The 72,089-nt window shown below is 45.5% G+C and overlaps 1 protein-coding gene across 2 annotated transcripts; it reads right to left on the minus strand.

The window, feature by feature from the left end:
* Nucleotides 1–2,162: 2,162 nt before the first annotated feature.
* On the minus strand, nucleotides 2,163–52,936 carry LOC124039435 (LIM domain and actin-binding protein 1-like). Of its 2 annotated transcripts, none has more exons than XM_046355399.1 (10): nucleotides 52,810–52,936; nucleotides 50,134–50,316; nucleotides 49,611–49,671; nucleotides 49,028–49,504; nucleotides 33,375–33,456; nucleotides 22,495–22,637; nucleotides 21,307–21,354; nucleotides 4,644–4,774; nucleotides 4,237–4,421; nucleotides 2,163–2,327 (listed from the first exon to the last, which is right to left on the minus strand). In XM_046355399.1, the coding sequence occupies exons 2-9, from the start codon at nucleotides 50,268–50,270 to the stop codon at nucleotides 4,250–4,252; spliced, it is 1,251 nt and encodes a 416-aa protein (XP_046211355.1). In that variant the 5' UTR covers nucleotides 50,271–50,316; nucleotides 52,810–52,936; the 3' UTR covers nucleotides 2,163–2,327; nucleotides 4,237–4,249. The 2 variants fall into 2 exon arrangements, with proteins under 2 accessions (XP_046211355.1, XP_046211354.1); XM_046355398.1 differs by having other exon boundaries at nucleotides 49,028–49,507.
* Nucleotides 52,937–72,089: the final 19,153 nt, after the last annotated feature.

Raw genomic sequence — 72,089 nt, forward strand, 5'->3', positions numbered from 1 at the left:
TTTTATAAGAAACATTAATGACACACTGCCTTATCCCATCAGACATGCCACCAGGGGTCTTTTCACAGTCCCCAAATCCAGAACAAATTCCAGGAAGAGTACAGTATTATATAGAGCCCTTATTGCATGGAACTTCCTTCCATCTCATATTGATCAAATAAACAGCAAACCTGGTTTCAAAAACAGATAAAGCAACACATCACGGTACAACTCCTCTCCTCTAATGGACCCAGATAGTGTATGTATTGATATGGACCCAGATAGTGTGTGTGTATTGATATGGACCCAGATAGTGTGTATGTATTGATATGGAGCCAGATAGTGTGTGTATTCATATGGAGCCAGATAGTGTGTATTCATATGGAGCCAGATAGTGTGTGTGTATTCATATGGAGCCAGATAGTGTGTGTATTGATATGGAGCCAGATAGTGTGTATTCATATAGAGCCAGATAGTGTGTATTCATATAGACCCAGATAGTGTGTATTCATATGGAGCCAGATAGTGTGTATTCATATGGAGCCAGATAGTGTGTATTCATATGGAGCCAGATAGTGTGTATTCATATGGAGCCAGATAGTGTGTATTCATATGGAGCCAGATAGTGTGTATTCATATGGAGCCAGATAGTGTGTGTGTATTCATATGGAGCCAGATAGTGTGTGTATTGATATGGAGCCAGATAGTGTGTGTATTCATATGGAGCCAGATAGTGTGTATTCATATGGAGCCAGATAGTGTGTATTCATATGGAGCCAGATAGTGTGTATTCATATGGAGCCAGATAGTGTGTGTATTCATATAGAGCCAGATAGTGTGTGTATTCATATAGACCCAGATAGTGTGTATTCATATGGAGCCAGATAGTGTGTATTCATATGGAGCCAGATAGTGTGTATTCATATGGAGCCAGATAGTGTGTATTCATATGGAGCCAGATAGTGTGTATTCATATGGAGCCAGATAGTGTGTATTCATATGGAGCCAGATAGTGTGTATTGATATGGAGCCAGATAGTGTGTATTCATATGGAGCCAGATAGTGTGTATTCATATGGAGCCAGATAGTGTGTATTCATATGGAGCCAGATAGTGTGTATTCATATGGAGCCAGATAGTGTGTATTCATATGGAGCCAGATAGTGTGTATTCATATGGAGCCAGATAGTGTGTGTATTCATATGGAGCCAGATAGTGTGTGTATTCATATGGAGCCAGATAGTGTGTGTATTCATATGGAGCCAGATAGTGTGTATTCATATGGAGCCAGATAGTGTGTGTATTCATATGGAGCCAGATAGTGTGTGTATTCATATGGAGCCAGATAGTGTGTGTATTCATATGGAGCCAGATAGTGTGTGTATTGATATGGAGCCAGATAGTGTGTATTCATATGGAGCCAGATAGTGTGTATTCATATGGAGCCAGATAGTGTGTATTGATATGGAGCCAGATAGTGTGTATTCATATGGAGCCAGATAGTGTGTATTCATATGGAGCCAGATAGTGTGTATTCATATGGAGCCAGATAGTGTGTATTCATATGGAGCCAGATAGTGTGTATTCATATGGAGCCAGATAGTGTGTGTATTCATATGGAGCCAGATAGTGTGTGTATTCATATGGAGCCAGATAGTGTATATTCATATGGAGCCAGATAGTGTGTATTCATATGGAGCCAGATAGTGTGTATTCATATGGAGCCAGATAGTGTGTATTCATATGGAGCCAGATAGTGTGTATTGATATGGAGCCAGATAGTGTGTATTCATATGGAGCCAGATAATGTGTGTATGTATTGATATGGAGCCAGATAGTGTGTATTCATATGGAGCCAGATAGTGTGTGTATTCATATGGAGCCAGATAGTGTGTATTCATATGGAGCCAGATAGTGTGTATTCATATGGAGCCAGATAGTGTATGTATTCATATGGAGCCAGATAGTGTGTGTATTCATATGGAGCCACATGTCTAATGTTTTAATTGATGTAGTTCTGTTCTTGTCTATTAACGTTCTGTATTATGACATGTTCTGTGTGGACTCCAGGAAGACTAGCTGCTGCTTTTGCAACAGTTAATGGGGGATCCTACTAAGATACCAAAATGTCCAATATTTTGCTGATATGGAAAAGATGAAATCAGAATCAGGAGAGATCTTGGCTCAGAAATAAAACATCATATAATTTATCTGTAATTGCGGCCATAAAGTGGACTCTGGTGCTGATTACTGTCAAGCGACTCAGTGTATACAGTGTGTACATGGAGTACATAACCCAGGTGACTCCAACGATGCTGTGATTCCGTGTTGTCATGGTCACCGCGTCAGCTGAGAACACACAGAACAGCACACTTTTACCAGTTTACTATCTTACATTCATTAAATGATAGATAAACACCTTGTACTGTGTCTGTGTGGTCACTAAACTGTCTGTGTGGTCACTAAACTGTCTGTGTGGTCACTAAACTGTCTGTGTGGTCACTAAACTGCCTGTGTGGTCACTAAACTGTCTGTGTGGTCACTAAACTGCCTGTGTGGTCACTAAACTGCCTGTGTGGTCACTAAACTGTCTGCTGCCTGTGTGGTCACTACACTGTCTGTGTGGTCACTAAACTGTCTGTGTGGTCACTAAACTGTCTGTGTGGTCACTAAACTGCCTGTGTGGTCACTAAACTGTATATGTGGACACTAAACTGCCTGTGTGGTCACTAAACTGTATATATGGACACTAAACTGTCTGTGTGGTCACTAAACTGTCTGTGTGGTCACTAAAACTGTCTGTGTGGTCACTAAACTGCCTGTGTGGTCACTAAACTGTCTGTGTGGTCACTAAACTGCCTGTGTGGTCACTAAACTGCCTGTGTGGTCACTAAACTGTCTGTGTGGTCACTAAACTGTCTGTGTGGTCACTAAACTGCCTGTGTGGTCACTAAACTGCCTGTGTGGTCACTAAACTGTATATGTGGACACTAAACTGTCTGTGTGGTCACTAAACTGTCTGTGTGGTCACTAAACTGCCTGTGTGGTCACTAAACTGCCTGTGTGGTCACTAAACTGCCTGTGTGGTCACTACACTGCCTGTGTGGTCACTAAACTGCCTGTGTGGTCACTACACTGTCTGTGTGGTCACTAAACTGTCTGTGTGTTCACTACACTGTCTGTGTGGTCACTAAACTGCCTGTGTGGTCACTAAACTGCCTGTGTGGTCACTAAACTGTCTGTGTGGTCACTAAACTGTCTGTGTGGTCACTAAACTGTCTGTGTGGTCACTAAACTGTATATGTGGACACTAAACTGTCTGTGTGGACACTAAACTGTCTGTGTGGTCACTAAAATGTCTGCGTGGTCACTAAACTGTCTGTGTGGTCACTAAACTGTCTATGTGGTCACTAAACTGCCTGTGTGGTCACTAAACTGCCTGTGTGGTCACTAAACTGTATATGTGGACACTAAACTGTCTGTGTGGTCACTAAACTGTCTGTGTGGTCACTAAACTGCCTGTGTGGTCACTAAACTGCCTGTGTGGTCACTAAACTGCCTGTGTGGTCACTAAACTGCCTGTGTGGTCACTAAACTGCCTGTGTGGTCACTACACTGTCTGTGTGGTCACTAAACTGTCTGTGTGTTCACTAAACTGTCTGTGTGGTCACTAAACTGCCTGTGTGGTCACTAAACTGCCTGTGTGGTCACTAAACTGTCTGTGTGGTCACTAAACTGTCTGTGTGGTCACTAAACTGTCTGTGTGGTCACTAAACTGTATATGTGGACACTAAACTGTCTGTGTGGACACTAAACTGTCTGTGTGGTCACTAAACTGTCTGTGTGGTCACTAAACTGTCTGTGTGGTCACTAAACTGTCTATGTGGTCACTAAACTGCCTGTGTGGTCACTAAACTGTCTGTGTGGTCACTAAACTGTATATGTGGACACTAAACTGTCTGTGTGGTCACTAAACTGTCTGTGTGGTCACTAAACTGTCTGTGTGGTCACTAAACTGTCTGTGGTCACTAAACTGCCTGTGTGGTCACTAAACTGTCTGTGTGGTCACTAAACTGTATATGTGGATACTAAAATGTCTGCGTGGTCACTAAACTGTCTGCGTGGTCACTAAACTCTCTGTGTGGTCACTAAACTGTCTGCGTGGACACTAAACTGTCTGTGTGGACACTAAACTGTCTGTGTGGACACTAAACTGTCTGTGTGGTCACTAAACTGTCTGTGTGGACACTAAACTCACCAATCATGGAGCTCTATATGACATCTGCGCTGTTAGACCCCGGCGTCTCATTGGTTCTCTGCAGCCAGCGGTCTTTGTGTTGGGTGTGGCCAAAGCCCTCGTCATAGTTCCCTTTCCTCCTGAACAGCTGCTGGTAGTGGAATACACAGTAGAACTCCCCGTACAGTGGAGCATAGCTGTGCATGCTACACACACACACACACACACACACACACACACACACACACACACACACACACACACACACACACACACACACACACACACACACACACACACACACACACACACACACACACACACACTGTGGGTGATGAATTCATATTCACTGAGGGTTGGGTGAATAATCAAGGTGTATGATATGTGTTTGATTAGTTTCCACTGTTGATCTGATCTCATTGTCTCACCTGAGCTTCTTCTGACAGTGTTTACAGCAGAAACAGTTCTTGTGAAATATGAATTTATCAGCGGCCATTTTCTCCATAGGGTAGACTGGCTTCAGACAGGATGAACACACGTCCTGCTTACATGGCAGGAACTGGAGGGACAGGGATGGGTGTTATAACACTAATATGAGTAGGGGAGCAAAATTCCGGTAAACTTACTAAAATTCCCAGGTTTTTGTGAAATACTGGTTGGAAGATTCCCGGAATCGTAAGGGAATAAGCAGAGAAATCTGTAATCCTCCAACCAGGATTTCTGGAAACCAATATAATTTGGGGAAAGTTAGTGTCATTTTACAACTCTAGATATGAGCTATTACATGGCAAACAGCTGTAATGCCAAGTTGAACTAGAGAGACGCTAATTGTTTAATGATGAAGTCAAAGACTGAAAACAATTAATATTTTCTTAGACTAGAGATCTGACTCCAACATGATAGAGATCTGACTCCAACATGATAGAGATCTGACTCCAACATCATAGAGATCTGACTCCAACATCATAGCGATCTGACTCCAACATCATAGAGATCTGACTCCAACATCATAGAGATCTGACTCCAACATCATAGCGATCTGACTCCAACATGATAGAGATCTGACTCCAACATGATAGAGATCTGACTCCAACATGATAGAGATCTGACTCCAACATGATAGAGATCTGACTCCAAAATGATAGAGATCTGACTCCAACATCATAGAGATCTGACTCCAACATCATAGAGATCTGACTCCAACATGATAGAGATCTGACTCCAACATGATAGAGATCTGACTCCAACATGATAGAGATCTGACTCCAACATCATAGAGATCTGACTCCTGTTGCAACATCATAGAGATCTGACTCCAACATCATAGAGATCTGACTCCAACATGATAGAGATCTGACTCCTGTTGCAACATGATAGAGATCTGACTCCAACATCATAGAGATCTAACTCCTGTTGCAACATGATAGAGATCTGACTCCAACATGATAGAGATCTGACTCCAACATCATAGAGATCTGACTCCAACATCATAGAGATCTGACTCCAACATCATAGAGATCTGACTCCAACATCATAGAGATCTGACTCCAACATCATAGAGATCTAACTCCTGTTGCAACATGATAGAGATCTGACTCCAACATGATAGAGATCTGACTCCAACATCATAGAGATCTGACTCCAACATCATAGAGATCTGACTCCAACATCATAGAGATCTGACTCCAACATCATAGAGATCTGACTCCTGTTGCAACATGATAGAGATCTGACTCCAACATGATAGAGATCTGACTCCTGTTGCAACATGATAGAGATCTGACTCCAACATCATAGAGATCTGACTCCTGTTGCAACATGATAGAGATCTGACTCCAACATCATAGAGATCTAACTCCTGTTGCAACATGATAGAGATCTGACTCCAACATCATAGAGATCTGACTCCAACATCATAGAGATCTGACTCCAACATCATAGAGATCTGACTCCAACATCATAGAGATCTGACTCCAACATCATAGAGATCTGACTCCAACATCATAGAGATCTGACTCCTGTTGCAACATGATAGAGATCTGACTCCAACATGATAGAGGTCTGACTCCAACATCATAGAGATCTGACTCCAACATGATAGAGATCTGATTCCTGTTGCAACATGATAGAGATCTGACTCCAACATCATAGAGATCTGACTCCAATATGATAGAGATCTGACTCCAACATGATAGAGATCTGACTCCTGTTGCAACATGATAGAGATCTGACTCCAACATCATAGAGATCTGACTCCTGTTGCAACATGATAGAGATCTGACTCCAACATGATAGAGATCTGACTCCAACATGATAGAGATCTGACTCCAACATGATAGAGATCTGATTCCTGTTGCAACATCATAGAGATCTGACTCCAACATGATAGAGATCTGACTCCTGTTGCAACATGATAGAGATCTGACTCCAACATCATAGAGATCTGACTCCAACATGATAGAGATCTGACTCCAACATGATAGAGATCTGACTCCAACATCATAGAGATATGACTCCAGTTGCAACATGATAGAGATCTGACTCCAACATGATAGAGATCTGACTCCAACATGATAGAGATCTGACTCCTGTTGCAACATGATAGAGATCTGACTCCTGTTGCAACATGATAGAGATCTGACTCCAACATGATAGAGATCTGACTCCAACATGATAGAGATCTGACTCCAACATGATAGAGATCTGACTCCTGTTGCAACATGATAGAGATCTGACTCCAACATGATAGAGATCTGATTCCTGTTGCAACATGATAGAGATCTGACTCCTGTTGCAACATGATAGAGATCTGACTCCAACATGATAGAGATCTGACTCCAATATGATAGAGATCTGACTCCTGTTGCAACATGATAGAGATCTGACTCCAACATGATAGAGGTCTGACTCCAACATCATAGAGATCTGACTCCAACATCATAGAGATCTGATTCCTGTTGCAACATGATAGAGATCTGACTCCTGTTGCAACATGATAGAGATCTGACTCCAACATCATAGAGATCTGACTCCAACATGATAGAGATCTGACTCCAACATGATAGAGATCTGACTCCTGTTGCAACATGATAGAGATCTGACTCCAACATGATAGAGATCTGACTCCTGTTGCAGCATGATAGAGATCTGACTCCAACATGATAGAGATCTGATTCCTGTTGCAACATGATAGAGATCTGACTCCTGTTGCAACATGATAGAGATCTGACTCCAACATGATAGAGATCTGACTCCAACATGATAGAGATCTGACTCCTGTTGCAACATGATAGAGATCTGATTCCAACATGATAGAGGTCTGACTCCAACATCATAGAGATCTGACTCCAACATGATAGAGATCTGATTCCTGTTGCAACATGATAGAGATCTGACTCCTGTTGCAACATCATAGAGATCTGACTCCAACATGATAGAGATCTGACTCCAACATGATAGAGATCTGACTCCTGTTGCAACATGATAGAGATCTGACTCCAACATGATAGAGATCTGACTCCTGTTACAACATGATAGAGATCTGACTCCAACATGATAGAGATCTGACTCCAACATCATAGAGATCTGACTCCTGTTGCAACATGATAGAGATCTGACTCCAACATGATAGAGATCTGACTCCAACATGATAGAGATCTGACTCCAACATGATAGAGATCTGACTCCAACATGATAGAGATCTGACTCCAACATGATAGAGATCTGACTCCTGTTGCAACATCATAGAGATCTGACTCCAACATGATAGAGATCTGACTCCTGTTGCAACATGATAGAGATCTGACTCCAACATGATAGAGATCTGACTCCAACATCATAGAGATCTGACTCCAACATGATAGAGATCTGACTCCAACATGATAGAGATCTGACTCCAACATGATAGAGATCTGACTCCAACATGATAGAGATCTGACTCCAACATCATAGAGATCTGACTCCTGTTGCAACATGATAGAGATCTGACTCCAACATGATAGAGATCTGACTCCAACATGATAGAGATCTGACTCCTGTTGCAACATGATAGAGATCTGACTCCTGTTGCAACATGATAGAGATCTGACTCCAACATGATAGAGATCTGACTCCAACATGATAGAGATCTGACTCCAACATGATAGAGATCTGACTCCTGTTGCAACATGATAGAGATCTGACTCCAACATGATAGAGATCTGACTCCAACATGATAGAGACCTGACTCCTGTTGCAACATGATAGAGATCTGACTCCAACATGATAGAGATCTGACTCCAACATCATAGAGATCTGACTCCTGTTGCAACATGATAGAGATCTGACTCCAACATGATAGAGATCTGACTCCAACATGATAGAGATCTGACTCCAACATGATAGAGATCTGACTCCTGTTGCAACATGATAGAGATCTGACTCCAACATGATAGAGATCTGACTCCAACATCATAGAGATCTGACTCCAACATGATAGAGATCTGATTCCTGTTGCAACATGATAGAGATCTGACTCCTGTTGCAACATGATAGAGATCTGACTCCAACATGATAGAGATCTGACTCCAACATCATAGAGATCTGACTCCAACATGATAGAGATCTGATTCCTGTTGCAACATGATAGAGCTCTGACTCCTGTTGCAACATAATATAATAATAATAATATAATAATATATGCCATTTAGCAGACGCTTTTATCCAAAGCACTTACAGTCATGTGTGCATACATTCCACGTCCTGGGTGGTCCCAGGAATCGAACCCACTACCCTGGCGTTACAAGCGCCATGCTCTACCAACTGAGCTGTGAAGGACCACAACATGGTAGAGATCTGACTCCAACATCATAGAGATCTGACTCCTGTTGCAACATGATAGAGATCTGACTCCAACATGATAGAGATCTGACTCCAACATGATAGAGATCTGACTCCTGTTGCAACATGATAGAGATCTGACTCCTGTTGCAACATGATAGAGATCTGACTCCAACATCATAGAGATCTGACTCCAACATGATAGAGATCTGACTCCAACATGATAGAGATCTGACTCCTGTTGCAACATGATAGAGATCTGACTCCAACATGATAGAGATCTGACTCCTGTTGCAACATGATAGAGATCTGACTCCTGTTGCAACATGATAGAGATCTGACTCCAACATGATAGAGATCTGACTCCTGTTGCAACATCATAGAGATCTGACTCCAACATGATAGAGATCTGACTCCAACATGATAGAGATCTGACTCCAACATGATAGAGATCTGACTCCTGTTGCAACATGATAGAGATCTGATTCCAACATGATAGAGGTCTGACTCCAACATCATAGAGATCTGACTCCAACATGATAGAGATCTGATTCCTGTTGCAACATGATAGAGATCTGACTCCTGTTGCAACATCATAGAGATCTGACTCCAACATGATAGAGATCTGACTCCAACATGATAGAGATCTGACTCCTGTTGCAACATGATAGAGATCTGACTCCAACATGATAGAGATCTGACTCCTGTTACAACATGATAGAGATCTGACTCCAACATGATAGAGATCTGACTCAACATCATAGAGATCTGACTCCTGTTGCAACATGATAGAGATCTGACTCCAACATGATAGAGATCTGACTCCAACATGATAGAGATCTGACTCCAACATGATAGAGATCTGACTCCAACATGATAGAGATCTGACTCCAACATGATAGAGATCTGACTCCTGTTGCAACATCATAGAGATCTGACTCCAACATGATAGAGATCTGACTCCTGTTGCAACATGATAGAGATCTGACTCCAACATGATAGAGATCTGACTCCAACATCATAGAGATCTGACTCCAACATGATAGAGATCTGACTCCAACATGATAGAGATCTGACTCCAACATGATAGAGATCTCTTACTAAAATCTAGTTTTTGAAGACTCCAACATGATAGAGATCTGACTCCAACATCATAGAGATCTGACTCCTGTTGCAACATGATAGAGATCTGACTCCAACATGATAGAGATCTGACTCCAACATGATAGAGATCTGACTCCTGTTGCAACATGATAGAGATCTGACTCCTGTTGCAACATGATAGAGATCTGACTCCAACATGATAGAGATCTGACTCCAACATGATAGAGATCTGACTCCAACATGATAGAGATCTGACTCCTGTTGCAACATGATAGAGATCTGACTCCAACATGATAGAGATCTGACTCCAACATGATAGAGACCTGACTCCTGTTGCAACATGATAGAGATCTGACTCCAACATGATAGAGATCTGACTCCAACATCATAGAGATCTGACTCCTGTTGCAACATGATAGAGATCTGACTCCAACATGATAGAGATCTGACTCCAACATGATAGAGATCTGACTCCAACATGATAGAGATCTGACTCCTGTTGCAACATGATAGAGATCTGACTCCAACATGATAGAGATCTGACTCCAACATCATAGAGATCTGACTCCAACATGATAGAGATCTGATTCCTGTTGCAACATGATAGAGATCTGACTCCTGTTGCAACATGATAGAGATCTGACTCCAACATGATAGAGATCTGACTCCAACATCATAGAGATCTGACTCCAACATGATAGAGATCTGATTCCTGTTGCAACATGATAGAGCTCTGACTCCTGTTGCAACATAATATAATAATAATAATATAATAATATATGCCATTTAGCAGACGCTTTTATCCAAAGCGACTTACAGTCATGTGTGCATACATTCCACGTCCTGGGTGGTCCCAGGAATCGAACCCACTACCCTGGCGTTACAAGCGCCATGCTCTACCAACTGAGCTACAGAAGGACCACAACATGGTAGAGATCTGACTCCAACATCATAGAGATCTGACTCCTGTTGCAACATGATAGAGATCTGACTCCAACATGATAGAGATCTGACTCCAACATGATAGAGATCTGACTCCTGTTGCAACATGATAGAGATCTGACTCCTGTTGCAACATGATAGAGATCTGACTCCAACATCATAGAGATCTGACTCCAACATGATAGAGATCTGACTCCAACATGATAGAGATCTGACTCCTGTTGCAACATGATAGAGATCTGACTCCAACATGATAGAGATCTGACTCCTGTTGCAACATGATAGAGATCTGACTCCTGTTGCAACATGATAGAGATCTGACTCCAACATGATAGAGATCTGACTCCTGTTGCAACATCATAGAGATCTGACTCCAACATGATAGAGATCTGACTCCAACATGATAGAGATCTGACTCCAACATGATAGAGATCTGACTCCAACATGATAGAGATCTGACTCCAACATCATAGAGATCTGACTCCAACATCATAGAGATCTGACTCCAACATGATAGAGATCTGACTCCAACATGATAGAGATCTGACTCCAACATGATAGAGATCTGACTCCAACATGATAGAGATCTGACTCCAACATGATAGAGATCTGACTCCAATATGATAGAGATCTGACTCCAACATGATAGAGATCTGACTCCTGTTGCAACATGATAGAGATCTGACTCCAACATGATAGAGATCTGACTCCAACATCATAGAGATCTGACTCCTGTTGCAACATGATAGAGATCTGACTCCAACATGATAGAGATCTGACTCCAACATGATAGAGATCTGACTCCAACATGATAGAGATCTGACTCCAACATGATAGAGATCTGACTCCTGTTGCAACATGATAGAGATCTGACTCCAACATGATAGAGATCTGACTCCAACATGATAGAGATCTGACTCCAACATGATAGAGATCTGACTCCAACATCATAGAGATATGACTCCAGTTGCAACATGATAGAGATCTGACTCCAACATGATAGAGATCTGACTCCAACATGATAGAGATCTGACTCCTGTTGCAACATGATAGAGATCTGACTCCTGTTGCAACATGATAGAGATCTGACTCCAACATGATAGAGATCTGACTCCAACATGATAGAGATCTGACTCCAACATGATAGAGATCTGACTCCTGTTGCAACATGATAGAGATCTGACTCCAACATGATAGAGATCTGATTCCTGTTGCAACATGATAGAGATCTGACTCCTGTTGCAACATGATAGAGATCTGACTCCAACATGATAGAGATCTGATCTGACTCCAATATGATAGAGATCTGACTCCTGTTGCAACATGATAGAGATCTGACTCCAACATGATAGAGGTCTGACTCCAACATCATAGAGATCTGACTCCAACATCATAGAGATCTGATTCCTGTTGCAACATGATAGAGATCTGACTCCTGTTGCAACATGATAGAGATCTGACTCCAACATCATAGAGATCTGACTCCAACATGATAGAGATCTGACTCCAACATGATAGAGATCTGACTCCTGTTGCAACATGATAGAGATCTGACTCCAACATGATAGAGATCTGACTCCTGTTGCAGCATGATAGAGATCTGACTCCAACATGATAGAGATCTGATTCCTGTTGCAACATGATAGAGATCTGACTCCTGTTGCAACATGATAGAGATCTGACTCCAACATGATAGAGATCTGACTCCAACATGATAGAGATCTGACTCCTGTTGCAACATGATAGAGATCTGATTCCAACATGATAGAGGTCTGACTCCAACATCATAGAGATCTGACTCCAACATGATAGAGATCTGATTCCTGTTGCAACATGATAGAGATCTGACTCCTGTTGCAACATCATAGAGATCTGACTCCAACATGATAGAGATCTGACTCCAACATGATAGAGATCTGACTCCTGTTGCAACATGATAGAGATCTGACTCCAACATGATAGAGATCTGACTCCTGTTACAACATGATAGAGATCTGACTCCAACATGATAGAGATCTGACTCCAACATCATAGAGATCTGACTCCTGTTGCAACATGATAGAGATCTGACTCCAACATGATAGAGATCTGACTCCAACATGATAGAGATCTGACTCCAACATGATAGAGATCTGACTCCAACATGATAGAGATCTGACTCCAACATGATAGAGATCTGACTCCTGTTGCAACATCATAGAGATCTGACTCCAACATGATAGAGATCTGACTCCTGTTGCAACATGATAGAGATCTGACTCCAACATGATAGAGATCTGACTCCAACATCATAGAGATCTGACTCCAACATGATAGAGATCTGACTCCAACATGATAGAGATCTGACTCCAACATGATAGAGATCTGACTCCAACATCATAGAGATCTGACTCCTGTTGCAACATGATAGAGATCTGACTCCAACATGATAGAGATCTGACTCCAACATGATAGAGATCTGACTCCTGTTGCAACATGATAGAGATCTGACTCCTGTTGCAACATGATAGAGATCTGACTCCAACATGATAGAGATCTGACTCCAACATGATGGAGATCTGACTCCAACATGATAGAGATCTGACTCCTGTTGCAACATGATAGAGATCTGACTCCAACATGATAGAGATCTGACTCCAACATCATAGAGATCTGACTCCTGTTGCAACATGATAGAGATCTGACTCCAACATGATAGAGATCTGACTCCAACATGATATAGATCTGACTCCTGTTGCAACATGATAGAGATCTGACTCCAACATGATAGAGATCTGACTCCAACATCATAGAGATCTGACTCCAACATGATAGAGATCTGATTCCTGTTGCAACATGATAGAGATCTGACTCCTGTTGCAACATGATAGAGATCTGACTCCAACATGATAGAGATCTGACTCCAACATCATAGAGATCTGACTCCAACATGATAGAGATCTGATTCCTGTTGCAACATGATAGAGCTCTGACTCCTGTTGCAACATAATATAATAATAATAATATAATAATATATGCCATTTAGCAGACGCTTTTATCCAAAGCGACTTACAGTCATGTGTGCATACATTCCACGTCCTGGGTGGTCCCAGGAATCGAACCCACTACCCTGGCGTTACAAGCGCCATGCTCTACCAACTGAGCTACAGAAGGACCACAACATGATAGAGATCTGACTCCAACATCATAGAGATCTGACTCCTGTTGCAACATGATAGAGATCTGACTCCAACATGATAGAGATCTGACTCCAACATGATAGAGATCTGACTCCTGTTGCAACATGATAGAGATCTGACTCCTGTTGCAACATGATAGAGATCTGACTCCAACATCATAGAGATCTGACTCCAACATGATAGAGATCTGACTCCAACATGATAGAGATCTGACTCCTGTTGCAACATGATAGAGATCTGACTCCAACATGATAGAGATCTGACTCCTGTTGCAACATGATAGAGATCTGACTCCTGTTGCAACATGATAGAGATCTGACTCCAACATGATAGAGATCTGACTCCTGTTGCAACATCATAGAGATCTGACTCCAACATGATAGAGATCTGACTCCAACATGATAGAGATCTGACTCCAACATGATAGAGATCTGACTCCAACATGATAGAGATCTGACTCCAACATCATAGAGATCTGACTCCAACATCATAGAGATCTGACTCCAACATGATAGAGATCTGACTCCAACATGATAGAGATCTGACTCCAACATGATAGAGATCTGACTCCAACATGATAGAGATCTGACTCCAACATGATAGAGATCTGACTCCAACATGATAGAGATCTGACTCCAACATCATAGAGATCTGACTCCAACATCATAGAGATCTGACTCCAACATCATAGAGATCTGACTCCTGTTGCAACATCATAGAGATCTGACTCCTGTTGCAACATGATAGAGATCTGACTCCAACATGATAGAGATCTGACTCCAACATGATAGAGATCTGACTCCTGTTGCAACATGATAGAGATCTGACTCCAACATGATAGAGATCTGACTCCTGTTGCAACATGATAGAGATCTGACTCCAACATGATAGAGATCTGACTCCAACATGATAGAGATCTGACTCCTGTTGCAACATGATAGAGATCTGACTCCAACATGATAGAGATCTGACTCCTGTTGCAACATGATAGAGATCTGACTCCTGTTGCAACATGATAGAGATCTGACTCCAACATGATAGAGATCTGACTCCAACATGATAGAGATCTGACTCCAACATCATAGAGATCTGACTCCTGTTGCAACATCATAGAGATCTGACTCCTGTTGCAACATGATAGAGATCTGACTCCAACATCATAGAGATCTGACTCCAACATGATAGAGATCTGACTCCAACATGATAGAGATCTGACTCCAACATGATAGAGATCTGACTCCTGTTGCAACATGATAGAGATCTGACTCCAACATGATAGAGATCTGACTCCAACATCATAGAGATCTGACTCCTGTTGCAACATGATAGAGATCTGACTCCTGTTGCAACATGATAGAGATCTGACTCCAACATGATAGAGATCTGACTCCAACATGATAGAGATCTGACTCCAACATCATAGAGATCTGACTCCAACATGATAGAGATCTGACTCCTGTTGCAACATGATAGAGATCTGACTCCAACATCATAGAGATCTGACTCCAACATGATAGAGATCTGACTCCTGTTGCAACATGATAGAGATCTGACTCCTGTTGCAACATGATAGAGATCTGACTCCTGTTGCAACATGATAGAGATCTGACTCCTGTTGCAACATGATAGAGATCTGACTCCAACATGATAGAGATCTGACTCCTGTTAGATGGCAATGACTGATTCAATACCATCACAACACTACTGACTGATTCAATACCCTCACAACACTACTGACTGATTCAATACCATCACAACACTACTGACTGATTCAATACCATCACAACACTACTGACTGATTCAATACCATCACAACACTACTGACTGATTCAATACCCTCACAACACTACTGACTGATTCAATACCCTCACAACACTACTGACTGATTCAATACCATCACAACACTACTGACTGATTCAATACCCTCACAACACTACTGACTGATTCAATACCCTCACAACACTACTGACTGATTCAATACCATCACAACACTACTGACTGATTCAATACCCTCACAACACTACTGACTGATTCAATACCCTCACAACACTACTGACTGATTCAATACCATCACAACACTACTGACTGATTCAATACCCTCACAACAGTACTGACTGATTCAATACCATCACAACACTACTGGCTGATAATAAATATTATAGGGTATTTTCTGATACAATAAAACACTTGATAAGATATTTTTATTCATTATGTAACCCCATTAGTTCCTGCCAAGGCAGCAGCTACTCTTCCTGGGGTTTATTATGGATCCCCATTAGTTCCTACCAAGGCAGCAGCTACTCTTCCTGGGGTTTATTATGGATCCCCATTAGTTCCTGTCAAGGCAGCAGCTACTCTTCCTGGGGTTTATTATGGATCCCCATTAGTTCCTGCCAAGGCAGCAGCTACTCTTCCTGGGGTTTATTATGGATCCCCTTTAGTTCCTGTCAAGGCAGCAGCTACTCTTCCTGGGGTTTATTGTGGATCCCCATTAGTTCCTGCCAAGGCAGAAGCTACTCTTCCTGGGGTTTATTATGGATCCCCTTTAGTTCCTGTCAAGGCAGCAGCTACTCTTCCTGAGGTTTATTATGGATCCCCATTAGTTCCAGCCAAGGCAGCAGCTACTCTTCCTGGGGTTTATTATGGATCCCCTTTAGTTCCTGTCAAGGCAGCAGCTACTCTTCCTGAGGTTTATTATGGATCCCCATTAGTTCCAGCCAAGGCAGCAGCTACTCTTCCTGTGGTTTATTATGGATCCCCATTAGTTCCTGCCAAGGCAGAAGCTACTCTTCCTGGGGTTTATTATGGATCCCCTTTAGTTCCTGCCAAGGCAGAAGCTACTCTTCCTGGGGTTTATTATGGATCCCCATTAGTTCCTGCCAAGGCAGAAGCTACTCTTCCTGGGGTTTATTATGGACCCCATGTCTGTCTCTCGCTGAATGTGAAGAGCGAGAGAGAAGCGCAGGGGGGTGGGTGATGGCGGGTCATTTGTCAGTGGCAGGTCGCCGGCTGTTCCTTGCTATGCACCGGCCCGGCTGCGTGGTAGCGTTTGGTGTAGCCTCTCAGAGCCGTGTCCCCAGTGTCACAAGTCTGACTTGCAGTGGGGATTTTGTTATAGATAAGGCAGAGCAAAAATATATGTAAAGGACGTCATCATTTCCTCAATCAAAATGTAGTGCCACCTGTTGAACAGCTTTGACCTGTTTCTCTAACTACTGCCTGTTGAACAGCTTTGACCTGTTTCTCTAACTACTGTCTGTTGAACAGCTTTGACCTGTTTCTCTAACTACTGCCTGTTGAACAGCTTTGACCTGTTTCTCTGGTACTGCCTGTTGAACAGCTTTGACCTGTTTCTCTGGTACTGCCTGTTGAACAGCTTTGACCTGTTTCTCTAACTACTGCCTGTTGAACAGCTTTGACCTGTTTCTCTAACTACTGTCTGTTGAACAGCTTTGACCTGTTTCTCTAACTACTGCCTGTTGAACAGCTTTGATCTGTTTCTCTAACTACTGCCTGTTGAACAGCTTTGACCTGTTTCTCTAACTACTGCGTGTTGATGGGCCCTGGCCTTCATGCTGGCTTGTTGGTGGGTGTAGATGGCAGCCTGGAGGTTTGAGATTCTGTCTTCCTCATCCAGCATTTCCACTATGATCTCTTCCTTCTGTTTCTCGAGGTGGACAGGTGTCTTCTGGGACGCTACATTTAAGGTCATGTGTTTAATCCTGAGGCTTCAGCATCCCACCTTAGCATCTCCCTCAAAGAGGTCTAATGGGTTTGCACTCAAAAATATGTCGCATAAATCTTACTTCATTATTTAATGTTTTAAATGTTTTAGTGCATCTGGGATAGGGTACACAGATGTTTCGGCATTACTGCCTTCTTCAGTGTGTAGGTACAATTTTCTTTGAATTCAAAACAGCACTGATTCTTCACCAGCTCAGGAGAGTGTCTCAAGCTTTGATTCTTCACCGGCCCAGGTGAGTGTCTAGGTGCGTTGATGTCGCGTCCTGGAAAACCATTCCTTTCTGCAGGTATGGTACTTTGGCCTGCCGGTCCTTGACAAAGTGGATTCTCCTTTTGTTGGACAGAGCTCTGGTTGGCTGAGAACATGCTCTTCAGTTTCTTCACATCAACTGGGACTCCGGATCGTTCTGCTACATAGGGTCCTCTGGTTGTTGTTGAAGATAATGTGTCTTTGGCTCTGTGTAGACACCCGTTACAATGTCAGTCTGGTTCTGGAGTTCCTCCTCCTCCTCCTCTCTGGCTGGACTTGCAGGTTCTTGAAATACTCCAGATCACCCTTCTCAATGCAGCTCCTAAATAACTGTGACATTCCCCTTGACCTCATAGGCTGGGTCTGTAATAGGCTGGGTCTGTAATAGGCTGGGTCTGTAATAGGCTGGGTCTGTAATAGGCTGGGTCTGTAATAGGCTGGGTCTGTAATAGGCTGGGTCTGTAATAGGCTGGGTCTGTAATAGGCTGGGTCTGTAATAGGCTGGGTCTGTAATAGGCTGGGTCTGTAATAGGCTGGGTCTGTAATAGGCTGGGTCTGTAATAGGCTGGGTCTGTAATAGGCTGGGTCTGAGAGGTTCTGACTGGTGGCCAAGACAAGGCTGACGGTTGACTTCACATCGCCTCTCCTTACATGACTAGTCTCTGTTTTATTCTTGTCACCTCCTGCAGCTACGTCTAGGACGTTTGTCTCCATCCTCTGTTCCTGCGGGTGGGAGGTACCTCTCCACCTCTCCTCTACAAGGAGTTAATGGTGACCTCAGCCCGTTCCTGACCATCCTCCTGTATAACTACTACTTTCCTCAGAGAGCTGTCCTGACTGAGGATGTCCTCAGAGAGCTGTCCTGACTGAGGATGTCCTCAGAGAGCTGTCCTGACTGAGGATGTCCTCAGAGAGCTGTCCTGACTGAGGATGTCCTCAGAGAGCTGTCCTGACTGAGGATGTCCTCAGAGAGCTGTCCTGACTGAGGATGTCCTCAGAGAGCTGTCCTGACTGAGGATGTCCTCAGAGAGCTGTCCTGACTGAGGATGTCCTCAGAGAGCTGTCCTGACTGAGGATGTCCTCAGAGAGCTGTCCTGACTGAGGATGTCCTCAGAGAGCTGTCCTGACTGAGGATGTCCTCAGAGAGCTGTCCTGACTGAGGATGTCCTCAGAGAGCTGTCCTGACTGAGGATGTCCTCAGAGAGCTGTCCTGACTGAGGATGTCCTCAGAGAGCTGTCCTGACTGAGGATGTCCTCAGAGAGCTGTCCTGACTGAGGATGTCCTCAGTGAGTTGGAGAATATGAGTTGTTCTGTACTCTTTATCTTTAAAACCAGATGTACCCGATAGACAGGTATTGTCACCATGGTGACCTCCACATTCCCCTGCTACCTGATGCTTAAGGGTTGCCCGGGGCAACAGCTGGAGGATAAAGTTCTTAACCCTGCCCTCAGCCACCTCATCCTGTTCTATCTCTGGCGTTGGGACGGAGGTCAGCCCATACCTAGCCTTCTGACCCCTTCTTGTCTCACTAGCCTCGATGATGGATCCGTGGGAATGGAGGACGTTGAAGTGATGGAGAGAGTTCATTGTGTTGTTGATGCTCTCTGCCACTGTCTCTATCTCCACTCTGTTCTGGTGCTTGATCAGGTTGAACAGCATGGAGTTAAACAGCTGAGCTCTGTTCCTAACAGTAGCCTCTAACACTAACGTCTCCTCCTGGACCCATCTGTCTGGAGCTAAGTCTCCTTGAGGTGAAGGGTTATTCTGGGGCTTTGGTTCCTACAGATGTGATAGACATCCTGTTATGTTCATTTCTCTGAAAGGACTGCTTTCAAATAGAGTGCACTGATACTTTTGACTTGTTAGACTAGTTTCAATGTCAACGTCTGCTGTTGAAGCGCACTGTGACTCTCTCAAAGATGTGTTTGACTGTGGAGACCCCATCATGGACCTCACTAAGTGTGTGCATTGTTACATCCGGCATCCAGAGCTTCTCCCCCGGATTGAGAACTCACATCAAGATTTGTAAAACAAATGTGCTTTTAATCACTCTCTGAACTGTCTTACTGCTTCTCTTCTCAAACACTTGTTTTCTCTTAGGAATTGCTCCTCACTTGTCCTCCGACACGATGGCCTTGTTCAGGGCTACAAGTTAATCTTGGCTGGCCAAAAGGGTGTCGAGCTGCTGGCTCTCAAACACCCTCTTAGCAGATTGGACGTCCAATGTGACCAACTCCTCCTCCTCACACTCAGTAAGTTCCCCATGAGCAGCATCAGCCCTCTCCACCTTGTCCGTGGCCCCGTTAACCCTCTCCTCTTGAATGTTCTGGCTATCCAATGGCTGCTGAAACAAAGCTGATGTTCTCTTCACATTTCCCCAAACCCCAGCCCCAACTCCAACCCCAGCTCCAACCAAGTCATTAAGATACTTCTTTGCAAACAGCTTCTACAAACCAAGTCATATTATGTTAGCTAAACTCCAAACATTTTGTTAGGTGAACTCCAAACATTCTGTTCGCTGAACTCCAAACATTCTGTTAGCTGAACTCCAAACATTCTGTTAGCTGAACTCCAAACATTCTGTTAGGTGAACTCCAAACATTCTGTTAGGTGAACTCCAAACATTCCGTTAACTGAACTCCAAACATTCTGTTAGCTGAACTCCAAACATTCTGTTAGCTGAACTCCAAACATTCTGTTAGCTGAACTCCAAACATTCTGTTAGGTGAACTCCAAACATTCTGTTAGGTGAACTCCAAACATTCTGTTAGCTGAACTCCAAACATTCTGTTAGGTGAACTCCTAACATTCTGTTCGCTGAACTCCAAAACAATCGGTGCCGTAAGTCACATTCCTCAGTGAAAGCAGGCGTACTCATATTTTTCAGTGTTTGTATGGTTATGGTTTGACAAAATCCCATTATATTACAACAAAATCAACAGCAAAACAACATTACCTTCAAGCCAAACAAACAATCCTTCTAAAATACACCTTGCACCTCGTCATGCCAACTCTGAGACGTTTAAGAAGACAACAGGACTCCTCTGCCTACCTTGGAGGGTTTCACTCCTCTCTTGGTTGGAGAGGATGGATCTTGAGTCTGCAGGGAAACATCATAATATTAGTTCAATATGACAAACTAATATAATTATTATTATTTGTAAGGATAATCACTATAATTACATAACAGTTATAGTACTGTATATTTTTCGACTGGCTTCTCGGTGATCTGACTTCATGTTTTCTGTGTGTTGTGGACACCAGAGGACTTCATGTTTTCTGTGTGTTGTGGAGACACCAGAGGCCTTCATGTTTTCTGTGTGTTGTGGACACCAGAGGCATTGATGTTTTCTGACACCAAAGTACAGCACTGTCTAAGACAGATATGTTTTCTGTGTGTTGTGGATATGTTTTCTGTGTGTTGTGGAGACTTGTGTCTTCTGTGTGTTGTGGATATAGATCCTACAGAAGACAGACATGGAGCTATAGCAGGACTCTCCAACCATGTTCCTGGAGATTCACCCTCCTGTAGGTTTTAATTCCAACCCTGTTCCTGGAGAGTTATACTCCTGTAGGTTTTAACTCCAACCCTGTTCCTGGAGTTACCCTCCTGTAGGTTTTAACTCCAACTATGTTCCTGGAGATCCCACTCCAACTCACCTACAGGACGATAGATTTCCTGGAACATGGTTGGAGTTAAAACCTACAGGAAGGTAGATTTCCTGGAACATGGTTGGAGTTAAAACCTACAGGACGATAGATTTCCTGGAACATGGTTGGAGTTAAAACCTACAGGAAGGTAGATTTCCTGGAACATGGTTGGAGTTAAAACCTACAGGACGATAGATTTCCTGGAACATGGTTGGAGTTAAAACCTACAGGACGATAGATCTCCAGGAACCTTTTTTTTTATTTTAATTTTTTTTACCTTTATTTAACCAGGCAAGTCAGTTAAGAACATATTCTTATTTTCAATGACGGCCTGGGAACAGCCTGTTCAGGGGCAGAACGACAGATTTGTACCTTGTCAGCTCGGGGTTTGAACTCGCAACCTTACGGTTACTAGTCCAACGCTCTAACCACTAGGCTACGCTGCCGCCCCATGGTTGGAGAGTCCTGATGTATAGATCCTTGAGATAAGATGGACATAGTTCTATAGCTCATAGATAAAATACTGTAACACCTCTAACCCCAGGGCCAATGAGACACATCTCAGCGGAGCGAGGGAAGGAGTACTGACCGTTGACTCTGCAGCTGCTACCTTGGACAGATAGAGAGCAGATATGGCTCTGACAGAGACAGAAGCGGACGGTTTCTCCCTCTCTGGGCTGAAGGAGGAGGAACCGGCGTCACGGAGGTCTGAGATCGACTTCCTCTTGTCATCTACGGAAATATCAGAGGGACAAACAGTTTTTTTTTGCACACACTTTCCCATTGATATCTTACAAGACATTCTTAGCTGTGATGCACAGCAAATTTATACATTTCACAGTTTTACCCCACATCATTGTGATGATAGCGTATCTTAATGTACTGTGTGTAACCCTAACCTATTACGCCTCCGTCCACTCACAGCGTTTCTAAACCCAGAGGAGTAACATGGTGAGACTTCCGGGAACGCGTGTGAAGCAGACCAAGCAGATCAGACAGCGGTTTGTGGTTTGGGAAGTCAATGAGAGAAGTGAAGAATTCTTCCTTAGCTGTTTATTTTCTCCAAATCTAAAGGCCCTGATTGGATGTCGTCAGTAGTTGGAACGTGTTATTACTACCAACGTTTTCATCTTCGTCAAAAACAGCTTTATATCGACGGACTGCCTTTGATTTGATGGCCTGCACGACCGTTAGACACGATGTCCTGTTTCTACGCACGAGCTTAGCTAGCCAACGCGGCAATGACATCACCTACAAGTGTGATCAGGGATTTCTATTGGACAAGCAGTTTCTGCCTATCTTCATACTGTAGTGTCTTTACTTCTGCCAAACGTGTCTCGTGTGATTGAGAGGATCAAGTCTGTATCAGCTGTAGTGGAAATTTCCGTACTGAGAGAAACTTGGACAATTATTCAAACAATCGTCTTTATTCAACATCGATTAATTATTGCAATGATAAAACCGTCGACCGCACACTCTAAGTTGTGTTGCTGAGAGCTTAGCTGATAATGAAAAAAACAGAGATCTTATATTGGCCCTAAATGCTCAGTCGGTCATTTCTACCCTTCCCATAAGCCACCTTGGGCCATCTCCTGGTTATCTGCACGGCATGTTGATTTACCACCAACCCGGCTTAGTTTCCCAGATGCCAGGAAGATGAGAAAATGAGGCATTGTTGACTGAACTCTTCCAGGCTCTCTCTGTCTCGGGTAACACACATCACATCTTGTCTATAGAATGCCAGCTTTTAGATATTTATCACCAAGTCCATTGTCAGCTCAAGCTATCATTAGCAAAACCCATTCCTTAACCAGACGCCCAGACTAACTGCAGGGTGCTAAAGTGTACACCATAAAACTCAGCCTTAGCAGGCCAGTCTTACTCTTAGTTAAATATATAACAGTTTACTATTAATATCAAACAAATCAGGTAATTATGTAATAATCCCCTGACACAGCGCAGGCCCTTTATAGAGCCAACAGCCTGCTCCACCTACTCATTCACTGCTGCAGCCCCTTTATAGAGCCAACAGCCTGCTCCACCTACTCATTCACTGCTGCAGCCCCTTTATAGAGCCAACAGCCTGCTCCACCTACTCATTCACTGCTGCAGGCCCTTTATAGAGCCAACAGCCTGCTCCACCTACTCATTCACTGCTGCAGGCCCTTTATAGAGCCAACAGCCTGCTCCACCTACTCATTCACTGCTGCAGGCCCTTTATAGAGCCAACAGCCTGCTCCACCTACTCATTCACTGCTGCAGCCCCTTTATAGAGCCAACAGCCTGCTCCACCTACTCATTCACTGCTGCAGGCCCTTTATAGAGCCAACAGCCTGCTCCACCTACTCATTCACTGCTGCAGGCCCTTTATAGAGCCAACAGCCTGCTCCACCTACTCATTCACTGCTGCAGGCCCTTTATAGAGCCAACAGCCTGCTCCACCTACTCATTCACTGCTGCAGCCCCTTTATAGAGCCAACAGCCTGCTCCACCTACTCATTCACTGCTGCAGGCCCTTTATAGAGCCAACAGCCTGCTCCACCTACTCATTCACTGCTGCAGCCCCTTTATAGAGCCAACAGCCTGCTCCACCTACTCATTCACTGCTGCAGCCCCTTTATAGAGCCACCAGCCTGCTCCACCTACTCATTCACTGCTGCAAGCCCTTTATAGAGCCAACAGCCTGCTCCACCAACTCATTCACTGATGCAGCTGTCTGGCCTGCCTTAGCTCCCCAGTCCCCAATTATGTGGTACACAAGTTAACAAACTTGAATAATGCAACATAGCATGTAGAACTGTTAATTACTGTTCACAAAACAATGTTCCTACAGGCTAGAACACTTTCCAATGCATGACTAAACCGGATGCCTCCAGCTTTAATTGTAGTCTAACTTTCTGTGTTAGCTTACAGCTGACTTCAGTAGTACTTTATTTGTGATAACCAGCACAAAATATGCTGATTTCAAACCTGGCTGTCACTAAAAACTTTATTAATTCACTCTGTCTCACTCGTCACCAAAAAGTCATTCACTTCTTCATCATTCTTTGCCTCCCGTCTGGTTTCCACTAGATTCCACAGCCACAGAGTCAGATTCCACAGCCACAAAGTCAGATCCCACAGCCACAAAGTCTGATTCCACAGCCACAAAGTCAGATTCCACAGCCACAGAGTCAGATTCCACAGCCACAAATTCAGATTCCACAGCCACAAATTCAGATTCCACAGCCACAAAGTCAGATTCCACAGCCACAAACAGATTCAATAGCCACATTCTGCCTCAAGAATGATGAAGTCATTCATTTCTTAAAGACACAGCACAATCTTTTCGAAAAGAAGAGGTTGCTTCTTCTATGCAAATGTTGTAGAGCCTATAGAAGAATCAGGGCCTTCTGATTCACACAGTAGAGTCTATAGAAGAATCCGGGCCGTGTGATTCACACAGTATAGTCTATAGAAGAATCAGGGCCTTGTGATTCACACAGTAGAGTCTATAGAAGAATCAGGGCCTTGTGATTCACATAGTAGAGTCTATAGAATAATCAGGGCCTTGTGATTCACACAGAAGAGTCTATAGAAGAATCAGGGCCTTGTGATTCACACAGTAGAGTCTATAGAAGAATCAGGGCCTTGTGATTCACACAGTATAGTCTATAGAATAATCAGAGCCTTATGATTCACACAGTAGAGTCTATAGAAGAACCTCACCTCACTTCAGCCCTAGATCTATTGGCTTATAAAAACCCAAAGACAACATAGACAACTACTGTAATACGCCTCCTAGCATATTACTCGCCAATGTCCAATCTCTAGACAACAAGGTATACGAAATTAGGGCACGAGTTGCCTTCCAGAGAGACATCAGAGATTATAACGTTCTCTATTTCACGGAAACATGGCTCACTCTGGATATGTTGTCAGAGTCGGTACAGCCACCTGGTTTATTTATGCATCGCGCCGACAGAAACAAACATCTCTCCGGTAAGAAGAAGGGCGGGGTCGTATGCCTTATGATTAACGGCTCATGGTGTAATCACAACAACATACAGGAACTCAAGTTCTTTTGTTCGCTTGACCTATAATTCCTTATGATCAAATGCCGACTGCATTATCTTCCAAAAGATATCTCTTCGATTATAGTCACAGCCGTGTATATCCCCCCCCAGCAGATCCCTCGTTGGACCTGAAAGAACTACACTGGACTCTATGTACACTGGAAACCACACATTCTGAGGCTGCATGTATTGTAGCTGGGGATTTTAACTTCTTATGGCTGGGGGGCAGTATTGAGTAGCTTGGATGAACAAGGTGCCCAAAGTAAATGGCCTGCTCCTCAGTCTCAGTTGTTAATATATGCATATTATTATTAGGATTGGATAGAAAACACTCTGAAGTTTCTAAAACTGTTTGAATGACGTCTGTGAGTATAACAGAACTCATATTGCAGGCAAAAACCTGAGGAGAAATCAAAAAAGGAAGTGAGAAATCTGAGGCGGGTATGTATTCAACACAGTTCTCATTGAAATCCACTTGAGATATTAATGAAGTTGCACTTCCTAGGGCTTCCACTAGATACTCCGGTTGGAACTTTATTGAAGATATATATTAAAAACATCCTAATGATTGATTTTGTACTTAGTTTGAAATGTTTCTTCGACCTGTAATATAACTTTTTGAAGTTTCTGTCCGACGTAACGCTGACCAGGACGAGCGTTTGGATATGTAAACCAAACACGCTAACAAAAGGAGGTATTTGGACACAAATAATGGACATTATCGAACAAAACAAACATTTATTGTGGACCTGGGATTCCTGAGAGTGCTTTCTGATGAAGATCATCAAAGGTAAGGGAATATTTATCATGTCATTTCTTGTTTATGTTGACGGCAACATGGTGGCTAATTTGACTAATTCCGTCTCAGATTATTGCATGTGTTTGCTTTTTCCGTAACGTTTTTAAAAAATCTGACACAGCGGTTGCATTAAGGAGAGGTATATCTATAATTCCATGTGTATAACTTGTATTATCATCTACATTTATGATGAGTATTTCTCTTGAATGATGTGGCTATGCAAAATCACTGGATGTTTTTGGAACTAGTGAATGTACGCGCCAATGTAAACTCAAATGTTGATATAAATATGCACATTATCAAACAAAACATACATGTATTGTGTAACATGAAGTCCTATGAGTGTCATCTGATGAAGATCATCAAAGGTTAGTGATTAATTTGATCTATATTTGTGATTTTTGTGATCGCTATCTTTGGCTTGAAAAATGGCTGTGTTTTTCTGTGGCTTGGTGGTGACCTAACATAGTAGTTTGTGGTGCTTTTGCTGTAAAGCATATTTGAAATCAGACACTGTGGATTAATGGCAGCATTCGTGCAAAACTGAAAGCACGAACCACCGCTTTTAATTATGGCAAGGCGAACGTAAACATGACAGAATACAAACAGTGCAGCTATTCCCTCCACAAGGAAAGCATCAGTATAGAGACAAAGTAGAGTCGCAATTCAATGGCTCAAACATGAGACGTACTTGGCAGGGACTACAGTTAATCACAGATTACAAAAAGAAATCCAGCCAAGTTGCTCCCAGACAAATTAAACAACTTCTTTGCTCGCTTTGAGGACAATATAGTGCCTCTGACACAGCCCGCTACCAAAACCTGCGGGCTCTACTTCGCCGCAGTCAACCCTCGCAAGGCTGTCTGCCCAAACTAGCCGCGTCCTCAGAGCATGCGCAGACCATCTGGCTGGTGTATTTACGGACATATTCAATCTCTCCTTATCCCAGTCTGTTTTCCCCACGTGCTTCAAGATGGCCACCATTGTTCCTGTTCCCAGGAAAGATAACGTATCTGAAATAAATGACTATCGCCCCATTGCACTCACTTCTGTCATCATGAAGTGCTTTGAGAGACTAGTCAAGGACCATATCACCACCACCTTACCTGATACCCTAGACCCACTCCAATTTGCTTACCGCCCCAATAGGTCCACTGCCGGTGCAATCACCATTACACTGCCCTTGAAATACATCCACAGGTACACCTCCAATTGACTCAAATGATGTCAATTAGCCTATCAGAAGCTTCTAAAGCCATTACACTGCACACTGCCCTATCCCAACTGAACAAGAGGAATACCTACAGTTGAAGTCAGAAGTTTACATACACTTAGGTTGGAGTCATTAAAACTCGTTTTTCAAGCACTACACAAATTTCTTGTTTTAACAAACTATAGTTTTGGCAAGTCGGTTAGGACAACTACTTTGTGCACAATACAAACAATTGTTTACAGACAGATTATTTCATTTATAATTCACTGTATCACAATTCCAGTGGGTCAGAAGTTTACATACACTAAGTTGACTGTGCCTTTAAACAGCTTGGAAAATTACAGAAAATTATGTAATGGCTTTAGAAGCTTCTGGTAGGCTAATTGACATCATTTGAGTCAATTGGAGGTGTACTTGTGGATGTATTTCAAGGCCTACCTTCAAACTCAGTGCCTCTTTGCTTGACATCATGGGAAAATCTAAAGAAATCAACCAAATACTTATTTTCATAATTTGCAAATAAATTCATTAAAAATCCTACAATGTGATTTTCTGGATTTTTTTCTCTCATTTTGTCTGTCATAGTTGAAGTGTACCTATGATGAAAATTACTGTCAAAGTATTTTGTGTTTATCTTTATGTATTGGGTCAGGCCAGGGTGTGGCATGGGGTTTTTGTATTGTGGTGTGTTTTGTCTTGGGGTTTTGGTATATAGTGGGATTGTAGCTAGTGGGGTGATCTAGCAGAGTCTATGGCTGTCTGGAGTGGTTCTCAATCAGAGTCAGGTGTTTATCGATGTCTCTGATTGGGAACCATATTTAGGCAGCCATATTCTTTGGTGGTGTTGTGGGTGATTGTCCTTAGTGTCCAGATGTCCTTGTTCTGTGTTAGTTTACACAAAGTATAGGCTGTTTCGGTTTTCGTTACGTTTATTGTTTTGTAGTGTTTGTGTTTTTTCGTGTCTACGTTGTTTATTAAACATCGCAATATACACGCTGCAGTTTGGTCCGACTCTCCTTCACCACATGAAAACCGTAACAATTACAGGCCTCTCTCGTCTTTTTAAGTGGGAGAATTTGCACTATTGGTGGCTGACTAAATACTTTTTTGCCCCACTGTATATACTCTACTCTATACCATCTACTGCATCTTGCCTATGCCGCACGGCCATCGCTCATCCATATATGTACATATTCTATTCAATCCTTTACATTTGTGGGTATTTGTGTGTATTAGGTAGTTGTTGTGAAATTGTTAGATTACTTGTTAGATATTACTGCATGGTCGGAACTAGAAGCACAAGCATTTCTTAGTCTCATTAACATCTGCTAACCATGTGTATGTGACCAATAACATCTGCTAACCATGTGTATGTGACCAATAACATCTGCTAACCATGTGTATGTGACCAATAACATCTGCTAACCATGTGTATGTGACCAATAACATCTGCTAACCATGTGTATGTGACCAATAACATCTGCTAACCATGTGTATGTGACCAATAACATCTGCTAACCATGTGTATGTGACCAATAACATCTGCTAACCATGTGTATGTGACCAATAACATCTGCTAACCATGTGTATGTGACCAATAACATCTGCTAACCATGTGACCAATAACATCTGCTAACCATGTGTATGTGACCAATAACATCTGCTAACCATGTGACCAATAACATCTGCTAACCATGTGTATGTGACCAATAACATCTGCTAACCATGTGTATGTGACCAATAACATCTGCTAACCATGTGTATGTGACCAATAACATCTGCTAACCATGTGACCAATAACATCTGCTAACCATGTGTATGTGACCAATAACATCTGCTAACCATGTGTATGTGACCAATAACATCTGCTAACCATGTGTATGTGACCAATAACATCTGCTAACCATGTGTATGTGACCAATAACATCTGCTAACCATGTGTATGTGACCAATAACATCTGCTAACCATGTGTATGTGACCAATAACATCTGCTAACCATGTGTATGTGACCAATAACATCTGCTAACCATGTGTATGTGACCAATAACATCTGCTAACCATGTGACCAATAACATCTGCTAACCATGTGTATGTGACCAATAACATCTGCTAACCATGTGACCAATAACATCTGCTAACCATGTGTATGTGACCAATAACATCTGCTAACCATGTGTATGTGACCAATAACATCTGCTAACCATGTGTATGTGACCAATAACATCTGCTAACCATATGTATGTGACCAATAACATCTGCTAACCATGTGTATGTGACCAATAACATCTGCTAACCATGTGACCAATAACATCTGCTAACCATGTGACCAATAACATCTGCTAACCATGTGTATGTGACCAATAACATCTGCTAACCATGTGTATGTGACCAATAACATCTGCTAACCATGTGTATGTGACCAATAACATCTGCTAACCATGTGTATGTGACCAATAACATCTGCTAACCATGTGTATGTGACCAATAACATCTGCTAACCATGTGTATGTGACCAATAACATCTGCTAACCATGTGTATGTGACCAATAACATCTGCTAACCATGTGTATGTGACCAATAACATCTGCTAACCATGTGTATGTGACCAATAACATCTGCTAACCATGTGACCAATAACATCTGCTAACCATGTGACCAATAACATCTGCTAACCATGTGTATGTGACCAATAACATCTGCTAACCATGTGACCAATAACATCTGCTAACCATGTGTATGTGACCAATAACATCTGCTAACCATGTGTATGTGACCAATAACATCTGCTAACCATGTGTATGTGACCAATAACATCTGCTAACCATGTGTATGTGACCAATAACATCTGCTAACCATGTGTATGTGACCAATAACATCTGCTAACCATGTGTATGTGACCAATAACATCTGCTAACCATGTGTATGTGACCAATAACATCTGCTAACCATGTGTATGTGACCAATAACATCTGCTAACCATGTGTATGTGACCAATAACATCTGCTAACCATATGTATGTGACCAATAACATCTGCTAACCATGTGTATGTGACCAATAACATCTGCTAACCATGTGTATGTGACCAATAACATCTGCTAACCATGTGTATGTGACCAATAACATCTGCTAACCATATGTATGTGACCAGTAACATCTGCTAACCATGTGACCAATAACATCTGCTAACCATGTGACCAATAACATCTGCTAACCATGTGACCAATAACATCTGCTAAGAAACCTATGTGATAGGAAGGTTTTAATATGGAGTTGGTCCCCCCTATATCAGCCTCCACTCTACTGGGAAGGCTTTAATATGGAGTTGGTCCCCCCTATATCAGCCTCCACTCTACTGGGAAGGCTTTAATATGGAGTTGGTCCCCCCTTTGCTGCTATAACAGCCTCCACTCTACTGGGAAGGTTTTAATATGGAGTTGGTCCCCCTCTTTGCTGCTATAACAGCCTCCACTCTTCTGGGAAGGCTTTAATATGGAGTTGGTCCCCCCCTTTGCTGCTACAACAGCCTCCACTCTTCTGGGAAGGCTTTAATATGGAGTTGGTCCCCTTTGCTGCTACAACAGCCTCCACTCTTCTGGGAAGGCTTTAATATGGAGTTGGTCCCCCTCTTTGCTGCTACAACAGCCTCCACTCTTCTGGGAAGGCTTTAATATGGAGTTGGTCCCCCTCTTTGCTGCTACAACAGCCTCCACTCTTCTGGGAAGGCTTTAATATGGAGTTGGTCCCCCCTTTGCTGCTATAACAGCCTCCACTCTTCTGGGAAGGTTTTAATATGGAGTTGGTCCCCCTCTTTGCTGCTACAACAGCCTCCACTCTTCTGGGAAGGTTTTAATATGGAGTTGGTCCCCCTCTTTGCTGCTATAACAGCCTCCACTCTTCTGGGAAGGTTTTAATATGGAGTTGGTCCCCCTCTTTGCTGCTATAACAGCCTCCACTCTTCTGGGAAGGTTTTAATATGGAGTTGGTCCCCCCTATATCAGCCTCCACTCTACTAGGAAGGCTTTAATATGGAGTTGGTCCCCCCTTTGCTGCTATAACAGCCTCCACTCTTCTGGGAAGGCTTTAATATGGAGTTGGTCCCCCCTTTGCTGCTATAACAGCCTCCACTCTTCTGGGAAGGTTTTAATATGGAGTTGGTCCCCCCCTTTGCTGCTACAACAGCCTCCACTCTTCTGGGAAGGCTTTCCACTAGATGTTGGAACATTGCTGTGGGACTTGCTTCCATTCAGCCACAAGAGCATTAGTGAGGTCGGGTAATGATGTTGGGTGATTAGGACTGGCTGGCCTTTCGGCATTCCAATTCATCACATAGGTGTTCGATGGGGTTGAGGTCAGGGCTCTGTGCAAGCTAGTCAAGTTCCTCTACACCGATCTCAACAAACCATTTCTGTATGGACATCGCTTTGTGCACGGGGGCATTGTCATGCTGAAACAGGACAGGGCCTTCTCCAGAATGTTACCACAACACACAGAATCGTCTAGAATGTCATTGTATGCTGTAGCATTGATTTTCCTTCACTGGAACTAAGGGGTCCAAACCATGAAAAACAGCTCCAGACCATTATTCATCCTCCACCAAACTTTACAGTTGGCACTATGCATTGGGGCAGGTAGTGTTTTCCTGGCATCCACCAAACCCAGATTTGTCCGTCGGACTGCCACATGGTGAAGCGTGATTCATCACTCCAGAGAACACATTCCCACTGCTCCAGAGTTCAATGGTGGAGAGCTTTACATCACTCCAGCCGACGCTTGGCATTGTGTATGGTGATCTTAGCCTAGTGTGCTGCTGCTCGGCCATGGAACCCCATTTCATGAAGCTCCCGACAAAGAGTTCTTGTGTTGAAGTTGCATCCAGAAGCAGTTTGGAACTCTGTAGTGAGTGTTGCAACCGAGGACATGATTTTTATGCTCTATGCGCTTCAATACTCGGCGATCCCACTCTGTGTGCTTGTGTGGCCTACTTCGCTGTTTGAGCTGTTTTTGCTCAAAGACTTTTCCACTTCACAATAACAGCACATACAGTTGACTGGGGCAGCTCTAGCAGGGCAGAAATTTGACGAACTGACTTGTGCTATGACGGTGCCACGTTGAAAGTCTGAGCTCTTCAGTAAGTCCATTCTCCTGCCAGTGTTTGTCTATGGTGATTGCATGGCTGTGTGCTCAATGTTATACACCTGTCAGCAACGGGTGTGGCTGATAAAGACGAATCCAGTCATTTGAAGGGGTGTCCACATACTTTTGTGTATATTTAGTGTAGATACAGTAGGTTGACTGTTGTGGGGGTCTGTATGACATGAGTGAAATATATACATTGCTGTACATTGCTGATGAAATGTAATCACGTGATATGATGACTAGGACAGTTCTGTAGTTACTCACCATCCTGAGATGCTGTAGATATCTTTTCCAGGTTGATACCACTGATGGTCTTTCTCCTCTCTGAGCGCGTCATTCTCCCAACCTCGGGGGACAGACATGACAAAGTTTGTATGATGTCACTGCTAACCACCAGACATGATACGGTATATTAGCAGTAGAACAATATCATGGTTACTGGAATAATACCATGGTTACTGGAATAATACCGTGGTTACTGGAATAATACCGTGGTTACTGGAATAATACCATGATTACTGGAATAATACCATGATAACTGGAATAATACCATGGTAACTGAATAATACCATGATTACTAGAATAATACCATGATTACTGGAATAATATCATGATTACTAGAATAATATCATGATTACTAGAATAATACCATGGTAACTGGAATAATACCATGGACACTGTCCTCTGCTAGCCAAATTAACCCAGTAAAGTGATTAATCAATACACACGCACCTTTAGATTGGCTAACCTCCACACACCTGTAGACCAGTGGCGGCCCGTGCCATTTAAGATCAGGGAGGACGAGACATTTTTTTAATGAGCATGGCCTTATTTCTATTACAGTATATTGGATGACTGTCATTCATATTCCATTCACCCAGCTCAATGTAACATCGATAGGTTTAGGCTACTACATGATACTCAAATTTTCTGTATAACCATCAAGAGGTTGCTACAACCTAGCCTATGTGCACAGGTCGAGAGAAAAATGTTAGTAATCAAGGTGACACATTCAATACCGCCTTGCACATTCTTGCCTGCATCTAGTTGATCTAGGGTGTTATCATTAATCCAAGTCGCAAACGAGAGTTTCTATTGGACAAATGCAGGTATGTTTATCCCCGTTAGATTCCGTTTGTTTCCATTTAAGAAATGTTTTTCAACAGAATCCGCGGAATTAATACACCCCTGATCACAGGCAAACACAGCTCCATTTCTTAGCAGCCACATACAAACCCCATCTCTCCCCATTGGTCCCCATCTCTCCCCTTTGGACCCCATCTCTCCCCATTGGTTCCCATTGGTCCCCATCTCTCCTCATTTGATAGTAAAGAAATGAACCACCACACATTATAAACCGTGTGGTTCCAGCCCTGAATGCTGATTGGTATGTCAGACCGTAGACCACGGGTATGATTAGACTTGTATTTTTACTGCTCTAATTACATTGGTAACCAGTTTATAATAGCAATAAGGCACCTCTGGGGTTTGTGGTAGATGGCCAATATTACCACGGTAAGGGCTGTGTCCAGGCACTCCACGATGCGCCGTGCATAAGAAGCCGCGGTATATAGGCCATACACCACACCCCCCGTGTCTTATTGCTTAATTATATGTGGGAGAATGTCAGATATATGCCAGCTTAATCTCTGGCATGTTGTAATCATTTACAGTATTTATAGTCAAGGGGTGTTGCCTTTGTTTCGCTCTAGTGGTTGCTTCACTCACTCTCACTCTCACACTAACCTGCCTAGTCAGTGAGTCAGTTGAACGAGAGCCAACTGAATTTTAAACCTCATCATCACGGTGAGCGAGTTATAAAGCAGAGGATAGGAGACACCAAGTTAAGTGGAGTGTAATGATAAAATAGTTTTTTTTTAAACGTTTTAATGTAAAAGTCTGTTAGCATAGAAGCTAACATCAGCTAAAGTTAGCTCCAGTCAAGCTAGCCTGTTGTAGTCATGGCGACAGGACCAAGGAACTTCCACACGGTGTAAACAATATAACTAACTGTTTTAGGGATAATATGTTGAGAATTTACATGATGAAAATCTATCTATGGGATAAGATGATAATGAATACCTTTTTACTCATTGTGTTTTGGTATGTTGGTTATTTACAATTGTAAATGAGTAGCCAAGTCAGTTGATTTAGAGAGACAACTGAAAACTGTATTGAAGAGAGAAGCACCTGATAAACGTTTTTTAAATCTTCAAGGTTTCAGACTCCCTTCATTCTTCTCACCATACCCTATCCAGGTCCCAAGGTTTAATAGGGTACACTACTAGACCATGCCTGTTGTGGTTTTTCACTGTGAGTTAATAGGGTACACTACTAGACCATGTCTGTGTCCCACCGTTAACTATGAGTTAATAGGGTACACTACTAGACCATGTCTGTTGTGGTTTTTCACTATGAGTTAATAGGGTACACTACACTACTACACTACGGTGGGACACAGACATGGTCTAGTAGTGTAATGTACCCTATTAACTCATAGTTAACGGTGGGACACAGACATGGTCTAGTAGTGTAGTGTACCCTATTAACTCATAGTTAACGGTGAGACACAGACATGGTCTAGTAGTGTACCCTATTAACTCATAGTTAACGGTGAGACACAGACATGGTCTAGTAGTGTAGTGTACCCTATTAACTCATAGTTAATGGTGAGACACAGACATGGTCTAGTAGTGTAGTGTACCCTATTAACTCATAGTTACAATACATGCTGCTAGTACAAAGTCATGTTGTTTTTATTGTACACCATGGTTCATTTTTGCACCACGGTAGCTAGTACAATTTTTTAAAATCATGTTTTTGGGTCACTAGTACTAGGTCTAGTACTCTGACTGGACTCTACCCACACACTGACTAGACTCTACCCACACACTGACTGGACTCTACCCACACACTGACTGGACTCTACCCACACACTGACTGGACTCTACCCACACACTGACTGGACTCTACCCACACTGACTGGACTCTACCCACACACTGACTGGACTCTACCCACACACTGACTGGACTCTACCCACACACTGACTGGACTCTACCCACACACTGACTGGACTCTACCCACACACTGACTGGACTCTACCCACACACTGACTGGACTCTACCCACACACTGACTGGACTCTACCCACCCACTGACTGGACTCTAACCACACACTGACTGGACTCTACCCACACACTGACTGGACTCTAGCCACACACTGACTGGACTCTAGCCACACACTGACTGGACTCTACCCACACTGACTGGACTCTACCCACACACTGACTGGACTCTACCCACACACTGACTGGACTCTACCTACACACTGACTGGACTCTACCCACACACTGACTGGACTCTACCCACACACTGACTGGACTCTACCCACACTGACTGGACTCTACCCACACACTGACTGGACTCTACCCACCCACTGACTGGACTCTACCCACACACTGAATGGACTCTACCCACACACTGACTGGACTCTACCCACACACTGACTGGACTCTACCCACACACTGACTGGACTCTACCCACACTGACTGGACTCTACCCACACACTGACTGGACTCTACCCACACACTGACTGGACTCTACCCACACACTGACTGGACTCTACCCACACACTGACTGGACTCTACCCACACACTGACTGGACTCTACCCACACACTGACTGGACTCTACCCACACACACTGAATGGACTCTACCCACTGACTGGACTCTACCCACACACACTGACTGGACTCTACCCACACACACTGACTGGACTCTACCCACTGACTGGACTCTACCCACACACTGACTGGACTCTACCCACACACTGACTGGACTCTACCCACACACACTGACTGGACTCTACCCACACACTGACTGGACTCTACCCACACATTGACTGGACTCTACCCACACACTGACTGGACTCTACCCACACATTGACTGGACTCTACCCACACATTGACTGGACTCTACCCACACACTGACTGGACTCTACCCACACATTGACTCTACCCACACACTGACTGGACTCTACCCACACACACTGACTGGACTCTACCCACAGACTGGACTCTACCCACACACTGACTGGACTCTACCCACAGACTGGACTCTACCCACACACTGACTGGACTCTACCCACACTGACTGGACACTACCCACACACTGAATGGACTCTACCCACACACTGACTGGACTCTACCCACACACTGACTGGACTCTACCCACACACTGACTGGACTCTACCCACACTGACTGGCCTCTACCCACACACTGACTGGACTCTACCCACACACTGACTGGACTCTACCCACACACTGACTGGACTCTACCCACACACTGACTGGACTCTACCCACACACTGACTGGACTCTACCCACACACTGACTGGACTCTACCCACACACTGACTGGACTCTACCCACACACACTGAATGGACTCTACCCACTGACTGGACTCTACCCACACACACTGACTGGACTCTACCCACACACACTGACTGGACTCTACCCACTGACTGGACTCTACCCACACACTGACTGGACTCTACCCACACACTGACTGGACTCTACCCACACACTGACTGGACTCTACCCACACACTGACTGGACTCTACCCACACACTGACTGGACTCTACCCACACACTGACTGGACTCTACCCACACACACTGAATGGACTCTACCCACTGACTGGACTCTACCCACACACACTGACTGGACTCTACCCACACACTGACTGGACTCTACCCACACACTGACTGGACTCTACCCACACACTGACTGGACTCTACCCACACACTGACTGGACTCTACCCACACACACTGAATGGACTCTACCCACTGACTGGACTCTACCCACACACACTGACTGGACTTTACCCACACACTGACTGGACTCTACCCACACTGACTGGACTCTACCCACACACTGACTGGACTCTACCCACACTGACTGGACTCTACCCACACACTGACTGGACTCTACCCACACACTGACTGGACTCTACCCACACACTGACTGGACTCTACCCACACTGACTGGACTCTACCCACACATTGACTGGACTCTACCCACACACTGACTGGACTCTACCCACACATTGACTGGACTCTACCCACACATTGACTGGACTCTACCCACACACTGACTGGACTCTACCCACACTGACTGGACTCTACCCACACACTGACTGGACTCTACCCACACACTGACTGGACTCTACCCACACACTGACTGGACTCTACCCACACACTGACTGGACTCTACCCACACTGACTGGACTCTACCCACACATTGACTGGACTCTACCCACACACTGACTGGACTCTACCCACACACTGACTGGACTCTACCCACACACTGACTGGACTCTACCCACACACTGACTGGACTCTACCCACACACTGACTGGACTCTACCCACACTGACTGGACTCTACCCACACACTGACTGGACTCTACCCACACACTGACTGAACTCTACCCACACACTGACTGGACTCTACCCACACACTGACTGGACTCTACCCACACACTGACTGGACTCTACCCACACACTGACTAGACTCTACCCACACACTGACTGGACTCTACCCACACACTGACTGGACTCTACCCACACACTGACTGGACTCTACCCACACACTGACTGGACTCTACCCACACTGACTGGACTCTACCCACACACTGACTGGACTCTACCCACACACTGACTGGACTCTACCCACACACTGACTGGACTCTACCCACACACTGACTGGACTCTACCCACACACTGACTGGACTCTACCCACACACTGACTGGACTCTACCCACACACTGACTGGACTCTACCCACCCACTGACTGGACTCTAACCACACACTGACTGGACTCTACCCACACACTGACTGGACTCTAGCCACACACTGACTGGACTCTAGCCACACACTGACTGGACTCTACCCACACTGACTGGACTCTACCCACACACTGACTGGACTCTACCCACACACTGACTGGACTCTACCTACACACTGACTGGACTCTACCCACACACTGACTGGACTCTACCCACACACTGACTGGACTCTACCCACACTGACTGGACTCTACCCACACACTGACTGGACTCTACCCACCCACTGACTGGACTCTACCCACACACTGAATGGACTCTACCCACACACTGACTGGACTCTACCCACACACTGACTGGACTCTACCCACACTGACTGACTGGACTCTACCCACACACTGACTGGACTCTACCCACACACTGACTGGACTCTACCCACACACTGACTGGACTCTACCCACACACTGACTGGACTCTACCCACACACTGACTGGACTCTACCCACACACTGACTGGACTCTACCCACACACTGACTGGACTCTACCCACACACACTGAATGGACTCTACCCACTGACTGGACTCTACCCACACACACTGACTGGACTCTACCCACACACACTGACTGGACTCTACCCACTGACTGGACTCTACCCACACACTGACTGGACTCTACCCACACACTGACTGGACTCTACCCACACACACTGACTGGACTCTACCCACACACTGACTGGACTCTACCCACACATTGACTGGACTCTACCCACACACTGACTGGACTCTACCCACACATTGACTGGACTCTACCCACACACTACCCACACACTGACTGGACTCTACCCACACACTGACTGGACTCTACCCACACATTGACTCTACCCACACACTGACTGGACTCTACCCACACACACTGACTGGACTCTACCCACAGACTGGACTCTACCCACACACTGACTGGACTCTACCCACAGACTGGACTCTACCCACACACTGACTGGACTCTACCCACACTGACTGGACACTACCCACACACTGAATGGACTCTACCCACACACTGACTGGACTCTACCCACACACTGACTGGACTCTACCCACACACTGACTGGACTCTACCCACACTGACTGGCCTCTACCCACACACTGACTGGACTCTACCCACACACTGACTGGACTCTACCCACACACTGACTGGACTCTACCCACACACTGACTGGACTCTACCCACACACTGACTGGACTCTACCCACACACTGACTGGACTCTACCCACACACTGACTGGACTCTACCCACACACACTGAATGGACTCTACCCACTGACTGGACTCTACCCACACACACTGACTGGACTCTACCCACACACACTGACTGGACTCTACCCACACACACTGACTGGACTCTACCCACTGACTGGACTCTACCCACACACTGACTGGACTCTACCCACACACTGACTGGACTCTACCCACACACTGACTGGACTCTACCCACACACTGACTGGACTCTACCCACACACTGACTGGACTCTACCCACACACACTGAATGGACTCTACCCACACACACTGACTGGACTCTACCCACACACACTGACTGGACTCTACCCACACACTGACTGGACTCTACCCACACACTGACTGGACTCTACCCACACACTGACTGGACTCTACCCACACACTGACTGGACTCTACCCACACACTGACTGGACTCTACCCACACACACTGAATGGACTCTACCCACTGACTGGACTCTACCCACACACACTGACTGGACTTTACCCACACACTGACTGGACTCTACCCACACTGACTGGACTCTACCCACACACTGACTGGACTCTACCCACACACTGACTGGACTCTACCCACACTGACTGGACTCTACCCACACACTGACTGGACTCTACCCACACACTGACTGGACTCTACCCACACACTGACTGGACTCTACCCACACACTGACTGGACTCTACCCACACACTGACTGGACTCTACCCACACACTGACTGGACTCTACCCACACACTGACTGGACTCTACCCACACACTGACTGGACTCTACCCACACACTGACTGGACTCTACCCACACACTGACTGGACTCTACCCACACACTGACTGGACTCTACCCACACACTGACTGGACTCTACCCACACACTGACTGGACTCTACCCACACACTGACTGGACTCTACCCACACACTGACTGGACTCTACCCACACACTGACTGGACTCTACCCACACACTGACTGGACTCTACCCACACACTGACTGGACTCTACCCACTGACTGGACTCTACCCACACACTGACTGGACTCTACCCACACACTGACCCACACACTGACTGGACTCTACCCACACACTGACTGGACTCTACCCACACACTGACTGGACTCTACCCACACAGACTGGACTCTACCCACACACTGACTGGACTCTACCCACACACTGACTGGACTCTACCCACACACTGACTGGACTCTACCCACACTGACTGGACTCTACCCACACACTGACTGGACTCTACCCACACACTGACTGGACTCTACCCACACACTGACTGGACTCTACCCACACACTGACTGGACTCTCTACCCACACACTGACTGGACTCTACCCACACACTGACTGGACTCTACCCACACACTGACTGGACTCTACCCACACACTGACTGGACTCTACCCACACACTGACTGGACTCTACCCACACACTGACCTCTACCCACACTGACTGGACTCTACCCACACACACTGAATGGACTCTACCCACTGACTGGACTCTACCCACACACACTGACTGGACTCTACCCACACACTGACTGGACTCTACCCACTGACTGGACTCTACCCACACACTGACTGGACTCTACCCACACACTGACTGGACTCTACCCACACACTGACTGGACTCTACCCACACACTGACTGGACTCTACCCACACACTGACTGGACTCTACCCACACACTGACTGGACTCTACCCACACACTGACTGGACTCTACCCACACACTGGACTCTACCCACACACTGACTGGACTCTACCCACACACTGACTGGACTCTACCCACACACTGACTGGACTCTACCCACACACTGACTGGACTCTACCCACTGACTGGACTCTACCCACACACACTGACTGGACTCTACCCACACACACTGACTGGACTCTACCCACTGACTGGACTCTACCCACACACTGACTGGACTCTACCCACACACTGACTGGACTCTACCCACACACACTGACTGGACTCTACCCACACACTGACTGGACTCTACCCACACACTGACTGGACTCTACCCACACACTGACTGACTGGACTCTACCCACACACATTGACTGGACTCTACCCACACACTGACTGGACTCTACCCACACACTGACTGGACTCTACCCACACACTTGACTCTACCCACACACTGACTGGACTCTACCCACACACACTGACTGGACTCTACCCACAGACTGGACTCTGGACCCACACACTGACTGGACTCTACCCACAGACTGGACTCTACCCACACACTGACTGGACTCTACCCACACTGACTGGACTCTACCCACACACTGACTGGACTCTACCCACACACTGACTGGACTCTACCCACACACTGACTGGACTCTACCCACACACTGGACTGGACTCTACCCACACACTGACTGGACTCTACCCACACACTGACTGGACTCTACCCACACACTGACTGGACTCTACCCACACTGACTGGACTCTACCCACACACTGACTGGACTCTACCCACACACTGACTGGACTCTACCCACACACTGACTGGACTCTACCCACACACACTGAATGGACTCTACCCACACACACTGACTGGACTCTACCCACACACTGACTGGACTCTACCCACACACTGACTGGACACACTGACTGGACTCTACCCACTGACTGGACTCTACCCACACACTGACTGGACTCTACCCACACACTGACTGGACTCTACCCACACACTGACTGGACTCTACCCACACACTGACTGGACTCTACCCACACACTGACTGGACTCTACCCACACACTGACTGGACTCTACCCACACACTGACTGGACTCTACCCACACACTGACTGGACTCTACCCACACACTGACTGGACTCTACCCACACACTGACTGGACTCTACCCACACACTGACTGGACTCTACCCACACACTGACTGGACTCTACCCACACACTGACTGGACTCTACCCACACACACTGAATGGACTCTACCCACTGACTGGACTCTACCCACACACACTGACTGGACTTTACCCACACACTGACTGGACTCTACCCACACTGACTGGACTCTACCCACACACTGACTGGACTCTACCCACACTGACTGGACTCTACCCACACACTGACTGGACTCTACCCACACACTGACTGGACTCTACCCACACACTGACTGGACTCTACCCACACACTGACTGGACTCTACCCACACACTGACTGGACTGGACTCTACCCACACACTGACTGGACTCTACCCACACACTGACTGGACTCTACCCACACACTGACTGGACTCTACCCACACACTGACTGGACTCTACCCACACACTGACTGGACTCTACCCACACACTGACTGGACTCTACCCACACACTGACTGGACTCTACCCACACACTGACTGGACTCTACCCACACACTGACTGGACTCTACCCACACTGACTGGACTCTACCCACACACTGACTGGACTCTACCCACACACACTGACTGGACTCTACCCACACACTGGACTGGACTCTACCCACACACTGACTGGACTCTACCCACACACTGACTGGACTCTACCCACACACACTGACTGGACTCTACCCACACACTGACTGGACTCTACCCACACACTGACTCTACCCACACACTGACTGGACTCTACCCACACACTGACTGGACTCTACCCACACACTGACTGGACTCTACCCACACACTGACTGGACTCTACCCACACACTGACTGGACTCTACCCACACACACTGAATGGACTCTACCCACTGACTGGACTCTACCCACACACACTGACTGGACTCTACCCACACACACTGACTGGACTCTACCCACTGACTGGACTCTACCCACACACTGACTGGACTCTACCCACACACTGACTGGACTCTACCCACACACTGACTGGACTCTACCCACACACACTGACTGGACTCTACCCACAGACTGGACTCTACCCACACACTGACTGGACTCTACCCACAGACTGGACTCTACCCACACACTGACTGGACTCTACCCACACTGACTGGACACTACCCACACACTGAATGGACTCTACCCACACACTGACTGGACTCTACCCACACACTGACTGGACTCTACCCACACACTGACTGGACTCTACCCACACACTGACTGGACTCTACCCACACACTGACTGGACTCTACCCACACACTGACTGGACTCTACCCACACACTGACTGGACTCTACCCACACACTGACTGGACTCTACCCACACACTGACTGGACTCTACCCACACACACTGAATGGACTCTACCCACTGACTGGACTCTACCCACACACACTGACTGGACTCTACCCACACACACTGACTGGACTCTACCCACTGACTGGACTCTACCCACACACTGACTGGACTCTACCCACACACTGACTGGACTCTACCCACACACTGACTGGACTCTACCCACACACTGACTGGACTCTACCCACACACTGACTGGACTCTACCCACACACTGACTGGACTCTACCCACACACTGACTGGACTCTACCCACACACTGACTGGACTCTACCCACACACTGACTGGACTCTACCCACACACACTGAATGGACTCTACCCACTGACTGGAATCTACCCACACACACTGACTGGACTCTACCCACACACACTGACTGGACTCTACCCACTGACTGGACTCTACCCACACACTGACTGGACTCTACCCACACACTGACTGGACTCTACCCACACACACTGACTGGACTCTACCCACACACTGACTGGACTCTACCCACACATTGACTGGACTCTACCCACACACTGACTGGACTCTACCCACACATTGACTGGACTCTACCCACACATTGACTGGACTCTACCCACACACTGACTGGACTCTACCCACACATTGACTCTACCCACACACTGACTGGACTCTACCCACACACACTGACTGGACTCTACCCACAGACTGGACTCTACCCACACACTGACTGGACTCTACCCACAGACTGGACTCTACCCACACACTGACTGGACTCTACCCACACTGACTGGACACTACCCACACACTGAATGGACTCTACCCACACACTGACTGGACTCTACCCACACACTGACTGGACTCTACCCACACACTGACTGGACTCTACCCACACTGACTGGACTCTACCCACACACTGACTGGACTCTACCCACACACTGACTGGACTCTACCCACACACTGACTGGACTCTACCCACACACTGACTGGACTCTACCCACACACTGACTGGACTCTACCCACACACTGACTGGACTCTACCCACACACACTGAATGGACTCTACCCACTGACTGGACTCTACCCACACACACTGACTGGACTCTACCCACACACACTGCCTGGACTCTACCCACTGACTGGACTCTACCCACACACTGACTGGACTCTACCCACACACTGACTGGACTCTACCCACACACTGACTGGACTCTACCCACACACTGACTGGACTCTACCCACACACTGACTGGACTCTACCCACACACTGACTGGACTCTACCCACACACACTGAATGGACTCTACCCACTGACTGGACTCTACCCACACACACTGACTGGACTCTACCCACACACTGACTGGACTCTACCCACACACTGACTGGACTCTACCCACACACTGACTGGACTCTACCCACACACTGACTGGACTCTACCCACACACTGACTGGACTCTACCCACACACACTGAATGGACTCTACCCACTGACTGGACTCTACCCACACACACTGACTGGACTTTACCCACACACTGACTGGACTCTACCCACACTGACTGGACTCTACCCACACACTGACTGGACTCTACCCACACTGACTGGACTCTACCCACACACTGACTGGACTCTACCCACACATTGACTGGACTCTACCCACACATTGACTGGACTCTACCCACACACTGACTGGACTCTACCCACACTGACTGGACTCTACCCACACACTGACTGGACTCTACCCACACACTGACTGGACTCTACCCACACACTGACTGGACTCTACCCACACACTGACTGGACTCTACCCAAACTGACTGGACTCTACCCAAAGACTGGACTCTACCCACACACTGACTGGACTCTACCCACACACTGACTGGACTCTACCCACACACTGACTGGACTCTACCCACACACTGACTGGACTCTACCCACACTGACTGGACTCTACCCACACACTGACTGGACTCTACCCACACATTGACTCTACCCACACACTGACTGGACTCTACCCACAGACTGGACTCTACCCACACACTGACTGGACTCTACCCACACACACTGACTGGACTCTACCCACACACCGACTGGACTCTACCCACACACCGACTGGACTCTACCCACACTGACTGGACTCTACCCACACACTGACTGGACTCTACCCACACACTGACTGGACTCTACCCACACACTGACTGGACTCTACCCACACATTGACTGGACTCTACCCACACACTGACTGGACTCTACCCACACATTGACTGGACTCTACCCACACATTGACTGGACTCTACCCACACACTGACTGGACTCTACCCACACATTGACTCTACCCACACACTGACTGGACTCTACCCACACACACTGACTGGACTCTACCCACAGACTGGACTCTACCCACACACTGACTGGACTCTACCCACAGACTGGACTCTACCCACACACTGACTGGACTCTACCCACACTGACTGGACTCTACCCACACACTGACTGGACTCTACCCACACACTGACTCTACCCACACTGACTGGACTCTACCCACACACTGACTGGACTCTACCCACACACTGACTAGACTCTACCCACACACTGACTGGACTCTACCCACACTTACTGGACTCTACCCACACACTGACTGGACTCTACCCACACACACTGACTAGACTCTACCCACACACTGACTGGACTCTACCCACACTGACTGGACTCTACCCACACACTGACTGGACTCTACCCACACACTGACTGGACTCTACCCACACACTGACTGGACTCTACCCACACTTACTGGACTCTACCCACACACTGACTGGACTCTACCCACACACACTGACTAGACTCTACCCACACACTGACTGGACTCTACCCACACACTGACTGGACTCTACCCACACACTGACTGGACTCTACCCACACACTGACTGGACTCTACCCACACACTGACTGGACTCTACCCACACACTGACTGGACTCTACCCACACTTACTGGACTCTACCCACACACTGACTGGACTCTACCCACACACACTGACTAGACTCTACCCACACACTGACTGGACTCTACCCACACACTGACTGGACTCTACCCACACACTGACTGGACTCTACCCACACACTGACTGGACTCTACCCACAGACTGACTCCTCCCTGTATATAGCCATGTTATTACCTGGTACTCCCTGTATATAGCCATCTTATTACCTCCCTGTATATAACCATGTTATTACCTGGTACTCCCTGTATATAACCATGTTATTACCTGGTACTCCCTGTATATAACCATGTTATTACCTGGTACTCCCTGTATATAACCATGTTATTACCTGGTACTTCCTGTTTATAGCCATGTTATTACCTGGTACTCCCTGTATATAGCCATCGTATTACCTCCCTGTATATAACCATGTTATTACCTGGTACTCCCTGTATATAGCCATGTTATTACCTGGTACTCCCTGTATATAACCATGTTATTACCTGGTACTACTTGTGTATAGCCATGTTATTACCTGGTACTACTTTTATATAACCATGTTATTACCTGGTACTCCCTGTATATAACCATGTTATTACCTGGTACTACTTGTATATAACCATGTTATTACCTGGTACTACTTGTATATAACCATGTTATTACCTGGTACTACTTGTATATAACCATGTTATTACCTGGTACTCCTTGTATATAACCATGTTATTACCTGGTACTCCCTGTATACAGCCATGTTATTACCTGGTACTCCCTGTATACAACCATGTTATTACCTGATACTCCCTGTATACAACCATGTTATTACCTGATACTCCCTGTATATAACCATGTTATTACCTGGTACTCCCTGTATATAACCATGTTATTACCTGGTACTTCCTGTTTATAGCCATGTTATTACCTGGTACTCCCTGTATGTAGCCATGTTATTGTTATTTTGTTACTATTTCCTTTATTTTCTTATCTTACTTTCTAACTTTGCATTGTTTGGAAAGGGCTCGTAAGTAAGCATTTCATGTAACTGTCTACACCTGTTGTATTTGGGGCATGTAACTGTGTACACCTGTTGTATTTGGGGCATGTAACTGTGTACACCTGTTGTATTTGGGGCATGTAACTGTGTACACCTGTTGTATTTGGGGCATGTAACTGTGTACACCTGTTGTATTTGGGGCATGTAACTGTCTACACCTGTTGTATTTGGGGCATGTAACTGTCTACACCTTTTGTATTTGGGGCATGTAACTGTCTACACCTGTTGTATTTGGGGCATGTGACTGTCTACACCTGTTGTATTTGGGGCATGTAACTGTCTACACCTGTTGTATTTGGGGCATGTGACTGTCTACACCTGTTGTATTTGGGGCATGTGACTGTCTACACCTGTTGTATTTGGGGCATGTAACTGTCTACACCTGTTGTATTTGGGGCATGTAACTGTCTACACCTGTTGTATTTGGGGCATGTAACTGTCTACACCTGTTGTATTTGGGGCATGTGACTGTCTACACCTGTTGTATTTGGGGCATGTGACTGTCTACACCTGTTGTATTTGGGGCATGTGACAAATCAAATGTGATTTGATTGTTTTGATTTGTTTGGCTCACCTGTGTAGTGACCTCCTCTCTAGCCGGGGATGCAGGTGCAGGTGAAGGTACGGCTTTCTCCTCTATAGGGCCCTTTCTCTCCTCCACCAACCCGTTGAAGGCTGGGGCCGCAGCTGCCATCTTGGGACGTGATGGTGTTTGGCCTACAGCTCCCATGATGCTCTTCACCTTCTCCTTGGTGACCTTTGACTCGAAGAGAGCCTTCAGGACTCCGATACTCCCGGCCGGGTCGACTCTGGGAGAGGGCCCAGGGAGACTGGACATGGACTTACTGCGGGAGAGACTGGTCGACCTCTGGGACTTCTCCCCTGACAGGCTGGCCGACCCCTGGGACGTCTTTCCTAACAGGCTAGTTGACCCACGGGTCGTCTCTCTCACTCCGTTGTTTGTCGTCAGGGACTCCAGCTTGCGCTCCTGTGCCAGTTGTCTCTTTGTTTTCTCGCGGACGGTTGAGAAGGAGGTCTGATGCTTGGTTATCTGCTGGAGAAAGAATCAGAAGAAGAAGACAGGTGCTGCTTAGTGTCCATCCGGAGACAGTCGACAATCAGAAGTTGATGACATGAAATGTGGTGTGATGTTTTACCTCAGTCTTGTGCTCCACATGGTTCAGGGTAGGGACCTCTACTGAAGGGCTGGCCTGGTATCTGTTATGTGAACAAGACAAATCCTTCATCAATACTCTGTGATCTTATTCACCAAAACAGACATTGATATGTCTGTGTTGCATGTCCCTCGCCTAATGGTTAAGGATTTGAGAGATGCCAGCTGGTCCCCTGTACCTATGGAGCTGGTCATGTGCTAAAAGCTGGGTCAGAGACCATTACGTTTCAGTCAGTCAATTCAGAAAGTGTTAAAAGGAATAGTTTCTCCTCCTTCGGTTTATTGTGAAGTCATTGAAAATAAAAGGAGGTTTTCATTGAATTGTATTTTTCAGTTTACTTCCTGAATTGACTTATTAAAACCTGGTGCCTATGGAGCTTGGAATTGACTTATTAAAACCTGGTGCCTATGGAGCTTGGAATTGACTTATTAAAACCTGGTGCCTATGGAGCTTGGAATTGACTTAGTGGTTAAATGGTAAAGGTTCTGGTTCTGGTTCCTCTCACCTGGTCAACATCTGAGATACGGAGATGGACTTCATCCTGTCTCTAAACCCCGCCTCCGCCCAGGCAGGCTTGTCTCCGTCACCCATAGAGACGCTCCGTAGAGATTGGGCACGCCTCAGAACACTCCTCCCCTCCATGGCCGATGATGATGTCACAGCACCCCTTAATGATGTCACAGCACCTCTAAAAATACAGGACACCAAAACTCAACACCTGATTGACATGGAAGAGTCAGCAGGAGAATAATCAGTCTCCATTCACCAGAACAGTGTGGAGGAATCAGTCTCCATTCACCAGAACAGTGTGGAGGAATCAGTCTCCATTCACCAGAGCAGTGTGGAGGAATCAGTCTCCATTCACCAGAGCAGTATGAAGGAATCAGTCTCCATTCACCAGAGCAGTGTGAAGAAATCAGTCTCCATTCACCAGAGCAGTGTGGAGGAATCAGTCTCCATTCACCAGAGCAGTGTGGAGGAATCAGTCTCCATTCACCAGAACAGTGTGAAGGAATCAGTCTCCATTCACCAGAGCAGTGTGAAGGAATCAGTCTCCATTCACCAGAACAGTGTGAAGGAATCAGTCTCCATTCACCAGAGCAGTGTGAAGGAATCAGTCTCCATTCACCAGAGCAGTGTGGAGGAATCAGTCTCCATTCACCAGAACAGTGTGGAGGAATCAGTCTCCATTCACCAGAACAGTGTGAAGGAATCAGTCTCCATTCACCAGAGCAGTGTGAAGGAATCAGTCTCCATTCAGCAGAACAGTGTGAAGGAATCAGTCTCCATTCACCAGAACAGTGTGAAGGAATCAGTCTCCATTCACCAGAGCAGTATGAAGGAATCAGTCTCCATTCACCAGAACAGTGTGAAGGAATCAGTCTCCATTCACCAGAGCAGTGTGAAGGAATCAGTCTCCATTCACCAGAGCAGTGTGAAGGAATCAGTCTCCATTCACCAGAGCAGTGTGAAGGAATCAGTCTCCATTCACCAGAGCAGTGTGAAGGAATCAGTCTCCATTCACCAGAGCAGTGTGAAGGAATCAGTCTCCATTCACCAGAGCAGTGTGAAGGAATCAGTCTCCATTCACCAGAGCAGTGTGGAGGAATCAGTCTCCATTCACCAGAACAGTGTGGAGGAATCAGTCTCCATTCACCAGAACAGTGTGAAGGAATCAGTCTCCATTCACCAGAGCAGTGTGAAGGAATCAGTCTCCATTCAGCAGAGCAGTGTGGAGGAATCAGTCTCCATTCACCAGAACAGTGTGAAGGAATCAGTCTCCATTCAGCAGAGCAGTGTGAAGGAATCAGTCTCCATTCACCAGAGCAGGGTGAAGGAATCAGTCTCCATTCACCAGAGCAGTGTGGAGGAATCAGTCTCCATTCACCAGAGCAGTGTGAAGAAATCAGTCTCCATTCACCAGAGCAGTGTGGAGGAATCAGTCTCCATTCACCAGAGCAGTGTGGAGGAATCAGTCTCCATTCACCAGAACAGTGTGAAGGAATCAGTCTCCATTCACCAGAGCAGTGTGAAGGAATCAGTCTCCATTCACCAGAACAGTGTGAAGGAATCAGTCTCCATTCACCAGAGCAGTGTGAAGGAATCAGTCTCCATTCACCAGAGTAGTGTGGAGGAATCAGTCTCCATTCACCAGAACAGTGTGGAGGAATCAGTCTCCATTCACCAGAACAGTGTGAAGGAATCAGTCTCCATTCACCAGAGCAGTGTGAAGGAATCAGTCTCCATTCAGCAGAACAGTGTGAAGGAATCAGTCTCCATTCACCAGAACAGTGTGAAGGAATCAGTCTCCATTCACCAGAGCAGTATGAAGGAATCAGTCTCCATTCACCAGAACAGTGTGAAGGAATCAGTCTCCATTCACCAGAGCAGTGTGAAGGAATCAGTCTCCATTCACCAGAGCAGTGTGAAGGAATCAGTCTCCATTCACCAGAGCAGTGTGAAGGAATCAGTCTCCATTCACCAGAGCAGTGTGAAGGAATCAGTCTCCATTCACCAGAGCAGTGTGAAGGAATCAGTCTCCATTCACCAGAGCAGTGTGAAGGAATCAGTCTCCATTCACCAGAGCAGTGTGAAGGAATCAGTCTCCATTCAGCAGAGCAGTGTGGAGGAATCAGTCTCCATTCACCAGAACAGTGTGAAGGAATCAGTCTCCATTCAGCAGAGCAGTGTGAAGGAATCAGTCTCCATTCACCAGAGCAGGGTGAAGGAATCAGTCTCCATTCACCAGAGCAGTGTGGAGGAATCAGTCTCCATTCACCAGAGCAGTGTGAAGGAATCAGTCTCCATTCAGCAGAGCAGTGTGAAGGAATCAGTCTCCATTCACCAGAGCAGTGTGGAGGAATCAGTCTCCATTCACCAGAGCAGGGTGAATATAATACATTACAGTATTTTGTCACTCTACTATGATATTGTTACTACTACAATGTTACAATGTAACTCTCAAAGACCAAACAATGCCTCTCCACTTTACTTGATTTGGAATGATTAAGAGACAAGCGCATTCAGACACACAGCAGAGTTCGCAGAGTTGTGAAACACTTCGTCATCAAAACAGATCAAAAATGCAGATAGTTGTTTGTCCATTGATTCAAATGAGGATTTGTTATTGTATATCATATATTACTCAACATCACACCATTATTATCAATCTGGCCGTTACCTTTAGTGAAGTCCGCTGGTCGTCTCTCCTTGTCGCAGTCACAGGAGCGTCAAGCTCATCACAAGACACACGTTACGTACTGCTTCAAACCAGCGTCTCGGACCAAAGTCCTCTGTCCTTCCTTATTACAGCTGACGAGAGAATGTTTATAGCTATACGTTTACAACACAGATGGAATCTCTGCAGTCCAATAGCAGATGTACTATGATGGTGATCAATAAAAAATTCCTCTTTTAAGATCCTCTCACCTTGATACAGGTACTATCATCAACTATAGTATGTTGTATCAAAAGTAGAGTTGTGGAGACCCCGGTCCTCAAACGAGAGGTGTTTTAAGCACCCATTGGGACACTGTACTGTACAGTTACAGAGAGTTACTGAGGTAGGGTGACCAGGACGGTTGTGTAGGCAATACCGTGTCACGGCCTTGGGCCCTTCTCTCTCTCTCTCTCTCTCTCTCTCTCTCTCTCTCTCTCTCTCTCTCTCTCTCTCTCTCTTCTCTCTCTCTCTCTCTCTCTCTCTCTCTCCTCTTCTCTCTCTCTCTCTCTCTCTCTCTCTCTCTCTCTCTCTCTCTCTCTCTCTCTCTCTCTCTCTCTCTCTCTCTCTCTCTCTCTCTCTCTCTCTCTCTCTCTCTCTCTCTCTCTCTCTCTCTCTCTCTCTCTCTCTCTCTCTCTCTCTCTCTCTCTCTCTCTCTCTCTCTCTCTCTCTCTCTCTCTCTCTCTCTCTCTCTCTCTCTCTCTCTCTCTCTCTCTCTCTCTCTCTCTCTCTCTCTCTCTCTCTCTCTCTCTCTCTGAACAGGAAGGTATGAATGAGGTTAGGTTTAAATGTGCTCTCTCTCACATTATTTAACTCTAACCCTTTGGCCCTATGGCCTGAGTACTCATTAACCTTCAGACATGTTTCTAGTTATTATGTAGTTATTATCTAGTCATGTCGTTATTATGTAGTTATTATGTAGTTATGTAGTTATTACCTAGTTATTATCTTGTTATTATCTAGTTATTATCTAGTTGTTATCTAGTTGTTATCTAGTTATTATCTAGTTATGTAGTTATTATCTAGTTATTACCTAGTTATTATCTAGTTATTATGTAGTTATTATCTAGTTGTTATCTAGTTGTTATCTAGTTATTATCTAGTTATTATCTAGTTATGTAGTTATTATCTAGTTGTTATCTAGTTATTATCTAGTTATGTAGTTATTATCTAGTTGTTATCTAGTTATTATCTAGTTATGTAGCTATTATCTAGTTATCTAGTTATTATCTAGTTATGTAGTTATTATCTAGTTATGTAGTTATTATGTAGTTATTGTGTAGTTGTTATCTAGTTATTATGTAGTTATTACATGGAATACACCTACAGTGCAGAACAGTGACCCTACAGAGAAATGGTTCATCTGGTGTCACAAACACATCTAACTGCACATTATTACTGCTGGGTTATTTCCTGCTGGGGGAGAGTTGTCTAGTTATTATGTAGTTATTATCGAGTTATTATGTAGTTATTATCTAGTTATGTAGTTATTATGTAGTTATTATGTAGTTATTATGTAGTTATTATCTAGTTATTATCTAGTTATGTAGTTATTATGTAGTTATTATGTAGTTATGTAGTTATTATCTAGTTATTATCTAGTTATTATCTAGTTGTTGTGTAGTTATTATCTAGTTATGTAGTTATTATGTAGTTATTATGTAGTTATTATGTAGTTATTATGTAGTTATTATCTAGTTATTATCTAGTTGTTGTGTAGTTATTATCTAGTTATGTAGTTATTATGTAGTTATTATCTAGTTATTATGTTGTTATGTATTTTTTATCTAGTTATTATCTAGTTATTATGTAGTTATTATCTAGTTATTATGTAGTTGTTGTGTAGTTATTATCTAGTTATTATCTAGTTATTATGTAGTTATTATGTAGTTGTTGTGTAGTTATTATCTAGTTATTATCTAGTTATTATGTCATTATTATCTAGTTATTATCTAGTTATTATGTAGTTGTTGTGTAGTTAGTCTCTGTAACTACCACTCCTATGGTGCAGACTCTCTAGTCTCTGTAACTACCACTCCTATGGTGCAGACTCTCTAGTCTCTGTAACTACCACTCCTATGGTGCAGACTCTCTAGTCTCTGTAACTACCACTCCTATGGTGCAGACTCTCTAGTCTCTGTAACTACCACTCCTATGGTGCAGACTCTCTAGTCTCTGTAACGACCACTCCTATGGTGCAGACTCTCTAGTCTCTGTAACTACCACTCCTATGGTGCAGACTCTCTAGTCTCTGTAACTACCACTCTATTGGTGCAGACTCTCTAGTCTCTGTAGCTACCACTCTATTGTAGACTCTCTAGTCTCTGTAACTACCACTCCTATGGTGCAGACTCTCTAGTCTCTGTAACTACCACTCCTATGGTGCAGACTCTCTAGTCTCTGTAACTACCACTCTATTGTAGACTCTCTAGTCTCTGTAACTACCACTCCTATGGTGCAGACTCTCTAGTCTCTGTAACTACCACTCCTATGGTGCAGACTCTCTAGTCTCTGTAACTACCACTCCTATGGTGCAGACTCTCTAGTCTCTGTAACGACCACTCCTATGGTGCAGACTCTCTAGTCTCTGTAACTACCACTCCTATGGTGCAGACTCTCTAGTCTCTGTAACTACCACTCCTATGGTGCAGACTCTCTAGTCTCTGTAACGACCACTCCTATGGTGCAGACTCTCTAGTCTCTGTAACTACCACTCCTATGGTGCAGACTCTCTAGTCTCTGTAACTACCACTCTATTGTAGACTCTCTAGTCTCTGTAGCCCCCACTCTATTGTAGACTCTCTAGTCTCTGTAACTACCACTCCTATGGTGCAGACTCTCTAGTCTCTGTAACTACCACTCCTATGGTGCAGACTCTCTAGTCTCTGTAACTACCACTCTATTGTAGACTCTCTAGTCTCTGTAACTACCACTCTATTGTAGACTCTCTAGTCTCTGTAACTACCACTCCTATGGTGCAGACTCTCTAGTCTCTGTAACTACCACTCCTATGGTGCAGACTCTCTAGTCTCTGTAACTACCACTCCTATGGTGCAGACTCTCTAGTCTCTGTAACTACCACTCCTATGGTGCAGACTCTCTAGTCTCTGTAACTACCACTCTATTGTAGACTCTCTAGTCTCTGTAACTACCACTCTATTGTAGACTCTCTAGTCTCTGTAACTACCACTCCTATGGTGCAGACTCTCTAGTCTCTGTAACTACCACTCCTATGGTGCAGACTCTCTAGTCTCTGTAACTACCACTCCTATGGTGCAGACTCTCTAGTCTCTGCAGCCCCCACTCTATTGTAGAGTCTCTAGTCTCTGTAGCTTCCATTTGTTCAGAAAATTGTGTACCGATGACACAACGGTGGCGTTGAGACGGCCTACAGGGAGGAGGTCAGAGGCCTGGCAGTGTGGTACCAGGACAACAACCTCTTCTTAAAACTGCATTGTTGGTTATAGACTTTAAGTAAGCAACACCTGTTGTATTTGGCGCGTGTGGCAAGGTTGCAAAATGAGATTTGATTGACCTCTTTAAAGGTTGCAAAATGAGATTTGATTGACCTCTTTAAAGGTTGCAAAATGAGTAGTGATGCTCTTCTGGGTGTAAACTCTGTAGATCTGGAAATGAGAAGTGGTCCTGAGTAGAATTATGTACCCTTTCACTTTTACTGTGACACAATGTACAGAAAATATTGTCTAATATGAGAAAACATTGGAAAGGGATAATCTTTCCCAAACCACTAATTCCTATTATAAAAAGTGTTAAATAGCATTCATATGTGAAACACGTTTGATTTTATCCTTATAACAAGGTTGGTAGCAAGCCTGGGGTCAATTTCACGGCATATGTATTGTGACAACCCAGAGTTTACAAGTTTTAGGGGTTTTGATTTTGATATCTTATTTTTGTTAACAATTCTATACATTTTGGTTTGAATTGTTTGGTTTTTGATTTACATTCGCAACTGTATTTTTCATGTTTGACTTGAGCTGCAACCAGACCCACAACGAATTTCACGTTTTTATATATTTTTTATGTGACCTTTATTTAACTAGGCAAGTCTATGGGTCAATTTCACACCATATGTTTTGAATTCAAAAAATAAATTACATCCCGAACATGAAAAATACAGTTGAGAATGTAAACATTATATTCTCGAAGGACGGGTGAAATAATGGATGTTGAAATCAAAAACCAAACAATTGAAAGCAAAATGTATAGAATTGTTAACAAAAATAAGATATGAAAATCAAAACCCCCAAAACTTGTAAGCAAATCATTTTAAAGCGAGAGCAAAACTCTATGACAAATAATAAAATAAAAAAATTGAAAACAAATGCAAAAATCTTTTTCAGTTAAACTGTCCCAGCAACCAATCCTATTGAATACATTTTGCCTCTTGCCTGCATGTTCTCCCTTTTGGTTACACTACTCGTATCTCCGCTGTCACTACCAGTCTTTTCCATTTGGGAGTTTGGGCATTATTTTTCCGTGAAGGGCGGAGCTTAGAGGGAAGGCGAAGACAATGAGTCCCCATTGGTCCACTGGTTTTGGAGTGACAGTTCATCTTAACCCAATCATTGAAGATGATAGACGGGGCTATTTTTCTATTGGCTACTGAACCAGACGGTCTGACGTCATCACTACCACTGTGTCTGAATGTTTTAAACATGGCGAACCAGTTATCACGTAGCGCCGAACTTTGGGAAACGCGTCTAATATCCTTACCTTATCCCGAACTAACACTTGTGAATTACGTTAGCGTAGTTGGTTGGCTTTGGTATCGGACTAGCTAGCCAAATGGACAAGACCTCATTGTATACTTGTAACGTTACAGCTGAACGTTAGCCACTGTCGGGCGTAGTTGTGTATGTGAGATATATATCAAACCCTAAATAGCTTTACCCATAACGATACCTGACGCCTAGACCCAATCTAGTCTAAAAAAATGTATTTTAAAGATACGCTTAATATATGGGGAACTGATACTTAACGAGTTTAGTCGGCTGGCTTAAGTTGTCTGACTCGCTAAACAAATGGAATGAATCACAAGACACTGCATGCCTGTAGTTTAACCACTGCCAGACGGTTCAATATGTTTTCATTAAACCAAGTCACGTCGATAAAATACATTGTGATTTTCAGACCCATCACTAATGTATCCAGGTTGCTAGGTAACGTTAAATGTATTCACCATGACGACACTCTTACATCACGAGATTGAAATCACATTTCGCCCTTTATGTACAGCAACTTTATTTATTTTTCTGAAAGCATACTATCAAACTAGTCATGTGATTCTATCTGAATTACCCTTATGTTCTGGACTAGTTAGCTATTTAAACTAGAGGCATTCAAATTTGGTCAAGTATGTTAATACAGTTTCCCAAATATCCAGCTGATGTTTGTGTTCAGCAGAGAGTATTCAGAGGTGGGTTTTGGCTGCACCTAGCCTCATCTCTGTGCTGGGTCAAAGTCTAGTGCCACTGCATCAGCAAGCTCCGGTGCATCAATTGAGAACAGACCCAGGAACACATTCCTCTAATATCCAGGAGACGGTCAGGGGCATCGTCAGCTGACAGGGGTGCAGGAACAGACCCAGGAACAGACCCAGGAACAGACCATTCCTCTAATATCCAGGAGACGGTCAGGGGCATCGTCAGCTGACAGGGGTGCAGGAACAGACCCAGGAACAGACCATTCCTCTACTATCCAGGAGATGGTCAGAGGCATCGTCAGCTGACAGGTTTGCAGGAACAGACCCAGGAACAGACCATTCCTCTACTATCCAGGAGACGGTCAGGGGCATCGTCAGCTGACAGGGGTGCAGGAACAGACCCAGGAACAGACCCAGGAACAGACCATTCCTCTACTATCCAGGAGACGGTCAGGGGCATCGTCAGCTGACAGGGGTGCAGGAACAGACCCAGGAACAGACCCAGGAACAGACCCAGGAACAGACCATTCCTCTACTATCCAGGAGACGGTCAGGGGCATCGTCAGCTGACAGGGGTGCAGGAACAGACCCAGGAACAGACCATTCCTCTACTATCCAGGAGACGGTCAGGGGCATCGTCAGCTGACAGGGGTGCAGGAACAGACCCAGGAACAGACCATTCCTCTACTATCCAGGAGACGGTCAGGGGCATCGTCAGCTGACAGGGGTGCAGGAACAGACCCAGGAACAGACCCAGGAACAGACCATTCCTCTACTATCCAGGAGACGGTCAGGGGCATCGTCAGCTGACAGGGGTGCAGGAACAGACCCAGGAACAGACCCAGGAACAGACCATTCCTCTACTATCCAGGAGACGGTCAGGGGCATATCAATGGTCCCAGAATACAGGAAACGTGTCATTTTGCTGTCTGTGCCCAACCCATCATAGGATATACCCTGTTTTGATGATTAATCAATTCAGCCAATCTGTAAATGATGCATTACTTTAATCATTATCATACAGCTCTCACACCTTGAAACTGTTATGCATCCGAAGTTGTTAGTTTGGTACTTTACACACTAAGATTAATAGACATTCTCTCTGATACATAGTGACACACACCTAACTCTCTCTCTGATAGTGACACACACCTAACTCTCTCTCTGATAGTGACACACACCTAACTCTCTGATAGTGACACACACCTAACTCTCTGATAGTGACACACACCTAACTCTCTCTCTGATAGTGACACACACCTAACTCTCTGATAGTGACACACACCTAACTCTCTCTCTGATAGTGACACACACCTAACTCTCTGATAGTGACACACACCTAATTCTCTCTGATAGTGATACACACCTAACTCTCTCTGATAGTGACACACACCTAACTCTCTCTGATAGTGACACACACCTAACTCTCTGATAGTGACACACACCTAATTCTCTCTGATAGTGATACACACCTAACTCTCTCTGATAGTGATACACACCTAACTCTCTGATAGTGATACACACCTAACTCTCTCTGATAGTGACACACACCTAATTCTCTCTGATAGTGACACACACCTAATTCTCTCTGATAGTGACACACACCTAATTCTCTCTGATAGTGACACACACCTAATTCTCTCTGATAGTGACACACACCTAACTCTCTCTGATAGTGACACACACCTAACTCTCTCTCTGATAGTGACACACACCTAATTCTCTCTGATAGTGACACACACCTAATTCTCTCTGATAGTGACACACACCTAATTCTCTCTGATAGTGACACACACCTAATTCTCTCTGATAGTGACACACACCTAATTCTCTCTGATAGTGACACACACCTAATTCTCTCTGATAGTGACACACACCTAATTCTCTCTGATAGTGACACACACCTAATTCTCTCTGATAGTGACACACACCTAATTCTCTCTGATAGTGACACACACCTAATTCTCTCTGATAGTGACACACACCTAACTCTCTCTGATAGTGACACACACCTAATTCTCTCTGATAGTGACACACACCTAATTCTCTCTGATAGTGACACACACCTAACTCTCTCTGATAGTGACACACACCTAACTCTCTCTGATAGTGACACACACCTAATTCTCTCTGATAGTGACACACACCTAATTCTCTCTGATAGTGACACACACCTAACTCTCTCTGATAGTGACACACACCTAACTCTCTCTGATAGTGACACACACCTAACTCTCTCTCTGATAGTGACACACACCTAATTCTCTCTGATAGTGACACACACCTAACTCTCTCTCTGATAGTGACACACACCTAACTCTCTCTGATAGTGACACACACCTAACTCTCTCTCTGATAGTGACACACACCTAACTCTCTCTCTGATAGTGACACACACCTAACTCTCTCTGATAGTGACACACACCTAATTCTCTCTGATAGTGACACACACCTAATTCTCTCTGATAGTGACACACACCTAACTCTCTCTGATAGTGACACACACCTAACTCTCTCTGATAGTGACACACACCTAACTCTCTCTCTGATAGTGACACACAACTCCTAATTAACTCTCTGATAGTGACACACACCTAACTCTCTCTCTGATAGTGACACACACCTAACTCTCTCTGATAGTGACACACACCTAACTCTCTCTCTGATAGTGACACACACCTAACTCTCTCTCTGATAGTGACACACACCTAACTCTCTGATAGTGACACACACCTAACTCTCTCTCTGATAGTGACACACACCTAACTCTCTCTCTGATAGTGACACACACCTAATTCTCTCTGATAGTGACACACACCTAACTCTCTCTCTGATAGTGACACACACCTAACTCTCTCTCTGATAGTGACACACACCTAACTCTCTCTGATAGTGACACACACCTAACTCTCTCTCTGATAGTGACACACACCTAACTCTCTCTGATAGTGACACACACCTAACTCTCTCTCTGATAGTGACACACACCTAACTCTCTCTGATAGTGACACACACCTAACTCTCTCTGATAGTGACACACACCTAACTCTCTCTGATAGTGACACACACCTAACTCTCTCTGATAGTGACACACACCTAATCTCTCTCTGATAGTGACACACACCTAATTCTCTCTGATAGTGACACACACCTAACTTCTCTCTGATAGTGACACACACCTCTAACTCTCTGATAGTGACTAACTCTCTCTCTGATAGTGACACACACCTAACTCTCTCTCTGATAGTGACACACACCTAACTCTCTCTGATAGTGACACACACCTAACTCTCTCTGATAGTGACACACACCTAATTCTCTCTGATAGTGACACACACCTAACTCTCTCTCTGATAGTGACACACACCTAACTCTCTCTCTGATAGTGACACACACCTAACTCTCTCTCTGATAGTGACACACACCTAACTCTCTCTCTGATAGTGACACACACCTAACTCTCTCTGATAGTGACACACACCTAACTCTCTCTGATAGTGACACACACCTAACTCTCTCTGATAGTGACACACACCTAACTCTCGTATACTTCTTCCACTTCCCTACACTGTTTCTCATTACAATTTTGAGATTAAATCACCTCAAACGTAGACTTATCAATGTGAATTCCCTCCCTTTTATGTGCAGGTCCTTTCTGAACCTCTTCCGGAGGCAGGCTGCCTCTGGAAAAATTATAATGAACCCTTCTTCAAGAATACAAAAGCCTGGAAACCTTTTATTCAGTGTACACCTCCCAAATGAGTTCGGCTTCCTGGACATCTGTCAGAATCAGACAAAAGAAGAAGATTGCAGTTAGTGAATTTGTTTTATTATTAGTTATGTTGTATGAGACAGTCAGATTTATCTTATCTGTCCTTTTTCAGCCGGATGCTGACTTATGTAGTCGACCTCGTCGCTCCTGAAATGAGCAGGAGAGGAACCTGCAGGGCCGCCACAGTCAGAAACTTTAAGGACTTTGTTCAAGATGTGGAACCTGCAGCTGAGCCTCAGCCTTTGTATTTTTTTATCGTCAACATTGGTCATAAACCAACATAGTTGGGAACATAATCGACTGTGTTCAGTTGCTGATTACCACTTTATAATGGTAACATCTCTTTGGATTACTCACCAAGTAAACAGTCCAATTACTGTGCCTTCAACATTTACATTTAAGTCATTTAGCAGACGCTCTTATCCAGAGCGACTTACAAATTGGTGCATTCACCTTATGACATCCAGTGGAACAGTCACTTTACAATAGTGCATCTAAATCTTAAAGGGGGGGGGTGAGAGGGATTACATATCCTATCCTAGGTATTCCTTAAAGAGGTGGGGTTTCAGGTGTCTCCGGAAGGTGGTGATTGACTCCGCTGTCCTGGCGTCGTGAGGGAGTTTGTTCCACCATTGGGGGGCCAGAGCAGCGAACAGTTTTGACTGGGCTGAGCGGGAGCTGTACTTCCTCAGTGGTAGGGAGGCGAGCAGGCCAGAGGTGGATGAACGCAGTGCCCTTGTTTGGGTGTAGGGCCTGATCAGAGCCTGGAGGTACCTGGAACATGAACACAGCATTGTTTTTCACATTTACATGGTCAACTATCAAACACACATCGGTAACCTGTTTCAGGAGGGAAAGGAAGCTCAGTGCACGGTGAACTAGCAGGAGAGAAAGAAGATGGACAGGAAGTGGAGCCATCCAGTCCAACAGTTCCAACACTGTCCCTAACGTTATGCCATGGCTGATGGGTCAGGGGCACATAAGAAATTAGTTGAAGTATTTTATACAAATATTTTATAAATGTAGGCCTTAGACACTCACTATAAAATAAGAGCCAGTATTTTACCTCCTTTTTTGACATCAATCAGCAGAGGCACATCCCAAATTAAGCCGCAGGGCACCGATCTATGTCCCGTGAAGTGTCAACAAAGCAGCGGATCGTCCACAAACATGCAAATCTTTCCCATAAAATGTCCGGATTTTTAAAGTCGTTTTTATTGGGATGGCAGATAAAGTGTTCACTTCCATCTGAACACAGAATCCTACTCATTACTCCACCTGCTTACATTCTTGTTTCTATGTGAAGATTTATTTTCTGTCAAAAGGACCTTTTCCCATATAGTAAAAGGTAAACATTTTCACATTTAATGACTGCAGCTATTTGTATTCAAACACTTCCATTTTTGTATTTATTTATATTTTTTTGTCCATAGTGTTGTGGTAGAATTGTGGTAAAACAGGTGAGCTGTTCTGTGTGGCTTTCATATACTCCTGGTACAGTGGGGCAAAAAAGTATTTAGTCAGCCACCAATTGTGCAAGTTCTCCCACTTAAAAAGATGAGAGAGGCCTGTAATTTCCATCATAGGTCCACTTCAACTATGACAGACAAAATGAGAGAAAAAATCCAGAAAATCACATTGTAGGATTTTTAATGAATTTATTTGCAAATTATGGTGGAAAATATGTATTTGTTCAATAACAAAAGTTTATCTCAATACTTTGTTATATACCCTTTGTTGGCAATGACAGAGGTCAAACGTTTTCTGTAAGTCTTCACGAGGTTTTTTGCTGGTATTTTGGCCCATTCCTCCACCCTGTTTCACCACCCTGTGAAGTTCATCACTTATTAAATCTGTAGTCTAATAAACAGCACGGTTTCCAGAGACGTAGTGGGACACAACACTGAAACGTGACTCCAAGTTTACTTCCATATGATGATTATTATATCAATATTTACGCATAAACTCATTTCCACGGCCATTTCTCGCACAAAACATTTTACCGGCAAGAAGATCGCACCATGTCCAACAAACGATCTGTCGGCATTTATCAAATTGTACCGAAACTTCCATCACAGCCGTCATACATTTTTATACCGTACTTGGCTAAAGACTGAATGGAAACATTGTCTAAGCACTTAAATATCAGTCATGAAACAGCTTGTCTTCTCTACTCAGATTAGACTAGAGTAGAGATTATAATTTAGGTGTAGGCCACCTGCCTAACCATACTCCAGAAAGAGTAGTAACGGTGCCATTTCAATAATATGTTTCATTTTATTAATAATATATTCATAATCTGTGGAAATTAACGTTGGTTTTGAATGCTTTTACCAGAGATAAAGCTTCCCACAAACATGAAACATGCATCTTCCGATGTCCACATTCTCCTTAGTCTGCTCTCACCCTAGATGTTGACATACAGACACTAAGAAGATAATCAAGACAACTGGTCATCATATTTTCAAGGTGTAATTCAATCCCTCTCCTCTAGGTGGTGAAAAACTGTATGAAACTTGGGCAACCTAAATATACAGTTGAAGTCTGAAGTTTACATACACCTTAGCCAAACACATTTAAACTCCGTTTTTCACAATTCCTGACATTTAATTATAGTAAAATTCCCTGTTTTAGGTCAGTTAGGATCACTACTTTATTTTAAGAATGTGAAATGTCAGAATAATAGAAGAGAGATTGCCTTTAAATTGTTTAACTTGGGTCAAATGTTTCGTGTAGCCTTCCACAAGCTTCCCACAATAAATTGGTTGCATTTTGGCCCATTCCTCCTAACAGAGCTGGTGTAACTGAGTCAGGTTAGTAGGCCTCCAGACAGAGCAGGTTTTTCTACAGGATTGAGGTCAGGGCTTTGTGATGGCCACTCCAATACCTTGACTTTGTTGTCCTTACACCATTTTGCCACAACTTTGGAAGTATCCTTGGGGTCATTGTCCATTTGGAAGACTCATTTGCAACCAAGCTTTAACTTCCTGACTGATGTCTTGAGATCTTGCTTCAATATATCCACAGAATTTTCCTACCTCATGATGCCATCTATTTTGTGAAGTGCACCAGTCCCTCCTGCAGCAAAGCACCCCCACAACATGATGCTGCCACCCCCGTGCTTCACGGTTGGGATGGTTATTCGGCTTGCAAGCCTCCCCCTTTTTCCTCCAAACATAACGATGATCATTATGGCCAAACAGTTCTATTTTTGTTTCATCAGACCAGAGGACATTTCTCCAAAAAGTACAATCTTTGTCCCCATGTGCAGTTGCAAACCATAGTCTGGCTTTTTTATGTTGGTTTTGGAGCAGTGGCTTCTTCCTTGCTGAGAGACCTTTCAGGTTATGTCGATATAGGATTCGTTTTACTGTGGATGTAGATAATTTTGTACCTGTTTCCTCCAGCATCTTCACAAGGTCCTTTGCTGCTGTTCTGGGATTGATTTGCACTTTTCACACCAAAGTACGTTCATCTCCAGGAGACAGAACGCGTCTCCTTCCTGATCGGTATAACGGCTGCGTGGTCCCATGGTGTTTATACCTGCGTACTATTGTTTGTACAGATGAACGTGGTTCCTTCAGGCATTTGGAAATTGCTCCCAAGGATGAACCAGACTTGTGGACGTCTGAATTTAATTTGATTTTCCCATGATGTCAAGCAAAAGGCGCTGAGTTTGAAGGTAGGCCTTGAAATACATCCACAGGTACACCTCCAATTGACTCAAATTATTTTTATTAGCCTATCAGAAGCTTCTAAAGCCATGACATCATTTTCTGGAATTTTCCAAGCCGTTTGAAGGCACAGTCAACTTAGTGTATGTAAACTTCCGACTTCAACTGTATACAGTGCCTTGCAAAAGTATTCATCCCCCTTGGCGTTTTTCCTATTTTGTTGCATTACAACCTGTAATTAAATATATATATATATATATATTTGGTTTCCTATAATGAACAAAATAGTCCAGATTTGTGTAGTGAAATAAAAATTTTAAAACTTTATTCACCCCCTTTGCTATGAACCCCCTAAATAAGATCTGGTGCAACCAATTACCTTCAGAAGTCACATTATTAGTTAAATAAAGTCCACCTGTGAGCAATCTAAGTGTCACTTGATCTCAGTATATATACACCTGTTCTGAAATGCCCCAGAGTTAACACCACTAAGCACCATGAAGACCAAGTAGACCTCTCATCACCCTCTATCACAAACATACCCTCGTAAAACTGACTATCCTACCGATCCTCGACTTTGGCGATGTCATTTACAAAATAGCCTCCAACACTCTACTCAGCGAACTGGATGTAGTCTATCACAGTGCCATCCGTTTTGTCACCAAAGCCCCATACACCACCCACCACTGAGACCTGTATGCTCTAATCGACTGGCCCTCATTACATATTCGTTGCCAAACCCACTGGTTCCAAGGTCATTGACAAGTCTTTGCTAGGTAAAGTCACGATAACAACACCCACCCGTAGCACGCGCTCCAGCAGGTGTATCTCACTGGTCATCCCCAAAGCCAACACCTACACGATAACAACACCCACCCGTAGCACGCGCTCCAGCAGGTGTATCTCACTGGTCATCCCCAAAGCCAACACCTACACGATAACAACACCCACCCGTAGCACGCGCTCCAGCAGGTGTATCTCACTGGTCATCCCCAAAGCCAACACCTACACGATAACAACACCCACCCGTAGCACGCGCTCCAGCAGGTGTATCTCACTGGTCATCCCCAAAGCCAACACCTACACGATAACAACACCCACCCGTAGCACGCGCTCCAGCAGGTGTATCTCACTGGTCATCCCCAAAGCCAACACCTACACGATAACAACACCCACCCGTAGCACGCGCTCCAGCAGGTGTATCTCACTGGTCATCCCCAAAGCCAACACCTACACGATAACAACACCCACCCGTAGCACGCGCTCCAGCAGGTGTATCTCACTGGTCATCCCCAAAGCCAACACCTACACGATAACAACACCCACCCGTAGCACGCGCTCCAGCAGGTGTATCTCACTGGTCATCCCCAAAGCCAACACCTACACGATAACAACACCCACCCGTAGCACGCGCTCCAGCAGGTGTATCTCACTGGTCATCCCCAAAGCCAACACCTACACGATAACAACACCCACCCGTAGCACGCGCTCCAGCAGGTGTATCTCACTGGTCATCCCCAAAGCCAACACCTACACGATAACAACACCCACCCGTAGCACGCGCTCCAGCAGGTGTATCTCACTGGTCATCCCCAAAGCCAACACCTACACGATAACAACACCCACCCGTAGCACGCGCTCCAGCAGGTGTATCTCACTGGTCATCCCCAAAGCCAACACCTACACGATAACAACACCCACCCGTAGCACGCGCTCCAGCAGGTGTATCTCACTGGTCATCCCCAAAGCCAACACCTACACGATAACAACACCCACCCGTAGCACGCGCTCCAGCAGGTGTATCTCACTGGTCATCCCCAAAGCCAACACCTACACGATAACAACACCCACCCGTAGCACGCGCTCCAGCAGGTGTATCTCACTGGTCATCCCCAAAGCCAACACCTACACGATAACAACACCCACCCGTAGCACGCGCTCCAGCAGGTGTATCTCACTGGTCATCCCCAAAGCCAACACCTACACGATAACAACACCCACCCGTAGCACGCGCTCCAGCAGGTGTATCTCACTGGTCATCCCCAAAGCCAACACCTACACGATAACAACACCCACCCGTAGCACGCGCTCCAGCAGGTGTATCTCACTGGTCATCCCCAAAGCCAACACCTACACGATAACAACACCCACCCGTAGCACGCGCTCCAGCAGGTGTATCTCACTGGTCATCCCCAAAGCCAACACCTACACGATAACAACACCCACCCGTAGCACGCGCTCCAGCAGGTGTATCTCACTGGTCATCCCCAAAGCCAACACCTACACGATAACAACACCCACCCGTAGCACGCGCTCCAGCAGGTGTATCTCACTGGTCATCCCCAAAGCCAACACCTACACGATAACAACACCCACCCGTAGCACGCGCTCCAGCAGGTGTATCTCACTGGTCATCCCCAAAGCCAACACCTACACGATAACAACACCCACCCGTAGCACGCGCTCCAGCAGGTGTATCTCACTGGTCATCCCCAAAGCCAACACCTACACGATAACAACACCCACCCGTAGCACGCGCTCCAGCAGGTGTATCTCACTGGTCATCCCCAAAGCCAACACCTACACGATAACAACACCCACCCGTAGCACGCGCTCCAGCAGGTGTATCTCACTGGTCATCCCCAAAGCCAACACCTACACGATAACAACACCCACCCGTAGCACGCGCTCCAGCAGGTGTATCTCACTGGTCATCCCCAAAGCCAACACCTACACGATAACAACACCCACCCGTAGCACGCGCTCCAGCAGGTGTATCTCACTGGTCATCCCCAAAGCCAACACCTACACGATAACAACACCCACCCGTAGCACGCGCTCCAGCAGGTGTATCTCACTGGTCATCCCCAAAGCCAACACCTACACGATAACAACACCCACCCGTAGCACGCGCTCCAGCAGGTGTATCTCACTGGTCATCCCCAAAGCCAACACCTACACGATAACAACACCCACCCGTAGCACGCGCTCCAGCAGGTGTATCTCACTGGTCATCCCCAAAGCCAACACCTACACGATAACAACACCCACCCGTAGCACGCGCTCCAGCAGGTGTATCTCACTGGTCATCCCCAAAGCCAACACCTACACGATAACAACACCCACCCGTAGCACGCGCTCCAGCAGGTGTATCTCACTGGTCATCCCCAAAGCCAACACCTACACGATAACAACACCCACCCGTAGCACGCGCTCCAGCAGGTGTATCTCACTGGTCATCCCCAAAGCCAACACCTACACGATAACAACACCCACCCGTAGCACGCGCTCCAGCAGGTGTATCTCACTGGTCATCCCCAAAGCCAACACCTACACGATAACAACACCCACCCGTAGCACGCGCTCCAGCAGGTGTATCTCACTGGTCATCCCCAAAGCCAACACCTACATGATAACAACACCCACCCGTAGCACGCGCTCCAGCAGGTGTATCTCACTGGTCATCCCCAAAGCCAACACCTACACGATAACAACACCCACCCGTAGCACGCGCTCCAGCAGGTGTATCTCACTGGTCATCCCCAAAGCCAACACCTACACGATAACAACACCCACCCGTAGCACGCGCTCCAGCAGGTGTATCTCACTGGTCATCCCCAAAGCCAACACCTACACGATAACAACACCCACCCGTAGCACGCGCTCCAGCAGGTGTATCTCACTGGTCATCCCCAAAGCCAACACCTACACGATAACAACACCCACCCGTAGCACGCGCTCCAGCAGGTGTATCTCACTGGTCATCCCCAAAGCCAACACCTACACGATAACAACACCCACCCGTAGCACGCGCTCCAGCAGGTGTATCTCACTGGTCATCCCCAAAGCCAACACCTACACGATAACAACACCCACCCGTAGCACGCGCTCCAGCAGGTGTATCTCACTGGTCATCCCCAAAGCCAACACCTACATGATAACAACACCCACCCGTAGCACGCGCTCCAGCAGGTGTATCTCACTGGTCATCCCCAAAGCCAACACCTACACGATAACAACACCCACCCGTAGCACGCGCTCCAGCAGGTGTATCTCACTGGTCATCCCCAAAGCCAACACCTACATGATAACAACACCCACCCGTAGCACGCGCTCCAGCAGGTGTATCTCACTGGTCATCCCCAAAGCCAACACCTACATGATAACAACACCCACCCGTAGCACGCGCTCCAGCAGGTGTATCTCACTGGTCATCCCCAAAGCCAACACCTACATGATAACAACACCCACCCGTAGCACGCGCTCCAGCAGGTGTATCTCACTGGTCATCCCCAAAGCCAACACCTACACGATAACAACACCCACCCGTAGCACGCGCTCCAGCAGGTGTATCTCACTGGTCATCCCCAAAGCCAACACCTACACGATAACAACACCCACCCGTAGCACGCGCTCCAGCAGGTGTATCTCACTGGTCATCCCCAAAGCCAACACCTACATGATAACAACACCCACCCGTAGCACGCGCTCCAGCAGGTGTATCTCACTGGTCATCCCCAAAGCCAACACCTACACGATAACAACACCCACCCGTAGCACGCGCTCCAGCAGGTGTATCTCACTGGTCATCCCCAAAGCCAACACCTACATGATAACAACACCCACCCGTAGCACGCGCTCCAGCAGGTGTATCTCACTGGTCATCCCCAAAGCCAACACCTACACGATAACAACACCCACCCGTAGCACGCGCTCCAGCAGGTGTATCTCACTGGTCATCCCCAAAGCCAACACCTACACGATAACAACACCCACCCGTAGCACGCGCTCCAGCAGGTGTATCTCACTGGTCATCCCCAAAGCCAACACCTACACGATAACAACACCCACCCGTAGCACGCGCTCCAGCAGGTGTATCTCACTGGTCATCCCCAAAGCCAACACCTACATGATAACAACACCCACCCGTAGCACGCGCTCCAGCAGGTGTATCTCACTGGTCATCCCCAAAGCCAACACCTACACGATAACAACACCCACCCGTAGCACGCGCTCCAGCAGGTGTATCTCACTGGTCATCCCCAAAGCCAACACCTACACGATAACAACACCCACCCGTAGCACGCGCTCCAGCAGGTGTATCTCACTGGTCATCCCCAAAGCCAACACCTACACGATAACAACACCCACCCGTAGCACGCGCTCCAGCAGGTGTATCTCACTGGTCATCCCCAAAGCCAACACCTACACGATAACAACACCCACCCGTAGCACGCGCTCCAGCAGGTGTATCTCACTGGTCATCCCCAAAGCCAACACCTACACGATAACAACACCCACCCGTAGCACGCGCTCCAGCAGGTGTATCTCACTGGTCATCCCCAAAGCCAACACCTACATGATAACAACACCCACCCGTAGCACGCGCTCCAGCAGGTGTATCTCACTGGTCATCCCCAAAGCCAACACCTACACGATAACAACACCCACCCGTAGCACGCGCTCCAGCAGGTGTATCTCACTGGTCATCCCCAAAGCCAACACCTACACGATAACAACACCCACCCGTAGCACGCGCTCCAGCAGGTGTATCTCACTGGTCATCCCCAAAGCCAACACCTACACGATAACAACACCCACCCGTAGCACGCGCTCCAGCAGGTGTATCTCACTGGTCATCCCCAAAGCCAACACCTACACGATAACAACACCCACCCGTAGCACGCGCTCCAGCAGGTGTATCTCACTGGTCATCCCCAAAGCCAACACCTACATGATAACAACACCCACCCGTAGCACGCGCTCCAGCAGGTGTATCTCACTGGTCATCCCCAAAGCCAACACCTACATGATAACAACACCCACCCGTAGCACGCGCTCCAGCAGGTGTATCTCACTGGTCATCCCCAAAGCCAACACCTACACGATAACAACACCCACCCGTAGCACGCGCTCCAGCAGGTGTATCTCACTGGTCATCCCCAAAGCCAACACCTACACGATAACAACACCCACCCGTAGCACGCGCTCCAGCAGGTGTATCTCACTGGTCATCCCCAAAGCCAACACCTACACGATAACAACACCCACCCGTAGCACGCGCTCCAGCAGGTGTATCTCACTGGTCATCCCCAAAGCCAACACCTACACGATAACAACACCCACCCGTAGCACGCGCTCCAGCAGGTGTATCTCACTGGTCATCCCCAAAGCCAACACCTACACGATAACAACACCCACCCGTAGCACGCGCTCCAGCAGGTGTATCTCACTGGTCATCCCCAAAGCCAACACCTACACGATAACAACACCCACCCGTAGCACGCGCTCCAGCAGGTGTATCTCACTGGTCATCCCCAAAGCCAACACCTACATGATAACAACACCCACC

The sequence above is a fragment of the Oncorhynchus gorbuscha genome, linkage group LG07 (genome assembly GCF_021184085.1).
Source record: "Oncorhynchus gorbuscha isolate QuinsamMale2020 ecotype Even-year linkage group LG07, OgorEven_v1.0, whole genome shotgun sequence".
Classification (NCBI taxonomy): domain Eukaryota; kingdom Metazoa; phylum Chordata; class Actinopteri; order Salmoniformes; family Salmonidae; genus Oncorhynchus; species Oncorhynchus gorbuscha.

Excerpts from the sequence above, each read along its gene's own strand:
- LOC124039435 (XM_046355398.1), bottom strand. The coding sequence starts at position 50,270 with ATGGAGGGGAGGAGTGTTCTGAGGCGTGCCCAATCTCTACGGAGCGTC. Across the intron at positions 49,672-50,133 it reads GTATCTCAGATGTTGACCAG|ATACCAGGCCAGCCCTTCAG; the intron begins GTGAGAGGAACC and ends TTCACATAACAG. Across the intron at positions 4,422-4,643 it reads CACTGTCAGAAGAAGCTCAG|CATGCACAGCTATGCTCCAC; the intron begins GTGAGACAATGA and ends GTGTGTGTGTAG.